Here is a 72089-nt window from a genome sequence, read left to right as displayed (position 1 = left end):
GGATGGAAGCTAGGATTACTGGAAACGACTCTGGTCCCAGAAGACAGGTGGCTGTAGTGAGGAACTTCATGTAGTGGGGGAGGTAGTGTCCTTCAAATCCATGCCTACTTAGAACCGAATATTTCCTTATTTGAAATTGGTTCTATTTTTAATTAAGACTATCAACATGAGATTATCTTGGGCTTGGTGTGTTATCTACATCCAGTGGCTGATGACTTTAAAGAAGAGAGTACACGGAGAGATTTGCAGAAGGAAGGACATGTGAAGATGAACACCAAGATTGGAATTCTGCCACAAACTTAGGGAACCAGGAGCCAGTAGGAGGAACTATCTAATTAGTAGGTTCAATGTAGTTAAAATGCCTTAAATTCAATCTTGTTTTGCCACTTAGCAGTCATATGGCCATGAACATACATTTTTTTTTTAGCATCTCTTTTTCTCAGTTTGCTCATGTGTCAAATGGGGGTAATATTGGAATTGAAATCAGTTGCAGTAAGTTGTAAGTTAATACACTCACAGCCTTTGTCGTTGTCCAAACAGTAGATGTTAATGTGGTTTTTGTTAGGGCAGGCTAATTCCCCATGCCCAATAGTACCTCATGTAGAAGAGTCTATAGAATAAAATGAGCTTATCTTGCTTTTTTTTCTCTGTAACAATTATTTTACTTGGATATATTTATGAAATACGATGTGATTAGTCAACAAGTATGAGCAGTGTGTAAAGCTCAAATTAGATTATTTGCTATTTCCATCTCTTAAAGGATATTCAGAAAGATGATGCTTAGAATAAATTGCAAATTTCTGGGATATATATATTTCAATAAATGTATATGATGTATGCTAATTAAATTAAAGCAATTAATGCTTCCCCATTGTTGCTCGGAAGCCTTATATTGTCTGTTACTTGTTCAGGGAACATATACTAATGTATTTGAACTCTAGTCACCCCACTCTGCTGTATAACACTAGGAACTCGCTTGGTTTACAAAATTGTGTTTTGGTAACCGTTATCCCATCTCCATCTTCCATCCCTCTGCTTCCAGATCTCTAGTGTAACACTCCTCCATATCCAGACAGACATTTTCACTTGCAGTTATGAAAGAAAATAGGTGGTATTTGTCTTTCTCTGAATTTTTGACAATAAGGAGATTCATAAAACTAGCAGATTTTATAAGCACTTGTAGCAGACTGTCCTCCTATTAGTGCTATGAATGAGGAAGGCAAAGAACAAGGTCATCCTAAAGCTGAAAAGAAATGAGAAGAAACGGCTCGCAGTTGCTAAGAAGCAAGAGACCAGTACCTTTCTAGCTGTTAATGCAAATTGTCCACACAATGTAATGGCTGCCTTCCATCTCAATATGATATTCATTATAATGTTTTAATAGGCTGTGGAAAATTTTCAAAGCTTTAGATAGAAAGTTAAAATTAGAGTGAATTTTTAGTGTTTTTTTTTTTCTGTTAAAGACATTCTTGGCATTCCAGTGTCATTTTGTTCATTAGCGCAGTCCTTTACCTAGCAATGGATCCCATGCTTTGGCACCTGTTTTTCTCTGCTGCTCCTCTTCCTGCCCCAAACCTCCTCCCTCCGTTTACAAATCTACCACACACCTTGCAAAGGTGTGCCCCATGTGACATGCGTGTTCTCAGCGTAAGGAAAACATCGAAAGCCCGTGAAAAGGACACAAACGAAGAAAGTAGAGATACTATCTTTTGCTTCAGATTGTTTTTCTGTTTTTCTACACAAGTTAAAATGCCTGTGCCTGATGCTAAATCCCATACAGGTGAATGCTTTGTTGGTCTGAGTATTGCTACTCTCTGAGGAATGAACTTCAGTCGAAATAGGAATGAGCTTAAAAGCAAAACCTTGAAAACTTGAGAGAATTTGGGGAGTTATAAAAAATTCCATTTGAAAGTTTTTCTCTGTAACGCCTATTTCTACCGATCGTTCACCCCTTCCATTCCTTACAGAGCAGTTCTAAAATAGCACGAAATACATGTACACACACACACACGGGCATGTGCTCACATATAACTGCACAAACACCACACCAAACTGATTTACCGTTAACGGACTCTATGACGTCAGCAAGTAATTCTTCCTTCCTGGGACTTCAGCTACAAAAAAAAAAAACATGTCAGCAGAGACAGAAGTGCCTACACGGCCATTCCATTCTCTCCCTCTGATACTTTCAGATTCTTACAACCTTGGTTGTGTTTTTGCAAAGAATGGGACACCACCTCTTTGCCATACTCTTTGCCCCTTTGAATCTATTCAGTACACACCGTGCAAGTCCCTGGATGAAGCACCCACAGACAATTGATCAATGAAGCCAGTTCCAGGAGTATAATCAAAATGCACACCTAGACAGGGAAGTTTAAAAAGGCAGAACAGCTGGAGGAGCCAAGGAGAGCCACGAATTATGGCAGAATTTGGTCTGATGGAGGAGCCAGAGCCCAGGGTGTCTTTCTGAACAGAACCCTGCTGTTGCCACGGACCATAGCAGTAAACACTGCTGCCTGTTAATTCAGCTATGAGGGCATTTGAGAAGTTCACAGAAAATGGAACAGAAAGGGGTACTTATTTTGGCACACAAATGTGGAAATCCTTACATATAAGGTATTCTCCAAGCCTTAATGGAAAAATGTACATTATATATATATACACAAACTGCACAGATTTTGAAGTACTTTACATCAAAGAATGTATCTTTTCATTGCATTTTCCAAAAATATTCTGAAATGTCTCGGACTGTGTCTGTCACTGCACTGCAATGCAGGATTTTCGTCGGGGGGTACCCACATTTCCCTGATGATTTTACCTTTTAATGTCTGGGTTGCACGAAGATCACCTTCCCATGCCACCACTTCCTTGACTGCCAACCTTCCCACATTGTTTATAAAACGATAATCTTTTATGTAGCTCAGATTCCCCAGGTATCTGATTGCCTGAGAGTTATACTGTCTTCATTTTTTTTCTCCTCATTTCCAGTTTTGTTTCCTGCAGAATATCAATCATTTCACACTTCTGCTAAAAATAAACAACAAAAGCCAAAAACAAGAAAAATCACAAAGAATTCCTGAGATGTTGCCGTTTCAAGTGATGTGAAAGGCTTTCCGAAGTGCCCGGCAACGCTTCAGACCACAGTAAAGAATCAACAAGTTACCTTACCTCTTCAAAACGCTCAAGCTTCATTAAAAAACAATCAGCCAATGCTGTGGCACAACAGGCTAATTCTAGGCCAACAGTGCTGGTATCATGCAGGCACTGGCTTGTGTCCCAGTTGCCCCACTATCCATCCAGCTTCCTGCTTATGAACTGGGAAAGCAGTGGAGGCTAGCCTAAATTTTGGGGGCCTCTGCACCCACTTGGAAGACCTTGAAGAAGTTCCTGGTACTCAGCTTAGGACAAGTCCAGCTCCAGCCATTGCAGCCACTTGGGGAATGAATCAGCAGATGGAAGATTTTTCTCTCCTCATCTCCTTTTCTCTGTAAACCTACCTTTCCAATAAAAATAAATCTTAAACACACACACACACACACACACACACACACACACACACACAATACTTTTTCTTATAAAAAAAAAAGGGGGGTCTTAAAAAGTCACTCTAACTTTGTGTTCTTATGCACCCTGGGTTCTGGGATAGGATTTTGTTTGTTTTGAGTTGAATTTTTTTAGCCTACAAGCTTTGGATTGGAAGGTATGAGCCCGTATTCAGGAGAGACATGTCAGCTGAACACGGAGAGATTTAGGAAAGGGAAACCACACGGATATCACATCACTGAAGCAAAAGGCAGCGCAGCCCAATGAGGAAATCAAGAAGAGGTCCCGTTCTTCACATAAGAGAGGGGCTTTTCTGCTTTTTGCCTCCATATATTTTATTTTATTTATATCAGGTAAACAAATTCCATCCATTTCATATATCCATATTTTGAAGCTTAGTGATCCCCCCTCCAGCACCTGCACCCCCCCCTTGCATTCTGTCTTACCTGCTCAGTTTTTACAGCGGCATGCTTCCAGTTTATAATCACAGGCTTAACTTCCTGTTTTCCCTTTTCTACTTTTCTATAGGATTTCTGATCATTTGGTTAGGAAACATGCCCCTGGACTGAACAAACCAAAATGAAATTTCTATGCGTTTATATATAGATGGTGATTTGAGCCCTGCCTTGTTGTTCTTAATTATCTGTAATGATGATGCTTTTGTGCTCGAAAAACTCCACCCACATGTTAAATGCTGCAACCTCTTTCTCTTGGGTCCACAACACCCACCATGGTGACATTTGAAAATTGCTAATGATAGGTTAGCAACTCACATTTGCTTAAAGCTGATGATACGAGAAAGAGTAAACGAGAACATTTGAAGCAATGATGGATTATTAGCCAACCCAAGACACTGCCCGATGCTTCCTGAAAGGCTGATGACATCACAAAAATATTCCTGCACTACCAAGATCTAGCTCTAATACTAGAGACTGCCTGTTGTTTTCGCATATTTCCTTTTTTATTTTTTCCCCCTCTTTGGGTTTTATAGCTAGAGGCAGGTGGCTCATTAAACTTGAAAAGAGCTTCCTTGAATCCAATTTCTGGGTTCTCTGCAGGAATAGATTTTTTCGAGTCTTAAAAGCATAGTCACATTTTTTTGTTGTTGTTTGCTTATTTGCTTCTCTGCATTGTCAACAGGGAACTTGCTGCCACTCCTTCGCAGTCGGAGGTGGGGTGATTGCAAATTGTTTTCTAAGCAACACTTCCAAATTCAAACCAATGGATAGCTATCTATCACCTGTGAGTCCCAACTTGGAAACTGGATTCTTTGGAGTGTAGCCTAGAAATAGAGTGAGCTGTCTCATCTTTACCGGGTCTTTGAAGGAGAATTTCTTACAGTGATAGCAACAATTACTTTTTTCATATGTAACAATCAAATGTGAGGCAGCTTCAAAAAACAAAAAAAAAAACATTGCAAGATGGAATTACGAGATGAGTTAATTTTAGTGCAAAAAATGTAGTACCACTCACAAGCTTTCTGAAATATTCATGCATTCCCTACACAAAAATGATAAGAAAAATATTTAACTATCAAAAAGCTATGAAGATATTGTAAATGAAATAAAGAACACATCTCCCATCATATAGAAAACATCCTTTTCTGCAGTGAGATACAAGAGTGAACTCTTTTGTTCAGAATCCTAAACAAGCGAATGACTTTTCTGGAAAAAAAAAATAGAATACTCCTGGGGTTACTCTGTGCCCCTTACTCTGGAAGCTACGTTTTTACTTCTATACTTGGTCTCAAGAACCTTCCCGATTAGGCACGACTTTTGTTCATGACAAAAGTAGCTTTAATCCCCAGTCCAACACTTCCGATCCTTATTTTAATTGCCAAATGCCTGCCCAGGCAACTCATTCAAGCGTTCACAGGTGCAGCCACTTGATCTTACTAGCGTATTCTGATATTTTATATTTGCCAGTTGACCTCAAAATACCAAGCATTTCAAACTTTGGTTTAATTTCTTGAAATAAAAATGAGCAACAACAAATTGTGTAGCTTTAGATTTAAAAATTAAATAATTCAACAGCATCTGCAGAGAAAATACATGACCTGGAGCCTGACTTAGTCACTTTTGCTACCTCACAGTTCTAAATAAGGAGCTCAGGGTGTCGTTTCCTTCTCATCTCCCTGTGCTAGGCACCTTACCACAGATCAGCGGATGGGAATGAATCTCAAAAGCGATCTCATCCTCTCAAATATCTCTTTGCTTCTTTTTATCTATCATCTAGCTTTTCTTCTTCACATGTCAGCATTTCTTTTGTTCTCCTTTCAAACTACTTTGATAACTTCAGATAACTGGCTTAAGCCAACCTTAAAAACATTTTTTACATGTGTCTATTATTTTAAAAAACATCAGGTAACTGGCTTAAGCCAACCTTAAAACCATTTTTTTAATGTGTCTATTATTTTAAAAAACATATATAAAAACAAACTTTTAATGTCTTTCAAAATACAAATACGATAGAGGTTTAGAAGCTTAGAGGATCTTCTCTGCTGTTCTTCCTCCCCTATTTGCATCTCATTATTTTTCCCAAGTCACTTCACAGTGCTTAAAATTCCAAAATATAAAGCTTAACATTTGCATATATAAATGTATCATGGCTTTTTAAAAATATATATTGCTTTTTAAAGATTTATTTAACTTTTTTATTGGGAAGACAAATTTACAGAAAAAGAGATAAGAGAGAAGGGGCTTCCGTCCACTGCTTCACTACCCCAGTGGCCACAACAGCTGACACTGAGCTGATCTGAAGCCAGGAGCCAGGAGCTTCTCCCTGGTTTCTCATGTGAGTGTGGGCTCCCAAGGCTTTCCCAGGCCACAAGCAGGGAGCTGGATGGGAAGTGGGGCAGCCAGGGAATGAACCAGCACCTATATGGGATCCCGGTGCATGCATGGTGAGGATTTAACCACTTGGCTACTGTGCTGGGCCCATTTTACATTACCATGATGGTATGTATTTAGTTGCATATATTTTCCACATTCCTATACTGAAGTCATAGCTTCAGACTTTACTTGATGAATTTATAGAAGTATTAAATATGTTAGGGTGGGCCCAAATTGTACACTGATACACAGGGGAGACTGGACACAGTGCCACGCACAAAGAGAAGTGCTGTAAACAACCACGAAGGGGCAGCTCACGGACAGATAAAGCGCTGTTTGTGCTGCTGCCTCACAGTGGCTCTGGGAATCGGAAGTGACGGGTTAGGGTCCAACGCTGCCTCCCTGCGCACTGCTCGTGGGGTCCACAGTCACCCGGCCATCCTTACACTGAGCTGGAGCAGGCAGCCTCTGAAAGTGCAGCGTGCCACTTCCAGCTGGTGACACGTTGCCTTTACTTTTTAAATGAGTCTACGGCAACTTTCTTCAAAGCAGCAGATTTCACTTAAATATGTTTTAAAGGTTCCGTGTAAATTTGAGACCCCAAAAAAAGATGCTCATTAATTTCGGAAGCATCTGCTGCTATGATTTTCCAAGTTCCTCTCTGTCCCCACACCTGGCCCCTTCTTTCCTCCACATCACAATTGTAGACTAACAGCATTTATGTAAGATGGTCTATTTCAGTTAGACGAAGAGCCAGTGAGAAGTTTGACACCATTACAAAATCCTCCAGAGACAGTTCCTTGAGGAAGAGAGAACTGCTTAGGGTTTAAACTAATTCTGAAAGCCAGAAGCTTGGAGGACTCGATCAGTAGAGGGCCAAGAGTTACGAAAGGTTACAACAGTTTTGTCTGTCCTTAATTGCACGGCATTCAGAAAACTACGGAATTACATCAGTGTTTCTCGTTGGTTACTCATTAGATAAGCATAATAGTGAGTTTTCTTTCTCAATGTTTTCTAGGAATAAATACGTGAATTGTTTCCTGCCAAATCTAAACTCCTACAGCACCAAATGTATTTCCTGTCCCAGAAAAATCAGAATTTTGGCAGAATAGTGAAGGTTTTAGAAAATCACTATGAAATTATTTTAAACAGAAAGACAATTTCATGTGAATCATGTGAACAATATAAACATTAAGAACTAACAGCAAGTTAACTTTTTTGACAAGACATTACACTAGAATACTTTTATTTGACTTTGAGTTACCTGAAAGCCATACTTAAGAAATCTATTTGTAACGAATAATTTTTTGTCATTTTGATTTAATTCAGAATCTCTCATACATAGTCAGTAAATATTGGCATCTTCCCTTTACTCCTATCCCTTGAACAATGTCCACTCTTGCCCAGGAATAGGCAGATAGCCCGCCAGGCAGAAGAAAGCTTACCCTTGCCGTATAGGCAGGAAAAGAATTGTTTCAACACCAGGAAGCCTGGATGTGTCAGCCTCTGTTGAGGACAGCCAGGTCTCTTGGCTCTCCTTCAGGATCTTAGGACTTCATTTCGATTTTCGCTTTCCATTTCAGCCGAACTGTTTAATCTCTTTTGTTTCCCTACTCTTTATTTTAAAAGACTTCTTTTTATTGGAAAAATAGATCTACAGAAAGAGATACAGAGAGAAAGATCTTCCATCTGTTGGTTCATTCCCCATAAGGCCACAAGCAGGCAGAGCTGAACCAATCTGAAGCCAGGAGCCAGGAGCTTTTTCCAGGTCTCCCACGTGGGTGTAGGTTCCCAAGGCTTTAGGCTATCCACTACTGCATTCCCAGGCCACAAGCAGGGAGCTGGATGGGAAGTGAAGCTGCCAGGACACAAACTGGTACCTATATGGGATCCTGGCACATTCAAGGCAAGGATTTAGCCACTGAGCCATCCTGCCAAGTCCTTCCCTACTTCAATCTGGAAGATTTTGCTTGTTTACACCTCAAATCTTTACCCTGTCAGTATGAGAAGATTTTTAAAGCCAAAGCTGAGCGTTTTAGTCGCTAAATGGCTGATGCAAAAGCGGACTCCTTCAGAAGCTGTTACAGCCCCTTGTACACACCTCTTGTACTGCCACCTCACACCAGGTCTGTGACCTCAGAGGGTTTGATTGTTTAGGACCAGAAAAGACTGAAATTTTAATGCCTTTAGAGTGATTTCTAATACAGGCTGGCAAATATTTATTGAACTGATTTATTATCATTATTTTTAAGACAGAGAAAGAGAGAGATCTGCTAATTCACTCCCAGGTGCCTGCCACACTCCACCAGCCCAAAGCCAAGAGCTTAGAGTTCAGTGCAGATCTCGCAAGGCGGGGGCAGAGGCCCACGGGCTTTAGCAATCAGCACTGTCTGTCAGCGTTCTCCTTAGCAGGTGCCTGGGATGCAATAGGCCAAATCCCTGCCCTGAGTTAGATAAATTGGGTGTGTTGCAAGGAAATTTAATCTTTCTCTTTGTTCTGAAAACTAGACAGCTAGTCTGTTAGTATGAGTTAATTTAATTAAAGTCTTACTCCAAGTAGTTGTCTATGGTAGTAATCTGTTTAAAATACTTTTAATTAGATGTGACTATTCGTCAGTGTTTTTTACATGTGTTTTGTTCATCTGTTCATCATATTGATCCCAAGATCCCCCACAGGATAACTGATATAGGCACAAAGTCATACATATGGAAAAACATGAAGCTCTGGAACAATCTGGAATTTGAATCATTTTTTCCAGTACAAATTCAACTTATACTTCATTTACAAACAAATTTTCTGCTTTCTTCATTTACAAAATCATTTGTGGGAAGACCACTCCAAGAAATGAGGATAACTAATACAGTTTCTTTATTGATTTGTGAGGCAGAGTTACAGAGTCAGAAAGTGAGCAGAGACAGAAATTCTCCATCCTTTGGTTCACTCCCCATAAGGCTGCAACATCAGCCCAGGTCCAAGCCTTGAATGCAAGGGTCTAAGGATTTCAGCCATCTTCTGGTACATTCCCCATGTTCTAGCAGGGAGCTGGGTCGGAAGCTGAGTAGTAAGGACATGAACCAGGGCCCAGATAGGATGCTGGTACCTCAGCAGGTGTCTTCACCATCTAGACCATAATAACACTGACCACATAATTGGAGTCTTTTTTTTTTTTATTCAACCTCCTACTAAATCTCCATAATAAAAAATTATAAACATATTACAAATGAAAAACATTCCTGAGACCAGGCATCTTTATTTTCTCTGTCCAACATTTCAATGTTTTACTCACTGGTTTCAATTTACAAACCCATGTGCTATGCCCTGCTCTTCCTGTCATCCTGCCAGCAGCACCAATTCCTCAGCCACGACCTCGGCCACTTGGCTTCTCCCACGACTCCACAGGGAGAAGATAGAGGTTGATTGCACTGAAGCCCAAGTTCAGTTTTTGATATCTGAAGAGTTATCATAAAGCTAAAGACTCTACAACCCTTTCTTGAATTCATTATCTTCCTTGCCACCCGCCACTGGATGGTGAGTTTCAGAAATAGTGCTTCACACTAAGTTTGGAAAGTGAATAGAGGTCACTAACGCAGCGGGGCCTTGGGCCGCAATTTGTCCACCTGCCTTACTCATTTTGTGTTCTAATTCCAGTGAGAGGGTGCCGTGGTAATTGCACCTTCAGTACTAAAACCTTCTACATGCCTGGAAAAGGCACACTCGCCATCAGCTCGCAATCATGTCCTACAGGGCTCTGCAATAGCCTCTGTGAGCTTGCTGGCTTCGACCCTCCAAATGAATCCTTGGTTTCTTCTATGGAAATAGTTCTGTGGCTCCCCGAGGCCTGCGGTTACGGTCAGCAGGGGACCAGACTCAAGGAGGACCAAGACATGAGATCAGTGTCCAGTGTTGCTCTGCAGGCTCCTGGGGAGAGACTTCACGGGCTGCCTAGGACCTTGGGAACTCTGCTAGTCAGAGTTCAATCTGAGTCCTGAATGGATTAGTGATGGAGATTTTTTTTTTCTCTGACATTCTAAACTGAAATCCACCCAATCTACTACACATTTTACGTTGGTAAAAGATACTGATTCTTTTTTATGAGAGGGAAGAGTCACAGGCAGTGCCTTCTTTTTCTCCCATACGTACATGGCCAAAACAAGTCAAACCAACCGGACCAAAACCAAACACTTTTTTCTTGTAAAATAGGCAAGTTTACAGAGTGATTCAGTAACACCTGCAAATGCTCAAGGTATGCGTGCCTTTTTAAAAACGCATGCTAACTTTATACTTGAATTTAAACAAATCCCAAACCTGGTCAATGTTTGCTTTCTTTTCCTTATTAATTCAATACATTTACACATTTTACATATTCCTTTACTTACTAAAGTAGAAGTAAGGGATATGGTACCTCCAGGACCCACTGCAGTTTCTGGCATAATAATGCCCGACAGTTGTTTAGAGAGTAAAGTAATGAAGGAAAGACAAGGAGATGTATAACCACAGTAGGACAGACATTTAAATTAGAAAGTTTAGATTGGGCTCAGCAATTGGCTAAGAAAAAATAATTGAATGGAATTAAACACAAATGGAGTGAGAATAGAGATAAGCAATGAATAGCTTATAATGTTGAAAAGAATTTTGATCTGCAAAGAAATTAGTAGGAAGTCATGAATTTATCATTTATATTAGAAAAGAAAAAGGTTACATTTGCGCTGGGCCACAATGAAGCAAATGTTGGGGTGAAAGAAACGAAACCAACTAGTGCTGATAGAAAATGAAAGAGAAATTTGGGGATAGGTGAGCAAATGAAAGATGTGCCATTTGGGACCTTAATCTCCTCTCTCCTCTTTTAGGATTGTGATTTACAACCCAGATAACCAACTGACCTGTCATCAGTTCTTTGACAAAATTGAAAATCCTGAAATAAAAGATGATGGGGAAAAGAGGGCTGCAATTGGCAAGTCCGCAAGTTGCCATCGCTCAGACTGTTGATGACGAGAGAGCGGGATTGGGGCCCTGAGAACCTGTCGGGTGAGGAAAATGTGCTGCGGGCATTGCAGAAGGATCCTTGGGGGAAGAGGCACCATGGCCATGTTCATTATCCTCTCGACCTGATGCATGAGGCGCTGCACGTGCAGCCCCCTGGCAGAACTCAACCTCGTGGCATTACATGCAGTTGAAATGTTATCCTTCCCGCGAGCACTTGCGAAGGTGCATCTTCATCATGCAGCTCCCATTCCACTCGGGAGGATGGATGTACTCCGTTGCGGAGAGCTTCCCCAGCAGGTCTTCAATCAATCATTATGTTAATACTAACACTGAATGTTTCATCTTCTAAATCAGGAACACTCTGGACTTATCTCTCTCTACCTGGTAGACTCAGTGACCACTAGAGGCAGGCAGAGGCATGCGCAGCAGGCAAGCTACTGACAAGAGCAGAGTCTGTGCGTCATGTGACAGAACACGCTTTTCTCTCTGTCTGAGACCCCACTGATGTCGTTTCTGAAGGCGCTGTCTGGCATGTAAACACTCTCAGTAAAATTGTTTTTGAATGAAAGGAGCTGACAGCGTGCTATGAGTGTGTACCAATGCATTGCCACATCCTTGAAACCAGAAAAATGTTTCCAGCGTTTAACGACAACATTGTGCATGCACTCAGGTTGCTGCTTTAACCTCTGTGAACCATGGCTGAATGGGAACTCACCAAAGATGAGAAGGAAATGATAAATATCTTGAGGCAAAGACAACAGCTAATGTAGCCTGAATTTAGAGACAGGAAGCGCAGTCAGCTTCACTCGGCAGGGCTGCCTCCACCAGGGCGTGGCGCAAGAGGTAAGTCACTTAGAACTGTAGCAATTATAGCTACTCGATCAGTTTATTTATTGAATTCATTTATTGTTTAATCAGTATTGACTGAGCACCTACTATTTTCAATTTTGATCTTCAATGCCCTTTGAAATTTGCTTTCAATGAGTTTATATTGAAACATATTCCAGTTCTAAATCCACTATAAAGATTCTGTGCAGACGTATGGGAAGGCTTTAATCTTCTCCTTGCAGTTTATGCTACAGGAAATGTTATAATTATCTTAATATGATTTTTTTCTACAAAATGTTTAGACCTAAGTATTTCATGTTTATATCCTTATACTGCCTATTGTCTGCGTCCTCCTCTGTGTCCCCACTCTGCTTTGAAATGTAACTTGGAACTTTTACACTTGTAACAAGTGTAAAAGCACTTGTTCTCATTCATTCATTCATTCACTCACCACGCATCGCCAGCTTTCTATGCGGCAGGACCTCTCTGGTTTGTAACTGAAAGAAGCAGTCATCACCCTTAACTTCGCAGAGCCTGTTGCTGAAGGAGAGAAAGTGTGTGCATATTGTATAAGTAGATTTATGTGCCACCAGAAAAAGAACAGCACATCATGATAAAATTAAAGCCAATATTTATTTTAGATAAAATGGTAAGTAAAAGGGTCTTCAGAGGGAAGAATGAAAAGTCATGAGACAGGGATATTGGGGGAATCAGCATTCCACACTGGAGGAAGAGCAGAGACAGTGTCAGACTGGGGGCTGTGGGAATAAACAACAATTGGCGTAATCAAGGAGCACAGAAAAATTCAACGTGGGAGGAAAATACGCCACAAGCACAAAAACTTGAAACAGCAAGAGAGTGTTTGATACATTCTAGGAATGGTTCTAACCAGTTGTTATGCTCCATGTTATTTAACCCTCACAGTAAAACCATAAGAAATGTATTGTCCTTCCATCTTACAAATGAAGGAAGCTGAGGCAGAGAAAAACAAAGCAACTCTCCGAGGCTACAACGGAAAACATACTTGAGCTGGACATGTTGAAAGTTAAACCATTGTAATGTGTTTTCTAGGTACTGCAGAGGACGTTCAACGGCTAACGCACACGGTGGTAAAAACTCAAGTTTTACTCTGAGTTCAATGTAAAATATGAGTAGCTTTTGGTTTAAACAACTAGCTAATTCCACTAAAAGTAGATGAGAAATTTGGTTTGATGGATACATTTTACCCTTGGGTTTGTTTTTATGAAAATCCTTGGTACCCTTGGCAGGAACGATCGTACTGGAGTGAAGGTCGCAGATGCTGCATTGGAATATAACAAAAATTTTTTTGAGAAATAGCAGTCTTAGCCTCTTTTATTTTGAGGTTTGGCCGAGGGAAGAGTAGTGAAACTGAAAAAAAGTTACTTTGTTTCTGAAGCCCTTGCTGAGGTGTCCCAACCTGGGACCTTTCCCCTAGAAAGGTCTCCACCTTTCTACTTTCAGATTATAGATTCTTGGTTCCTATTCTTGGTTCCTCACCTTCCTGATTCCTGCTGGGTGGCAATCTCTATTAGCTGGGGCAATGCTAGCCACTGCAACATTGTAAGTTTATTTTGTGCTGATGAAAAGCCCAAAATGCACTCCTGATCTGATCAACTCCCTTGTCTCTGCAAAAATCAGAACCTAGGTTTCTATTCGATTTGTGACTCTTTTCTGTCCAACATGTCCATCAAGGGTTGCTCGGGATACATGCAGCAAGGCAGTGTGAAGAAGCATGGTGAAGGATGGTGAAGGATTGTGCCTGGGAAGCTTTCATAATTGGACATATCATTTTGAAGTACACGTCTCTATATTTGTCTACTGGCCAGAACTGAGTTCCAGTGGTAAATTCCACAACAAAAAAGAGAAGAAGATTCAGTCCGGCTGTGTTTTGAAAGGAAGAGGCAGGTGAGAAGACAGAGAGCTGTGGTCTACCTGCATCTGACCATGCCCATCCCTTCCTTACTGATTTCTCTGTGCTTCATCCTGCTATGTCTTACTGAGAAGAGTTCTTCCTCGATTGCAAAATTTCTGCTTCTCTTCCTATTATTTTCTGTAATATTGCTAAAGTCACAGGATGACGCTCATGCATTGTTACCCTGTCTTTCCAAGAAAATAAACAATATAACTAGTTAAAGACAGTTGCATTCATCAGGTTAACTCTTAAAAGGGAAAGAATGCTTGTTCTGCCCCCAAGCCACAATCCACTCTATATTGTATGTATAGTCAGTTCCCTTCCAAAAAACCATTCATAAAAAAAAAAAAACATCATTATGGAAGTGCATCACTTCAAACCGCCTCATTATCTGATTCACTTGAAAGTTATAGAAAGAAGATTTTGTTAACATTTTTGTTTTATGGATGAAGAAATTAGCAACTGGGAGGTTGAAGTTTCACTGAATTGATGTGTGTTACATTTCTTTTAAAGCACTGTCCTGCTGTTTCTTGTTTGTTTGTTTGTTTGTTTGTTTCAGGTGTCAGAGGGGAGAGCTCGATCTTCCACCTACTGGCTTAACACCCAATGCACACACAGCAGCGTAGGTCAAAGCTGGCAGCTGGGAGTTCGGTCCAGTTTCCTGTGTGAGTGGCAGAGCCCCAGCTACTTGAGCCATCACCTGCTAACTCTCACAGTGCATTTTGGCAAGAAGCCAGAGTGGAGGGCAAAGCCAAAACTTGAAGACAAGGACGAACTTGAGATGCAGGTGTTCCGAGCTGGGTCTTAGCTACTAGATCAAAAATATCATCCTCCCTAGATATTGGGTCATAAAATACTTGTGTGTCATTTCAAAGCATCAAACACTGCTTGTTGTATGCTATTTTATGGTTGAATATTTGAAAGAACTTTGTTGTCACTATGCTTCAGTTGCTTTACATTTCTTCTGTATGCTTAAATATTTGCGTAGGTGTCACATAATTCCCAACTGTCATATTTCTTGAGGAGAGGAAAATAAATTAAAATTAGCCTCTACTATCACCACCATTTCCTCTAATTGTTAAAATTCCCAATTGTGGTTTTTGTCTCATCCGGAATATTCTTATTGTTAGTTATTTAAAAGAATGTAAGAGTTCTAGTTTTAGGTTATAGGATATTAAGAGACTTTACGCGCAGCTAATTCTCGCAACCTGGTTCTTTACCGTGAGCTGAAAACACCAGACGCAATGACATATCTTACGAAGTTTATTCCAGCGGGGCAGGAAAAGGGGAACGAGGGGGAAGGAGGTAAGAAGGAGGAGAGGGAGCAGGGAGAGGAACCAAGGAGAGAGCAAGAGCAAGAGAGAGAGCAAGAGAGAGCAAGAGAGAGAGAACCGAGTGGGGCAGGAACAGGGGAAGGGGAGGGAAGGGAGGAAGAGCAGGGGAGAGGAACCAAGGAGAGGAAGAGAGAGAGCAAAAAAGGGCGAACCGCACCTGGGGGCCTTTTTTGTCTGCCAGGTGTGGGGGGGCGGGGATTGGGAGGGATTGAGGTCAAGGCCCCAGGGGATTGGTGCCTGCAGGTGAATGCCTGGGGATGATTGGCGAGTGGGCGGGTTTGGGGAAGGGGCTGGGAGATTGGGGGTGGGATTCTCAGGTGGAATGCCAGGTTACATCTGATTGGTGGATGGCTGCACTGGCGCGAATCCCGTGAGCTGCTGAGGAAGAAATGGCGCAGGGTCCAGGGTGGGATATTGGAATAAATCCTTATATTCCTCCCTTTTGTTATATATAAAGGAAGAGGGGCATTGTTCTCTATGGCTTCTAGGAGCTGTTTTCTCTTGGCAGTGGTTGCAGCCTGGTGGAATAGGAGATGGAGGGATGCTTCTAGTCCTGCAAAAGAAACTTGTTAATGGTTTGATTAGAAAAAAATTTTTACATTTCAGTGGATGGGAATGGAGGGAAGGGTTATTAAGAGTCCCTTGGAAAAGCTGGCTTGAGTTCATTTTCTGTTAGCCAGGCCTTGTTATACTGGATTCTTCATTACTCCTGAACGGTCAATGCAGACAAAGTAGCTTCACCAGGAACCAGAGACCCTGACTGCCTATCATACTATCTAACTCCTCACATTTCCAAACAGGAGTGAACAGGGATAACGGGACGACGACCGCTCTAGCTTCTTCGAGCTGAAAGGGGGCGTTGAGGAAATGTAGCAGTAGGGGTGTTCTAGAGGTTCCTGGTAGAAGGTAGAAGTCATCAGATGTCTGAAGTACTGCTGCCTGGCACTTGAAGGCTTCTCTTTCTTGGTCTAGATAACAAAACATATTAGAATTATAATCTTTCCCAACTTAGCAGGTCATGAGTTCAGTTAGAAACCCAGATGGAATACTTGGGCTTTCAAGCTTAGATATAAAAGAATTGTCAGGTTTCAACCTTTGTTAGAGGAAACATTACATTAGATTAAAACAATGGACTAGATTTATATTAGGTTTAACTAAACTATTTCACATCCCAAATTTTGAAACATACCCAATGAATGCAATGGGACACATGAAACCTTTTCGGTTGTATAAAATTGTTATCTGAAACAATGAAAGGATTAGTATGTGGCATCAGAACATACAGGTAAATGCAAGCCAACTTCCATTTGGAAATGCTATAGTAGTTTTGCATCTAGCTAGGGAATGGGCAAGTGTTTGATTTTTCTAAACAATTATACTTTACCAATCGTTGTAAGCCCTAAGAGTTTCAAGAAGACATCTAGCCTAGAACATAAAGCACAGCACTTAAAACATTCTGGTACAAGATCTACTGGTCACATTGTAGATGGCACAAGATTTAAACTATTTCGTTTACAATAACCCAGCAGTTTATAGTATTCCAACACGATTTTACAGAACTTTATACACTTTAAGGCAGAGGCAAGCAATCTACTAACTTACAGGTTAACAAGCATGTACTGGCAATTGAAGAACACAAGAATCTTAAGTAGATGAGCTGAGAAATCCAAAATAACTCGGCAAATAAGGAGGACATGAAGTCTACCTTATGACAGTTCAGGGATCCTACCTCATTGAAGTCTAGTAAAACTGAAGAGCGAGATGGCAAACATGTCTATCAGGAGCCTGGTCATTGACGCAGGCTGAACAGTTACAGGTTAACTAAGTTTTCCCTCAAAATGGCTTCTTTTCTGAGCTTCTATATTACTCTGTCACCTAAGCTAATTCGGGGCTCCTGAGAGACCCTGATGGTCACTGTAAGAGAGGGAAGAAGCCAAAGCTAGCTAGGATAGAGAAGGCAGTGTCCAGATGGAAACTTACAGTTTTCCCTTCCACTGTGAGAACCACCCGGGGCTCTTGGGTGCTGTTCCGTGGTGTCACCAAAGTCCGTGGATGGCCTTGAGCCTGTGCAGGTTCTTGGGCTGCTTCCTGTCCCATGTGGGAGATCCAATGGGAAATGACTGACCTGAAGTACTTGGCCTTCAGGGGCAGTCACATCTCCAGTGACCTCCTTGGTAGCTGGGACACGGCCCTGGGTGTCCTTTCTGATGATTCTTCGCGAAGTGTCCATTGCTTCTGCAACGAAGAGCACTTGGGAGGCCTCCGGGGGTCTCACTGGAACCAGGAGCACACACCTCTCTCATCCTGCTCTGCCATGGGATCCCCTCCTGGTCTTTAAGGTAAAGACCATAGTGACCCCTTTAAGAGGATATCAGGGTACATTCAGGTCCCATTTGTAAGTTTCTAAAGTTCTGTCCTAACGTCCAGGGTAGTTAAGAATCTAGCATCTATACAGCACCTATTCTCTTCTGTATAGGATCTAATGGAATATACTCAGTCATTCCTCAAGCATTCTAAGAAGTTGGAGGATTTCTCTGTGGCCCTAATCTCAAGGAATTATTTACAAAATGAAGAGATTTAACTTAGCAATTTTCATCTATGAACACTTTCATCTATGTTAATTAAATAGACTACATAGCTTGCCACATAAACATGTACATGCATATCAGTTAACACAGATTATAAAACAAAACAGCTTTCGTAACAGCCTTTGAAAAACAAGTTTAAAGTTTCAAAATGCTTTAAAGTTACCAGCTTAAAGTTACCAGTTATTTAGAATTATATCTTGCTTTTAGTAACCCAAATTAAAGATGCTTTCAGTTGGAACCTGTAGCTTACTGTTTAACTTTAGCTCTATCTGCAATGGATGCAATAGTATCTATTGGAACCTAGAAACAAACGTAAGCATCTATTTACTTCACATTACATTAAGTTACAGAACAAGTTGCATTTTTTCTTTTCCTTTTTTTTTTTTTAAAGAAAGGCTAAATCACTTATCTCTTACTCCACCCCTCTCAGCTAAGGGGTGGGAGGGAAAGCTACAGAAATGTAGGCCCTTAGGGTGTTTGGATGTGACAAAAGAAACTGGGAGAGCAAGTTAGGCTAAGGGCTAAAACAGAAAAGTTCTAAACAGGAAATCTTTGCTTCCCAGTGGGGAGCAAATGGAGACCTTCAAACAGAGGGGGATGGCAGGGAGAGAAAAGGCAAGATGGCGGACAGAGAGGGTGGGGGTCGACTGCACATGGAGGATAAGATGGCGGTTGCACGTGGCACCAGAGCCCTGGAAGAGGGCACTGGGGTTTCCTACTTCATAGCTAGAAAACTATGGAAAAGACAGACAGAAAGCCGAGAGTGAAGAGGGAATGAGACTTCCCCTGATTTTTCCGAATGCATGCAGCAATGAGCTAGGTTCCGAAAGATGTCCGGATTCAAAATGCCATTAACTGGCCACTTGAAGGAGTTAGCTAGGGAATACTGGGGTCAATCCACATCACAGAGGCGTATTAAAGTATTAGGTAACAAGCCAATTCAAGGGTGTCTAAATTTGCTAGAAGGCAGCCCAAAGGGGAGTTGGGAGGAACTGGCAATGAAAAAATAGCTCCCATTATTACAACTCAGGACTGATTACCACGGTGGACCCAGTGGTCCATAAAAGCGACCCAGTGGTCAGGAAAAGACGGCTCTCGTAGAAGGTCGTCACCCCCTACGTAAGGGACGAGCCAGGTCCCCAAAACACCGCCTGTATCCGAAGTCGTAAACAGCCCAGTGGCCCGACTCGGAGGGACAGGGGGGCCCCCAGAGTGACCCAGTGGTCGGGGGACTTACGCCCAGTGGCTAAGAGACACGGCACCCGGCTGGGGTTTACCAAGGTGGACCCAGTGGTCCGTAAAAACGACCCAGTGGTCAGACCCAGTGGTCAGGAAAAGACGGCTCTCGTAGAAGGTCGTCACCCCCTACGTAAGGGACGAGCCAGGTCCCCAAACACCGCCTGTATCCGAAGTCGTTAACAGCCCAGTGGCCCGACTCGGAGGGACAGGGGGGCCCCCAGAGTGACCCAGTGGTCGGGGGACTTCCGCCCAGTGGCTAAGAGACACAGCACTCAGCCGGGGTTTACAGAACCGGTCTCCCAAAAACTCCCAGAAGTGGAAAATCAGGCCTATTCAGAGGAGCGCAAATATGCCAAGCCAAACCCAAAACTCCAAGGGCTGAGGAAGGGAACCCTATCTACAACAGTGTATGCATGCAACAACTTAGCATTCGGAAAGATGAGGAATACCTCGTGTGCTCCATGTGGAGATGGAGTACCGGGGAGCACGCGTCTGGGCAATGGTGCTGCTGGATGGATGCAGATGCCAGCACGGTCAGTTAGATGAACTCAGGAACGGCCACATGGAGGTAGAGAATTCTGGAACCGGCAGGCGAAATCAGGAACAGGCCGTTGGAGATGAATTCACGAACCAGCGGGCAGATGGAGACGGATTCTGATGGCTGCTGAGGAGTCTCGGCGCAGATGAAGACAGTTAACACAGATCACAGTTCTCACGGTTCGGGTCCCGGTAGTGGCCAAAGGCCCGAAGGCCACGTGGCCAAGTGCCAGGGGAAACCGACCGGTCACGGCACCAAATGTTAGTTATTTAAAAGAATGTAAGAGTTCTAGTGCTAGGTTATACGATATTAAGAGACTTTACGCCGCAGCTAATTCTCGCAACCTGGTTCTTTACCGTGAGCTGAAAACACCAGACGCAACGACATATCCTAGGAAGTTTATTCCAGCGAGGCAGGAATAGGGGAAGGGGAAGGAGGTAAGAAGGAGGAGAGGGAGAGCAGGGGAGAGGAACCAAGGAGAGAGCAAGAGCAAGAGAGAGAGCAAGAGAGAGCAAGAGAGAGAGAACCGAGTGGGGCAGGAACAGGGGAAGGGGAGGGAAGGGAGGAAGAGCAGGGGAGAGGAACCAAGGAGAGGAAGAGAGAGAGCAAAAAAGGGCGAACCGCACCTGGGGGCCTTTTTTGTCTGCCAGGTGTGGGGGGGCGGGGATTGGGAGGGATTGAGGTCAAGGCCCCAGGGGATTGGTGCCTGCAGGTGAATGCCTGGGGATGATTGGCGAGTGGGCGGGTTTGGGGAAGGGGCTGGGAGATTGGGGGTGGGATTCTCAGGTGGAATGCCAGGTTACATCTGATTGGTGGATGGCTGCACTGGCGCGAATCCCGTGAGCTGCTAGGAAGAAATGGCGCAGGGTCCAGGGTAGGATATTGGAATAAATCCTTATACTTATGCTTCTTGTTCCCAAAATGGAACGGTAATTAGTATATGTTGCAAATGTTTATACAATGATGTTTATTTTCTTTACAAAGGAAAGAGAATTTAGCTAGTTGACAGACTCTTAACATAGCCTTTTGCTTTAGAAACACTATGGATGACATTAGAAATAATATCATGAGTGCAAGAAAAATGCAAAGTCAATTTTTAATTTTTTCAAAATTTTCTTTAAATTTGGCTTAAAAGTTTTTGTTTTTCCGGGGGAGCCTAAGTATAGGACTCTTCATTCATTTCATGTGTGCCATGTTGTAACTTCTTGGTTGTTTTGTACAGGTTTTGTTGCCTGTTGTTTTAGATTTTACTTAGGTACATTTTTTTTTTCTTTTAGGCAGAAAATTATTCTTCTTCCATGATTTTTCTTTCCTGGTCTTGACAGATGAGAAAAAAATGCCTACAATTTATTTCCTTTAAGTAACTGTTGTTTCCTAGTGAGAATGAGGTAACGCCCCAACTGTAAGCAACTGTTAAGTTGCATTGTACTTAAGCAAGGGTTACACCCCTGAGAGAAAAGCAGCTAATGGCGTGTGAGTATCCTGGGCCTGGTTAATGCCAGATTTGTGTTAACTATACTGGTGTGCCAACATGGTGGCCTATTTTTTTTTTTAAGATATGTGGAGGTGGGGGCAGATGCCAGCACACTGGCATGTGAATGTGTGTGGGTCCTGGGTAGGCCAGCTAACATAACCAAGGTGTGGGCAAAAACAGTGGAGATTTCTTTAGCTTATCTTCTAACCTGCCCATATTCATTTTCAGCGCAGTGGGAAGGAACATCTGCTCTGCAGACCCAAGGTTCACCAGCTACATTCAACCTCAACAACAGCAAGCCAGCCAGATACAAATATTTCATTAGCAAACTTGGCCGTAGTCTCCTGCTTGTAATCTCCACATTGTCTTTTGCCCTCTTGGCTCCTGACAGGCCTTTAGAAAAGAGCCAGCAAACCTTGTCGAAACCTTCAAAATGCATCACATACAAAAAGGAGTAAAAAGAAATTTGTTTCTGACAAAGAGCCACAGGCATTAATTCTACCACTACCATCTATTGAAAGAGAACAAGAGAAAAGCCCCAAGTGAGGATAGGAGGAGACAAACACTAAACAGGAAGCTGAATTATTTTCCATTCTTTGTGGCTCTTCATGGATACACAAGTCAATTAATATTGCAGCTATGGCTTTGACAGTTTTACATTTTTACATAAGCACATTTAAAATTTTGAAAAACAGCCAAAGCTTTTCAATTCAGTGGTACACATTGCACATGAGATTTGTTTAACCCACTTGGTATTCTGTCTCATTCTGTCCTGATTTTTATTTAATTTTCACTCGCTCAGTCTTACAAGGGCTCCAAGTTTTATATAATATGATAAAATAAACTTGTTGCCAAGATCATCACCCTTTTGTTGATCTTGATATGGTATTTACAGGACAGATGGATAAATATCAAAACTCTTCAAGAACAATTAGATTTATCCTAGAGGATGGGTTTACCCTGTGACTGCTGGAAACAACCGGAAGCCTAAATGTTTATACCATCTCTCCAGGAAATCATCAGAATGTATACCAGGCTGGCTGTGGCGGCCACTGCAATGTAAGGAGACTCTGAGAATCTCTTACTCTAAAGCCACTAATGAAATGAAATATTACACACACACACGAGAGCGAGAGAGAGAAATCATTTCCATATTCTTGTTCTGGGAGTTCCTACATGCTGTTTTCACTGTGCTGGTACACAGTGGAGAGCGCAGTGAAGGGATGAGCCGCAGTGTAGGAATAGCATTGTAAGGTGAAGGAGGAAGCCAGCTCCTGAAACACACAGAGACTACACGTCTAGGTCAGATCACAGGAAGGCTGCTGAAGTATGAGTTAGCTGAACACTTCATTCTGCTGGCATGTGACCTCTGCAGAGTGGGGGGCTACTCTTGGGTGGCTTGACATTAAGATCGGAAGGTTATCTGATTCCATTTCATTGTTTATCAAAATCAGGGCACATACTTGTTTTCTCTCCGAGGTGTAGTTATAGGAATGGGTTAAAATGCCTGTGTCCCACAGCAGAGCGTTCGCATTGCTGCCTGGCTTTGACTCTGGACTCTGGCTTCTTGTTCAAGCACACTTAAGGAGTTAGTGGGGATGGCTCAAATAGTGGGATTCCTCACACCCACACGGCAGATCTGGGTGTGTTCTGGAGCTCTGCTTCAGTCTGGCCCTGCCTCAGCTGTGGTAGAAACCTGGAGAGTGAAGCATTAGATGGGAGTTCTCTGTGTCTCTCAAATAAAATAAAATAAGTCTATAGAAGCACTAAGCATATAGCTTACTGCATTCTGATGTCACAGCAGTATCAGTGCCTTCATGATTGTGGTCACTGTCTTAGAACAATGGCAGTTATTACTGTAGCTGTGATGATTTTGAACTTTATTTTGATTTTATTATTGCATTATGTTTATTTAGTGTATATACATAATAATGGACTTTAGATGTAGGAAAAGGGGTCTGGTGCAGTGGCATAGCAAAATGTTCCTCTTCGGTCTATTTTTATTCTTTAAAATACTCATTTATTTGTATTTGAAAGGAAGATTTATGGAGAGAAAAGGTGAGACAGAGAGTGGCGTTCCACGTGCTGGTTCACTCCCCAGATGGCCTCGGTAGCCGAAGCTGAGTTGATGTAAGGTTGGGAGCCAGGAGCTTCTTCCAGGTCTCCCATTATAACGCAGGGTGTCAAGCCTTGGGTCATCCTCTGTTGCTTTCCCAGGTCATGAACAGGGAGCTGAATCAGAACTGGGGCAGCTGGGACACGAATTGGTGCCCATTTGAGATATCGGCATCATAGAGTAGAGGATTAGTTTGTTGCAACAGCACGCTGGCCCCCAAATAAATACATCTTCTCTTTAAAAAGTAGAAAAATGGAGATTTATTCTAAATATGACTTCAAATTTTGTCTGGCAGCATCATCACGAGACCCACGAGCGACAGTGATCATGCTACAATCACGCCGTGATGGGGCCTCCCCTGTGTCAGTGGTTGGTGACAAGAATGAGCCAGATTACTTACCAATCTGAGCTTTTCAGCTGTTGGAACAAGAAACACTGCTATATGCTTGAACATAACAGCCGGGGCATCTTGGGTCACATCGTTCAGAAGAGTGAGAAGTCACAAGAGGAAATCAATGCAAAAGCAAACACATCGGTAACTTTTTATACAAAAATTTCAAACCTGTGATTTTTACAGTAACTGCTTTAAGTAAAAAAATATATATATATCTTAATAATATGAAATTTCTAAATCCAGGACAAAAATATCATCCGTAACCGTGGGACATCTTTGTGAAGAAAAGCGTATTATGTTCATTTGAGTTTCACTGGGCTGTGAGGCAAACTGACCGACATCTTCCGTTTCTTACAGAAAAAATCCTGCCCTTCTAGAGACCCCGTTCTTTTTTTTTTTTAGTAGATAATTCTTGCTAATTCCTCTGTTAGTCTACTGCATCTCAGGCCACCATTAGGAAAAATACCAGAGACTGCATGATCCCAGTAAGAGCAATGATATTTTGCCACATTTTGTTTGTTTGTTTTTTTGAAACTAAAAGTCTGAGCTCAAGGTGCCAGCAGGCCCAGTGTCAAGTGAGGGCTGTCTGCTCAGGCTGCGGAAGTGTTTAAGAGAAAGATGATGTCGCATGGGGCCACATCTTATGATTTAATTTTACCCTCGTTAGGTCCTTGTAGATCCTGCCCATCATTTTGATTGTGACAGCTTTAACATGTGAACATGTGTGTGTGTGTGTGTGTGTGTGTGTGTGTGTGTGTAAGGGGCTGAAGAAGACGTGTCTAGACCTGCAACAGTCTCCTCACCCAGTGTTACACATTCTAGACCATCCGTTCTCCATGTTCACGTGCATTTTCTTGTTCTTTTGGGACTTCTGTTTTTCAGAGACTCTAAGAAAAACCTCAAGCCTAGAAAAATGTCTCAGTGTGTGGTATTTTTCCATTTTTCTATTGAGAAGCTAAGTCTAGTGTAAAAGAAAAAACCCTGTCAATGCTACTATAAGGTCATATTCTACCACCTCAGAAGCATTCTCCTAGTCACCCAGAAATCCACTCAGCCTCTCTGAGTAGCCACTTGCATTCCTCTGCCCTCAAGAGAATACCAACTAGCCATTCATTTTCAAAATATAACTAGTTGGTTTGCTCTTTGATGGGTCAATCGGTTATTTGTACAAATGGCTTGCTGGTTGGTTGATATGGGAGACTATTGGCACAGAGCACTGTACTCCCTCCCATTGAATTTAGGAGTTGTCTACCTCCCTTCCGATTTTAGTTAATACTGTTTTGTACACCACAAAATATACCAGACTGAGAGTAGATTGCATAAGTGTTCTGACAACCGTTCTCCATCCTGACAAAAAAAAAAAAACAAAGGGGACTTTGGGAGTTGGGGCCAGCATCGTGGGAATGTAATATAGCAGACAAAGCCACCTTCTGTGACTTGGGTGGTTTTATATATGGGTGCCAGTTCTTGGAACTGCTTCTGCACTTCCAATTCAGCTCAGTCTTAGAAAGGCAGTGGAGGACGGCCGGAGCATGCTACCCATGTGGGAGACCCAGAGGAAACTCCTGGTTTCTGGCTCTGGCCTGGTCGGAACTGGCCATTGCGACTCTGGAAAGAACCACAGAATGGAAACTCTTTCCATCTTTCCTCCCCCTCTGTAACTCTGACTTTCCAATAAAAACAAATACAGCTTTTTTGAAAGTCAGAGATACAGAGAGGAAGAGAGAGAGAAAGATCTCCCATCCACTGCTTCACTGCCTTAGTGGCCACAACAGCCAGAGCTGAGCTGATCAGAAGTCAGGAGCCAGAAGCCAGGAGCTCTTCTGGGTCTCCCACATGGGTGCAGGGTCCCAAGGCTTTGGGCCATCCTCAACTGCTTTCCCAGGCCATAAGCAGGGAGCTGGATGGGAAGTGGGGCAACCTGGATTCGAACCAGTGCCCATATGGGATCCTGGCACGTGCAAGGTGAAGACTTTAGCCCCTAGGCCACTACTCCAGGCCCAAGAAACACATCTTGAAAAAAAAAAAAAGGGGGAAAGAACACTTTGAGAGCTGATGAATAATATAAAAAGCTATTATTCATGGACACTGATGGTCACTGCAGCATTACTAATAGGGTAAAACATCATAAACAACCAAATTCTCCATTATATCAGGAGCGCATAACATACAATGACTATATTATAATAATAACACAGAAAATAACTGAACAACCTTGATCTACGTGTTTCTGTATTGGTATATTTGACATATGCTGGACTACATCATCCCTCTGCTCACACACCCACGTGGTTTCTGTGTGGCTGGGTCTCCGCTGCCTTGGCCCCGGCCTTCCCTGGGGGAGGCTGCAGTGATGGTGGCCTCACACTGCTCCCAGGACACCCCAGCGGGCTGCACTCTTGTACTGCCACGCGTTGCCAAACCACCGGCTCCTTCATGACCTTCCCAGCGTTTCTTAGAGACATCTTCCAGGGCAAGGAAGCTTTCACGGAAAGTTCCATCTCAGCTCTCATCCAGCCCCCATCGCTTCTCCTATCAGCAGTTAGCACTTACACGGAGATGGTATCAGTCAGTTTGGGCTGCAGAGCGAACTACCACAGACAGGGCGACTTATACAACAGAAACCCTTCCCTTGTTAGGGACTGGACGTCCCGGATTCGGGTGCCATCACCCCTGGGTCATGCTGAGGGTTTTCTTCCCAGTGCCCAGACTGACACCTGCAAGATCTTCAGATGGTTTGTCAATCACAGAGACACTTCTGGCGTCTCTTCCACTCTGATGGGACCAAGGCCCCATCCTTGTGCCTCCATGTCCCCCTGCTAAAGGTGCTACCTCTAACTCTGTCACATTGTGTCAGAACATTAACGTATGAGTTCAGGGGGACAAGATCCAGTCCCTATCAGCAGCTAAAACAGAGGATTCTGTGTTTTGATGTTTAAGAGAACATTAGAGTCAGGAGGGTACACATTTCAAGTTGTCCTGTTTCATATTTAGCGTAAGGAAGAGTGCTCAGGACACTCTTGAATAATTTTTATAAACTATCATTTTATAATTTATAAAATAATTGTATAGTACTTGAATAGTTCTGTAAACTATTCATTAAATGTGAATGAGTTATATCTAAAGTTGATATGAACTGTAAGAACCAACTATTGTGCCCGGTAACCTAATGACTGAAGTCCTTGCCTTGCATGTGCCAGGATCTCATATGGGTGCCAGTTCTAATCCCAGTGGCCCTGCTTCCCATCCAGCTCCCTGCTTGTGGCCTGGGAAAGTGGTCAAGGACGGCCCAAAGCCTTGGGACCCTGCACCCATGTGGGAGACCTGGAGGAAGCTCCGAGTTCCTGGCTTCAGTTCAGTTTAGCTCAGCTCTGGCCGTGGTACCTGCTTGGGGAGTGAACGAACAGACGGAAGATCTTCTCTGTATCTCCTCATTTCTGTATATTTGACTTTCCAATAATAATAAATAAATCTTTAAGAAAAAACCCAACTATCATTTTATTCCTAAAATTCATACTAACATTCTTTTTTTATGAATTAGTATGTGTGTTTCTTCCTTTTCTTCTCTTTTTTAGGAACTGGAGGAACTGAGACCCGTGGATCACCAGCCCCAAAAGAGAAGGAGGTATGGAAGTTAAGACAGATCCCTTCGTGCCTGTAGGATTATTTCTGTGAATAAAAATTTTGACAGACTATGCCAAACACTAACGTTTGTTAGATATGAAGAGGATACAGGAATATGTATTATTATTTATTTATTTTTAAGGAAGATTTCTCTATTTTATTTGAAAGGTAGAGTGATAGAAAAAAATCCAGCCACCGTTTCACCTCCCAAATGATGGCAATAGCATATCCTAAATGGAAAAGCCTCCTGGAAGTCCGCGGTCTGAACACCTGGGCCATCGTCTGCTGTGTCTGCAGGTGCGTTAGCAGGAGCTGGATCAGAAGCAGAGCAGCGGGGACTCAAACCTCTGCTCTGATGTGTGATGCCGGAGTTACAAGCAGCGGCCACAGGGCTGACCCCGTGTTGTACGTTTTAAGCATTCATAGAGAAGAAGATAAGTGGTGTTTCTAAAAGGGTAAGGACTGGGCTGGTTTTGTGGCATATTAGGTAAAGCTGCCTCCTACAAACACCCTATCCCATGTGGGTGCTGGTTCAAGTCCTGGCTGCCTCACTTCCTATCCAACTCTTTGCTAGTGGTCCTGGGAAAGCTGCAGGGGGTGGCCCAGGTGTTTAGGCCCCTGCACCCATGTGAGAGACCTGGGAGAAGCTCCTGGCTTCAGGCTGGCATCGTATGAAGAGTCAATCAGTGGATGCATGTTCTCTCTCTAACACTGACTTTGGAATAAATACAATGACAATCACCATAATTCCCACAGGACAATGCAATTTTCTTGTTTGAATACTTTTGAGGGCTAGCAGTAGATTCCATCAACTGAGGACAATGTGTGGTGTGGCAGCTCCAGGTGATAAAGGAACCATCTGGGTATGCAGTGGAATCCTTCCTGTAGGGTAAGGGCACGTCTGGACCGGGCAGAAGGTTCATGGTTAGGCTTTTTGGCCCTGTGTACCTTAAACATACCAGCATAGCCCTTGAAATTTTAGGCCTTAGGGTCTGTTTTACGTAAAAAAAAAAAAAAACAAGGAAGAAGACACTTAGTTTAATTCTTTCATATCTGTAATGCTCACACTTTATATCCAGGTGATGGTCATTTCTAGTAGTAGCTACTGTTTTCTAGAATGAGTGTCCTCAGGGTTTTCACCAGGAAAGGCAGCATGAAGCTTAGAGTGGATGTGGGAAAGACTCCCATTTCAGGGTGAAATTCAGTGGAAATCAGTAATGTTTAAATGTGCATGGCTTATTAGTATGATGTGATGAAGAAAGGTACTAAGCATTGGTATTTTAATATGCAATTAAACATACTGATATTCTGTATCTGAGTGAGCAAACCATCTAATATGTTTCTGACTAGGCATATAAAACAAATCATGAGCCATATAATTTCTTTGAAATTTAATCATTTTAGTTAAATTTCACTGTCAAGTCTTGTGTGTCCCCTCAATTTTACTCTAATTAAAAGACTACCTGAGACAATTTTAAGCACTTCTGTGACATTAGGAGATTGCATTCTTATCCTGTTTTATGCAGTCTTCTCTTCAGATACCATTTGGAATTCTTCAATGTGGTCTGCCATTTTTCAATTAAAAATTAATTCCTGAGACTAAAGAGACATCCATTCGTGTTTCTCAAGATGAAATGGATGGACCACTTTATAAATCAGAGTTCCTAGGAACAGGGCATTTTTAATGAGTTCTTCAGGTAATTCTAACACATACCAAAGTCTGACAAAACCAGTGATCTAGAAATGCTTTTGTTTCAAAACTTCAGGTAGTTAAAGAGTAACTTCACTTGTAGGCTAACCAGGAGTCATAGAAAGGAAAGTATGTACATCTTTCCAATTACTTGCTAGTGTGACTTGGACAAGTTACCTGTCACCTTTGCACCTGACCTAATTTGTCTGTAAGATGGAGTTAGCATCTTATATTAAAAGGTTGTTCTAACAATAGCATAAATAAAGAAACTGAGATCTGAGCGCAGTACAGTGTGAGTTGACGAAACGATGCAGGCATTTGTAGGTTTGTGTACCATGACCACGAAGACTGAGGAAGATAGACCAAAAAGGCCAAGTAAAAAAGCCAACCACTATGTAAAGCTCCTGCTTCCTTCCTGAGTAGGACAACCCTTGAAGGAATGCTGGCTGGGGCTCAATGGCATCTGGAGTGTGCCGAAGTGTACACAACATTTTGCAAACATTTCTGTTAGTCACCAATGTCCTTTTCAGTGCTAGGGAGCAGGTGTCTGGAGCTGGACAAATCCAGCTGCAACGGAATCTTACTTGGTTCTCAGTTTCTCTGTCTTATTCAGAGCAGTGGAGGAGTTTTGCTCCTGCCCAGCAGCCCTAGTGGCCAGGCTTGTTACTGACCTCCAGATCTTTCTCTCTGTATCTTCTCTCTGTAAATCTTTCCAATTAAAGTAAATAAAAATGTTAAAAAAAAACATATACAACATGATAATTCTGTATAACTGCACATTGTAAGATAGCCATTTTAATCAGCTTTATTAGCATAACATGCTGTGCTTTTTTGTAACAGCATTTTAAAAATTATTATTATAATTTTATGATACACTTTCATAAAGTGTGGGGTTTCTCATACCCCTTCATTTAGTCCCCTCCTCTGTCACTGAGTTCCCCTATGATTACTACATGCACAGTCATGTGTCCATTGTTGTGGCCATGGACAATGCCAGAGAATCTAGCATCCTATTGTCAAGATACAGTAAACAGTTACGTTGGGAGTCCATCTTTGATCTGGAAGTAGAAATGCAAACTGCATTGTGTCCTCACATCTGGATATGATAGTCTCCATTACACAGTCATTGAACATCCCCTTAAATGAAAAGCCACAATACAGAATCAACCACAGGAAGAAAAATAGAAATTTACAACAACATGAAGTTAACTAACATGCTACCGAATGACTAATGTGTCACTGAAGAAATGAGAAAGAAACCCAAGAGCCTTATTGAAGAAAATGATGCTACTGTATGATCTATGAGTCAGTGAAGAATTTAATGAGAAGGGAAGTATTTTGAAGAGATGAAACTAAGTAACAATAATACAACCTCCAAGTCCATGAGATAGTTTCCACTGATCTTTGGCAGTGAGAAATGTCTCCTGTAGGCAACAAATTGATGGGTTTTGCGTTTTTAATCCAGCCTAGTTATCTATGATGTTTCATTAATTAGGTGAAGCCATTTACATGCAGGGATAATATGAATGGATCTTAATTTGGTCCTGTCATTTTAAGAATGGGTTGTTCATTGATTTAGTCTTCTGTTATTGTTTTACTGGGATGTGTTTTGCATTTGCATCTAGTTTTGTTGAGTGCTATTCCTTTTCTCTGTCATCTTTAAGCATCATTTGTAGGGCAGGTTTGGAAGAGGCATATTCTTTTAACGTTTCTTCACTAGGGAAGAATTTTATTTCATTTTCAAAGACAGGAAAGCTTTGCTGGGTATGTTATCCTGGACCGACATTTATTTTTCTTTTAGAATCTGGAATATGTTGCTCCATTCTCTTCTGGCCTGTAGGGTTTCCTGTGAGAGGTCAGCTGTGAGTTTAACTGGCATTCCTTTCTATGTCAATTGATTTTTTTTCACGTGCATGCACATTTTAGGATCATGTGTCGTGGTGAAGATCACCTTTGGTCGACTCTGTTGGGAATTTTGTGTCCCTCCTGGATCTTGTTTCCCAATTCTTTCTCTAGATTAGGGAAATCTTCCTTTAATATTTTATTAAATACATTCCTAAACCCACCTTTTCTTTCTGCACCTTCTTCAACTCCCATAATTCTTATATTTGGCCTTTAATAGTGTCTTTCAATTCTCGAATACTTTTTTTTAGCTTGACCCAGCTCTGTTTCCAGGTTTTTGTTTGTTTCCCCCTGGTGACAGGAAATATCTTCCAATTCTGAGATTCTTTCTTCTGCCTCCTTCATTCTATTTTGAGACTCTCTACTCTACTTTTAATTTGCTCCATTGTTTTCTTCATTTCTAATGTATCAGTTTCAATTTGATTCATTTCCAGTGTGACATTTCTTGAATTCCTGCAATGCCTGCTTTACATGCTTCTCATTGTTGATAAGAAGCTTTATAACAAATGTTTTGAATTCTGTATCTCCCATTTTCTTGATATCTTCCTCAGTTAACTCTGAGGTTGGCAAAGGATTTTGCTCCTTTGCAGGGGAATCTTCAATAACATTCATTGTGCCTCTGTCTCTTCTTTTGCTCTTGGTCATTGTACTTCTTGTTATCAGAGTCTTCTCCTTGGGGTAGGTTTCTAAGCTGTATCACCCACAGGTCTGTAATTCAATTTTTTGTCTTATCGTTGGCACATGGCTGTTTGTCTGCAGTCACTTGTGCCACTCCCTCCAGTGAGTTCAGGGTCTGGGTTCTTATGTTAGGCTTCCACCATGGTCTCCATAGCCCCAGTTCCTGGCTCACCACTCTCCACCTCCTGTGATACCGTGCGGAGGCTTCACTGTTGTCTGTGTGATCTTTCTCCCACTTCTGGTTTGAGCACTTCCCAGGATTAGGGAAACACCAGGTGTCCTATATAGCTAGGTTGTTCGTGGTGGTGACCTTTCTGGAACTGGTTGGCCATTAGATCTGGGGCGGAGGGGGCACACAAACCTGTTTTGACCCATAGCATGCAAAAGTCGGTATTATTTTCCTTGTGGGACTAATACAATGCACTGAGCTCAGTGAGTTTGCGCCTACAGAAGCCAGTGCCTGAATTCCAGCACAGCATGTTCAGCTGGAGAAGGTCCTCTGCTCTTCAGATGATGGGTGGGGTTTTGCAATGCATTTGTTTCTCTTATCTCTTTTTTGGCCTTAGTCCTAAGGCTAACTTTCAGTTGCCCTTTTCCTTCACGATCATGCAATTGTTTTTCCTCTGAATTTTATTTAGATCAGAAGAAGAGAAAGAAATGGCAACCACCAAGAGCTACATGTTTCAAGAAATGAGGAAAATACATAGACTGCCTTTGTGTCAGCTGAAAGTAATCTAGCATTTCCACTCATTTCGATTTTCCACTGATTCTATTAGGCATGTGAGTTAGAGGCATTTCCAGTAAATGCACAGACTAGGAGAATCAAGATGGCAAAATAGGGTAAGGATACTTCTGGACAGACAGAGAAATAGAAGGCAAAACAAAAAAATTTTTTCAGTTTAAGCCATGATAACATCTTCAGGCTGTTGGCCTAAAACAATACAAGAACAACCAAACTTTGCTGCCCAACAAAGCAAGTTTGCAGAGTCTTTATTAGCATGATGCTGTGACACCGAGGTTAAGCTGACTCTTGAAATACCCACAGCACTGCTGGGATGGTGGGATTGAATCCTCCCTTTATGTCCAACCCTCTTCCGGCTGAGGCAACTAGGAGCATGTCGGATGATGGCCCGAGCCACGTGAGTTTGCTCCCACATGGCAGGCCTGGGTTCCTGACTCATGCCCTCAGCCTAGTGTAGCTCTTGCTATTGAGGGTGTAAGGGCAGTGAACCATAAGATGAAGGAGAATCTCCCTCTCACTCCTTCTCACTATCTTTATTTGACTCTTTATTCCTTTCTGTCACTCTGCTGAATAAATCAATACACAAAACAACAAAACTCTTTACCAATGGCCTCAGCACCCAGGGATTGCGCTCTGTGACCTTCTGCTTCGATGACACTTGCTCTCAATTTTTCTCTGCTGACTCTGCTTGGTCACTTTTCAGTTCCCAGAAATCTTCCTGGATCCTCCAATCCTATGCTGTCCACCAACAAGCAGAAAATTCATTCCCTAAGTCCACTGTGATAGAGGTAAGGATAACTTCGAAGCTATGAAGTGGTCCTATTTATTTCTTCAGTTGCTTCTTTATAGTTTGCCTTATCTCACTGGGGGAAGATTCCCATGAGGACAGCAAGCCTGCCCTCCCCATTGTATTCTCACAATTTGGATCAATGTCGTGCGTCTACCCCAAGTTGCACAAAAGTTTCAGGAGGAGTCAGACTTATGGATTGAAGACCTGCAGTGGGTCTGCATGTAAGCTGGGCTGGAGACAATGCACTCTGACTTGCTCGTGATACTTGAAGTAGATGACTGCTACCTGTTCAGTACTGAGCACTCAGTCAAGCATCAATGAATCTGTAAGTGAATGCAGGGTAAGTCACAATCTACTTAATTTAAATTCAGGCTCCTAAAATGGGCATTCTTGCATTTAACATCCATAGTACTTGAAAGTAACAGCACATTATGTGTCACATTATTTCTGAAATTGCATTTTTGATTTGACTAGAGTTGCTAATAAAAATGACCTTTTACAGAATGATTTGCATAACATACACATGGGACTCACTGACTTTGTTACACAATTAATCCAGCATACTACCAAAAATTATACATTTTATATATATTAAAGAAGTAATTTAGATGTTTCAGATATATGGTAAAACGATTGCAGATTGCAGAAAATAGGGCTTTTCATCCATAGATAGTCAAATGGTTTCATAATAACACAATTATCTTTGGTTGATTGATTCTGGAAATATTGCAAGCTTTTTTCTCAACTGTACTGTGATATTTTGCATCAATATTACTTTAATTTTTAAGGAACAAAGTGCTTCTTGCTTTTTCTATGTGACATTTTGTCTTTTGGCATTGCCAGCTATGAACTGCACATGGCTAAGCTTGAATTGCTAGACTTGATAGAAAATTAGCTAGGCCTAATAAGCTCCTTGCATGGCCTTGTACTGCACCTGCTTATTTAAAGAAAAACAAATGCAGTAATAAGATTTCCTGGGTTCGGTGCGGTGGTCTAGTAGCTAAAATCCTCGCCTTGAACACGCCAGAATCCCATATAGGTGCCGGTTCTAATCCCAGAAGCCCCGCTTCCCATCCAGCTCCATGTTTTGGTCTGGGAAGGTATTTGAGGATGACCCAAAGCCTTGGGAGCCTGCACCAGTGTGGGAGACCTGGAGGAAGTTCCTGGCTCCTGGCTTTGCATTGGCTCAGCTCTGGCTATTGCAGCTGCTTGGGGAGTGAATCAATGGAAGGACGATCTTCCTCTCTGTTTCTCCTCCTCTCTGTATATCTGCCTTTCCAATATAAATAAATAAATATTTTTTAAAAAAGATTTCCTAACAACAATTTCCTTAAAGAATCCTTAGATGAAATGAAGAGTTTATGAATATAGCTGTGGATAATATCAGTATTTGGCATAAATCCCGTCTTTAAAAAGTTTCACTGTTTTTGGAAAAGAAAGAGCTTAATAAGTTTGTCATCCCTCTTGTGTCTCCTCTTCCTCGTGTTTCTGAGATGAGGGAGCCACTACAACCAGATTCACAATCCTGTGAAGATGTGGCCTTAGATTCTTTCATGAGATTTTGGAAGCATCAAAATAATTCTATTACATCGGTACAAAACCCGTATGTATTACTCTAAATCATTTACTTAGATAAGTATATCTGATGAAATCAGAAGAGTTCTAAACAAAAATCTGAAAATTCGAATAGAATGTCTGGGGAGGAAAAAATAACTTTCTATAATTTGATAAGTGGAATTCAAAGGAACTTGGTTGTGTGGCATTTTTGGTCATGTTATCATGTTATCATGCATCTACAATGTTTTTATTCAGTTACACAAAATCCTGTAAAGGCTGGAGATTGTAGATAATAAGATAATCTTTGCCTAACACCTCCTTATCTCCTCTAAAAGATAAACTTTTTCAAGTTTTTTTTTAAAAGTTGGATAGGCAGGTTTACAGAGAAGAGAGACAGAAAGATCTTTAGAAGAACCTCAGTATCAAAATCCCAACCATTTGTTCTTTGCTACTAAGAAACTGTGTGAGCTTGCCCGCCCAACAGCCTATGTGACCTTTAGTGGCCCATGTGACCTTTAGCACTGATGGGCCCAATTCTTGTGAATCAAGGCCCACCTAAGTCTGGTTATCTCACAGGTGACTCCTAGTAATTAAGTGGTGCTTACCATAGTTGCTGGAGTCATGGGCTGTCCAACCGAGATAGGTAGGGAATGTGTGTTATTTCCCTCACCTTGCAGGCTATTGTGAATTGCCCCTTTTCAAGCTATTGTAGACTGTTCCCTATTAAACCCCATGAATGTGCTGTTTGGGGCCACACTCCGGTAAGGGGTGTTGGTCCCAGCTGGCCAGCTGGCCGGTCGGTCAGCCAGCTGCCTGCTCTCAACCAAGAACCCAGGCTCGGATGTACTGAGCTTGAATAAGCCATCCTTGTGCGCTTTGATCGACTTCAGACTCCTGCAGATTTCTGGGGATCTCAAAATCTGAAGCCAGGATTCAAGAGCTTCTTCCAGGTTTCCCATGCATGTACAGGGTCCCAAGGTTTGGGGCCATCCTCCACTGCTTTCCTAGGCCATAAGCAAAGAGCTGATGAGAACAGAGGTGGAGCAGCCAGGACATGAACTATTGCCAACTGAGCCATAGAGGGGGTCCAAAAGAGGAATTTTTAAAGTACACTCTTATTGGGGGAGGAAGTTCTCTAAGGAGGGGAGCCCGTCACTCAGTGCATTACATCCTGGCTTTCTTTCACTCAGTGGCTTAGGGCAGAGTTCAGTTGTACAGCTGCAGTACTTCTGGAATGCTCATGTAACCAAATAAAAAGTTTGTCAAACTGTGCAGCTCTTATTTGCTCTGTGTCCTGGTATGCACACCCATGTCAACGTGGTCCTCACTGTCTTCATCCCTGGTTCCTTAACAATGTGCCACGATGAGGGAAACAAGGCTATAACATCCACTTGCTACATGATTCCTTTCGGCAGTGCGAAAGAAAAACTGCACCAGAGGAAGCTAAGCGGGCAGGCAAGCTCTATCCAAGTCTACTGCATGAAAGTCAAGACTTCGAACTGAACTCCACGAGAGTGAAAGAGGCAGAGTTTGTAAATGCTGGGTGAGCCGGTTGAAGAGTTCTGGAAGACATAAGTGGCAAGGTTGGCCAGTGTGATTAGGCCATCTGTGTTTGCTAATTGCCACTTATGTAGGTTAGGTTCTCACCCTCCCACAGAGACCTGGAAATAGAAGCCCCATCTTTCTTGCTGATTACATTCCAAAGGGATGGCTCCCAGGTCATTGAAACCGACATTTCTGGGTTGTGGAAGATTTACATCTCAAAGGGAAACAGAAAGTCCACAATTACGACTTTATTCCAAAGTAAATGCTGAAAAGAGAAAGGAAGGCAGGGCCTGTACTCAGGAAGAAGCTGTGTGCAAATTCTACTGAAGCTGTGGGGAAATTTAGGACTTGCTCCCAGTTAATACAGTGTCTAGCTCCTTCTGTGCCTAAGAAGATACTTACTATTTGTTATTTTGTACCTGAAGAGGCAGTCACTATAGGGGTCATAGAAATAGAGTTTGCACAAATGAAGAAAAAAGTATTTCATGATCCTAATGAAAGTCTGATCTTTGGGCTCTCAGAGGATGATAAGATTTGCTCTCGGTGTACGTCTATATTTATTTCAATTGACATTGTAAGAAGGTAGGTGAGCTAGTAGCTAGTTAGGGTCATGTTCCTGTTGGGATGAGAAATGAGGGGTCCCTTTGAGTACACAAGATGCCCCTTCCTGTGAGCAGTAAAGTGCCAGCCCACCCTTCTGGGTTTCTAGTTTCATCATGAAAACAGCAAGAAGCTACCAAATCACACCCTTCTGATGACCTTTTGTTTAATTCCAAGCTAGACAGGATTACAAGCCTGGCCTTCGGGTGGGTTCTGCCCCCACCTTCTTGTTCATCGTTAGCCGTTATTTTGCTCACCGAAATTGTGCTTAACAGACACCATTTGGGGGATATTTTTTTCCCTCCCAAAGAGCCAAGTCCTGGCTGTGGCAGCAGGAGGTTTCTGACCCGATAATTCTCACCTTGCTCACTGAAATTGTCCACAAAAAAATCCTCTTTCATGTGAGACAAGAATCCAGGTTGCCTTTGTGTTTTGTGTGTGTGTGTGTCGATGTCCCTGAAACAGCATGGCACAGAAATATCATTTTGTAATGAAATATTTTATCTTTAGGGCCAGTGGCTTCCTAGAATGCTGACATTTGGGGAAGGGGTTGTTGAAAGTAAGGTGATATTATTAGTGTAATTATGATGCATCATTTGACTTGCAGATCTCTCCAGAAAGCAATAAAGGAGTTGGTGGTAACCTATGCCCAGGAAAGAGTACGCAAGGGATCAGTGGAGGAAAGGAGACTGGGTGGAGCCTGAGAGAGCCAAGGAGTGGGCCAAGTGCTGGAGGGATGGGAAACAGCTTGCCCACAGTTAATACCGGCAGGACTGCCACCCTGTGTTATCTTGCACCGGATGATGTAGACCTTTGTCTCATACTTATTTTTCAAGTTTAAAAATATGCCTATACACACCCATTGTCAAGTGCACCTGCTTCCCTACAGCACTCCACACCTTGAATGTTTAACACACTTCGATTATTACTACATAAGAAAATCCAGAAACTTGAAACAATTGGGTATAGTCAGCCAGACAGCATGCCCAAAATATAGGACCAATATATGAGGAAATAACACATTTTCCTGCATAACCTCACCAATGGAAAATCCAACCATAAAATAAAGCAGCTTAGTTTTAAACCAATGATGTAATTGGTGATCCTGGAATTCTCTCTGCATGTCTTTCAGAGGTTAACAGGTAGAGGTCATTAGGAAATAAAGGAAAAAAAGTAGAGTTCTAGGAAACTTAAATATCCAAGATGTTAAATACCTAGGAACATTGACTTAGGGCAAGCAGAAGCAGGAAAGTCTTAATCTCAGTTACAAGAAGCAGAGTGAAAAGCCAACGAGGTCATGCTGCCTAGTCCTTGAGCATATATTCTCAACATTAACTATGAGAAAAGATAAATAAAATCAGGTCCCTGCAATTAGTGTGCTGTCTCATCCATGCCAGGGCCAGAGCTTGGCTCCTAAGATCTTCCTTAGAGTGGCCAGTGGCACCCTGAGAGTCTCCCGATGGCTCAGACATTCTGGGAATAATGAAATGAACAGACACTGGCAAGGTCTCCCCTCAGAGGGAAGAACAAAGAAACAGCCGCCCCAGCGTTCGCTCCTGCAGAGATGGCATTTTTGTGGTAGATTCTGAAAGATGGTGATTATGTAGAGGGACTCAACAGGTCATGATTTTCATCTCCACGCTCATTGTTTAAAACTGCCGTTCTGCTTTATAGCACTCAGAACATTCTGATATAGAAATTTGGTAACATAAACAAATGCCTATAAACTTAAGTACTTTCTAATTATGTGTTCCTTTTTGTGGTTGATTTCATACTCTTAATCCCCTAGAATCTGAAGAAAAATGCATGATGCTCTGTTTTTGGAAGAAAGGCCTGGGAAGCCCTGTGAGAGCAGCACTAGGGACTGTCTTTATAATCTCATTGAAGACGGCAACATAACATCACAGGTTTAAGCTCAAGGACTCAGATCCATCTCAAAGATTTATTGTCTTGAGGGAAAATTCTGCTTGTTGCTGCATTTTAATAAAATTAATCTTCATAATTTGTATTTGGGCTCATGTATACGATCTCATATTTTGGATGCTGACAGAAGATGAAAATTTTAGTGGGTAATAAATTACCTTTACTTGGATTTTATCTTCATAGAGGGAGGCTGTTACCTAGGAGAAATAACGAGGGTGGAAGAGTTGCTCTGCTAAGGAATTTTAAAAGCTCAGACAAATAAATAGTTTACCTACATTAAGAGCATGTTTAACTCTTTTCCATTTAGCAATGCCATACTTTTTAAAGGATCAAAAATGTTTTGGTGCTGCTTTCTAAATTGAAATTTTCTTGTCCTTCATAAAATCAGAGCTGTGGAAAGACAGTGTGACGTATGTTTCTCATCAAAAAGAATTTGAGAAATGTCATTTTCTGCACCAATTTGTAGCTTTTTGTGTCACAAGTAAAATTCAATTATGTACAAAAGTAGAGAGATATTATGTGGTGCCCCAAATAGGAATGTGTTGTTACTAAAAAATCACGTAGAAACCTTGGTTCTTTCTTCATAAAAATGTCAACACATTTAATTTTAAAACTATATGATAGAGAATTGGAATATTCTTGAATACTGCTATCTTCACATTATGAACTGGATTGCCCTTTCTTAAAAAAGCATATTTCTGTTCTGAGTGATAATTTCTGTCTCCACATCTTTGCGACAAGACTGCCTGAATTACAACTAACTTCATTTTAGACAGAAATTCCAGGGCATCGGTTTTCTTTAAACTCTGTACTGCATAAGTAAGGCTTAAAGACATGAAAGTTATACTAGGAGGGGAGTATAAATCAAACATGCCTCACTTATTCTTAGGCTAAGTGTTTTCCTAGCATGTCTATCTTCTCTCAAATTACAGTGGGCTGGGGAGGAAGAATGCCAAGGAATCTTAAATATATAGATTTCCGTAATTATACTAACTGGATACTATCAGTCTCTTATTATTTATATCTTCTGATTCCATCCCTGGACTCCTGCCTCTCTAAAATCACAGTCATAACTTCAAGCATTCGAAACAAAGGAAAGAAAAAATAATGTTTCATCCAAAGGTTGCCACATAAAACCTCAAAAAAAAAAAAAAAAACCCACAACCAGCCAGCATCAGCCAATGTGACTACACCGGAGTTGTAACCACACAGCTACTGCCCACTGCCTGGTAGCACCCATTCAGATTCCAGCACTAAATGCCTCCTTCAGGGCTCCTCAGCACACAGACTCTGCCCTGGACAGACTGCTGGGGTGAGGCTAAGCCAGGGTGGTGCAAGGATCAAAGCAGAAGCTTTTTTTTTTTTTTTTTGCCTTTCTCACTCCATATTGCATCCCTGGGACTGGTTTGCTACGGTGACCAAATTACAACATACACGTAGTGGTTTCTCTGGGGTCTCCTGCTCAACAGGCCCCAAGACCGCAGAGGGGTAAAATGACAGTGCACCTCTGCAGCAAAAACACTGGAGACAAACTGGTGGTGAAGGAAGCTCATTTATTTGAGAGAAGTCTCAGGCTTACATAGAAGAAGGGGGCAGGCAGGAGGGCGGTACTGACAGCACAACAGCATTATGACTGGCTAACAGATCTGCCCAATGGAGTTAAAAGTCAGGAAGCACAGGAAATTGTACCTCAGGGCAGACCCGCTATCTGCTGAAAAGCGGGATGAATGTAACATTTGACTTCCTGGAGTTGTTTACAAAGGAAGCCCTAGCAGAGTAGGGAAGAGGGACTGGGGTACAGTTGCATGGTTCTTGTTGCATTCCCAGTGAACAGGTTAGGTTGTGGTTGTTAGCCAAGGTCGCAGTGTGCCATGTGCCTATGGCCTCCCATATGGGCTAGGCAGGTGGAGAACCAGGGGCGATCTCCCACAGTGGTTTCTGTAACAGCATGCATTTTCTCACAGTTCTGGAGAAGACAGAAGATTCAGTTTTTTCTGAGGACTGTCTACTTGGCTGCCCTGCCACTATATCCTCATGTGACTGGCCTTTAGCCCCTGCATTTCTGTGATCTAATCTCCTCTTGTAAAAACATTGGTCAGGTTAGATCAGGTTAGATGAGGACTCTTCCACGCAATCTCCTTTTAGCTTCTATCTATTTCAAAGTCTGGTGTTCAGATGTAGGTAACATCCCAAGTCCTGGGAGTGGGGAACGAAGAGTGAGTTATGAAAGGACATAATTCAATCCACAACACATTGCATGAGTTCCTCAATACTTTGATAAGAAGAAGCTGGCTCTGAATTATGTATCAAATAATATGAAAACATCCTCTCACAGTTCTGAAGGCTCCAACTATGAAAGCAAGGTATTGGCAGGACGAGGCTCCCTGTAAAGGCTCCAGGGCAGGATCTTCTCAGATCTATTTTCCAGCACCAGTCTGTGCTTCTGGGCCTGCAGCGGCTCACACTCAGTGCAACTCTGTCTTCACACCGCCTTCACATCTGGTCCTCTTACCATGGCACTTGCCACTGGACTGAGGGCTCATTTCTATACCTAACAATACCCACAAAGATCTTTATTCAAATCAGGTCCCTTGCTGAGGTCCCAGGCACATATGATTGTTTTTGGGGGGACGCTGATCAACTGAATGGGTCCTCATGCAACTTCAACTTTTATCTTCCCCTAATTAGGTGAGCTTTTAACAACTGGAGTTTATATGTCTTCTTTTTCTCATTCCAGAAATAGAGTGCACAGGAAGGGCAGCTATGTGAACAATTAAAAAGACAGAGATCTAAGAATTATTTCTCTTACTGTTAATTCTTGGCTCTAAGTATCATATTTTTGTTCAGAGAGAGCAAAAATGTAGGTGATATGTGAAATTGCTTTTTCATTCTTCCTTTATTGCTCCACATTTATGGCACACCAGTGCTAATTTCTTAGGCAGCCCTGTCTGCCTCCATGCTTTCACAATGTTTTGCTTTGCTTCCATGAAGTCTATAGGAGAAAATTTAGCTGCCCTAATCATGTTTTTGAACTGCAGCTTTCTTCAAACCTTAAATTAGCATAACAGTATTTAATTCTAAACACTGGCGGGGGCTGAGGATTACTTGGTATAACATAACCACGTAAGTCATAAGGCACTGTTGGTGTCCCTGTGTTTCATTGCCGCTGACTCCCTCTGGCCTCCTAGGCTCATGTTGTGCAACTCCCCCATCCCCTGGGACAATCTCCATACAGTGACTTATGGGGATCGGTGTGTATGCAAATAGCTCAGCTCATTCATCCCTCAGATACACTCACACTGTCTGCTCACAGAATCCCTTGCGGGATTAGGATTTCCATGCTCCATCCAGTAACTAACTTAATCAGGCATCCTTATTAGCTTGATTCCATTTCTGTCTCATTCACTATCCTTGTGATGCTTCTAGACATGACAATATCTGCTTGTCATCTTCCTTCTCATTCAAGGTTCTTTAAATTACAGAATTTCACCTCTGCTTGCAACGTGTAATCTTGGAGGAGATTGTCCAAATGAGTTAAATGCTTATGAAAGACCCACCAAGTACCATGCCATACCTGAAGTCACTTATATATGGCTCTTATCCTGACTGTGATTCCTACAACAGCTTGCACATGTTATCCTATTTTAGGGCTCAGTGGCTTTTCACTTATTCAATAATTTGATAAATATGGTTCAAGTGCCTACCACGCTCCAGGTATATACAGGGTATAGATGCGGCCAGGACAAAATCTCTATCCACACTTGGAAGTTTGAAGTTTCCTAGCTTTACTCTTACTGTGAAACTTCTTACATAGAAGCAACAGAAACAAATAGATTGTTTTTAGACAGCAGCAATTTATTCAAGGGCATCTGGGAGCTCATGTAACTTTAGAGATCAAAGAACCAGGCTGGAAAGTTACTCAGCCAGGAATAATATCCAAAAAGCACATCACAGAAATGATTTCCCAGGGCAAAAATGTCATTTTCACTGCTCCTGCTCTTGCAGACTCTGGATCCTGGTTACAGCTGCTGTCTTTGCTGTTGATTTTGCTAGAATGAATTTCATACTCTGTGAGAGGCAGTCTGAGAAAGAGCTGAGAGTCACCTACCCTTATCCTAATAGATTATCTTCCTCAGCATACATCAAACCCAGTGATACAGTTAAGATGATTAGAACAGTAAAAAACAAACAAACAAACGCAATAGGATGGTGCTTGTGATAAATGTCTTGAAGATGTGACTTCTTGGCTTGTTCTGTCTCTTGGGCTCCTGTTTGCTTTCTGATAAACCAATGGCCATGGTGTGAGCTGCCCCAGGACACAAGTCATGTGGATAGGAACTGAGAGAAGATTCCATCAGGTAGGATGGAAGGAGGTGGTGCTAAATGCTTGAATCCTCCCAACTGCTGTGTGACTTGGTTTGAGAGGACCCTCCTGTTAACTTTGGGGTGACTGTAACCCCAGGTATTACTCTCAGTGCAGCTCTGGGTTGAGTCTGAAAACCATGCTATGCTTCCAAGTCTAACCTACAGAATCTCAGCTAATAAAAGTTGTTTTCAGCCATGACATCATAGCGTGACCTGATAGGCAGCAATAGATACCTAAGACTGTATTCATACTTCAATATCTTTCCAGCCAAAGATTCAAAATGTGGTAGGACAGCATCTCACTGCCTGGATCTAGATCCACTTGCACTCAGCTACAAGAGAGATGACAACCAGCCAGCATTTTTTGTGTCTCACCATGGAAGGGAGCTTCATTCTTACACATAAGGAAAATTTCTCTAAAAAGAGAAAACATGTTCCTAATCCTGTCAGTTAAAAATAACTATTCAAGACCATATAACCAGAAAATCAGCCCAAATCAAGATTCAATAAGAAGCTATCTTTTCTTAAAAATTCATTTATTATTCTTATTGGAAAGGCAGATTTGTTAGAAAGATAGAGAGGAAGATCTTTCATTCGCTGGTTCACTTCCCAAATGGCCACACAATGGTCAGAGCTGAGCCGATTCAAAGCCAGAAGCCAGGAGCTTCCAGGTCTCCCATGTCGTTGCAGGATCCCAAGGCTTTGGACTATCCTATACTTTGGCTTTCCCAAGCCACAAGCTGGGAGCTGAATGTGAAGTGAAGCAGCTAGGACATGAACCTGTGCCCACATGGAGATGGTAGTGCTTGAAGGTGGAGGATTAGCCAATTGAGCCATTGTGCTGGCCCCACAGAAGCCATTATCTTGTCTCCCTATAAACATAGGGAGACTTACTCAGCTGTGTTTTTCCTTTTATAAGCAACTCTGGAACTCAGTGTTCCCTGGCCTCCTGGAAGAGATGAGGCCTGAGAAGAATATGGAAAAGCAGCTTATTCGGACTTTTTATTGATTTCCAGGGCATGATTTTATTTTGAACCACACGGATTGCTGACGGGAATTTAATTTTGACATACACGTCCTATTGCCCTACAGTTATGAGCTAGGTGAGCAAAAGCAGGGAATGTCAGTAATGCTACTAGGCTTTGCTCTTTGCCACGCAACATGTTAAAATGGGCCTTTGTTACTCACAGGGAGTTTAGAAATCCAACAGAAAACTCAAAGAGCCAAAGGCACAACAATCCCGTTCAATAGCCAAAGGACAGAATGGCTCAGCAAACTTTGGAGCTGTGGTTGCTGCTACCAGATTCTATAGGAAACTCCTTGAGTTTCATGACTCCCCAGAACTTGGCAAGAAAGTACATCAGTTCACATGAACTATCATAGAACTCAAAGACAAATGCAAAGCACAGGGTCATTGTAGAGCCCAAGAACAGTTAGAATACGCACTACTGGCTCCATGGCTACTCTGTGCCTGGCACGGGAGACAAACCAAGAAGCTTATGGTGGTCTCTGAAGATGACTCCACAAGATGACTTCCCGATTTAGGTGCCTGGATGAAAGTGTTAAGGAAATTCCCACATAATTGGAATTTTCTGTTGTATTTTATTTCCATTTGCTGATCTTGGTGTGTGTGTGTATAGAAATAGTGCCTATTCTTTTGACTGATCAGATGTATTCTCTACGCCCTTGAATAACCTCAATAACTTAATTCATAATGACTTTCTGAATGTATTTTTTCCATTAGCAGACATTAAATATGTGAAATGCTATTCATTCTCACTTACCAAAGTCTATACAACTCTTGTCAGCAAATTGTAATTTACCAGTAATAGCAAAAATGATCTGGAGGAATGAACGAGCTACAAATTACATAATGCACTGGGGAAAAACTATGATTGATAGGAAGGAAATTTATTGTTCACCAATATGTAATTTGAAAGTAGTACATGTATAATTTCCTCCATTATCTTGGCAGGTAAGATTGTAATAAGCCTGTAATTAGTGATATTAGCAGGGTACATTTTTTTTTTCAAAAAACATGGGTGCATTAGACTTTTGCAGAAATGAAATTAGGTGATTTGAGTGGAGAAGTTGAGCAGTTACAGAATTCAGTATGTTAAGATTTCGCACAAATAAGTAATCCTTAAGAGAAACGTTTTCTAAGTGGTAGGCTGTCATCTTTTTCTCCAGGACTGTAATAATAGCAAAAAAGTTATTTTGAAAACAACTTTTTCAATTCCATAAGGATTTTTGCTCTTGGTTATATATTTAATTGCACGTATTTGGGAGTATAATTGGCTAATTCAGTACACATGCATAATATGTAATAGTCAAATGAGGGTACTTAGTATTTCCAGCTCCTTAATTTCCCGTACTTTTTTTGGTCAGTACGCTATAATGGTATTTACCAAGGTACCTCAAAACTTTGTGGAATACAAAATTAGCAAATTTGCTTAGACACTTCTGAAATCTATGCATAGTTTTATTTTATTATGCATGTTCCTTGATTGTTATCTTTTATATGGATAAATTTCACATTTTATTGCTTTCAAATAAGTGCACCTGTCGATTTCCACGAACTCTTCTGGTGTTTATGAAGCACAGCGTGGCATTTCAGTCCTACAGGTGCAATGTGTAGCTCAGTGACACTACTTTCACCTGAAATCACTGTGTGTGACCTGTTTCCCGGACAAAGCAGCCAGGCTCTTATTTCACTGGGACAGATAATACACATCTCAAACTTATTTTATGTGTATGACCTTATAGATCAATTATGCACCTACAATATGCATGATTCTGTGTCTTTTACTCCATAATTTTCTTTTTTTTTTTCTTACTCTTCATCACCTGGAGATGGGGGCCAGCCATTTGATGATGTCTTAGATACTCTGATGTTGGGAAGAATGTTCCAAAGGTATTACTTGAGTGATTTTGATAGTTCTGAGATGTTGTCAGCTCCATTGCCCAGGGCTGAGAAAATATTTCCAAGGCCAATTGACTGACCAGGTTCACCTTAGTACATGCACACACCCAGACACTTACTGCAAAGCGTAGCCAGGAGAATTGTCTAACCTGCTCTGCTTTCCGTTGTCTAATGAGGCAGGCATCATCCTTGGCTGGCCTAATTGAGCTGGCTGCCGTATCCCTCATGTGCATGTGGGCTTGCTGTTCACTTTACAAGCATCAGCATATAAGGAGGCCCAGTCTATAGAGATGCCCTCTAATATCAGACCACATATGTTGTGATTTTTGTAGCCTGGTCTGCCTCCAGACCAAGCCAACATGCCAGCCAATGGGTATTTCAGCCCTCCCCTGCCCAGCACACTCTCATTCCAGTTCTCATGCTCACCCACCAGTGGAAGCAGCTGCCCAGCAGGGGAGTGCCCAAAGTTCCCCTAACAGGCCTATTTCTAAGCCAGTGGGTGATGCTGCTTAACTCAGGCCAGGTCTCCTCATCCCATTGAATTCCAAGGGAGCTGTCAGCCTTCAAACTTCATTTTTTTTTTTAAAGAATGAAAGTAGATATAGCAGGTTTAAACAAATATCTCTGCCATATCCTTTACACAATATCTATTCTTTTCAGTTTCTAATATGCTACTTCACATTAGAATAGTTCATAATATAAAAGGTCTTTTTTCTGCAATAGTACATAAGGCATTTTGTTGTTGTTGTTGTTTTCATAAATAGTTCTGGTGTTTTTTAACCATATAAACATGAAAAGTTAAGTTCCAAGAAAATGGTGCTGGACAGATTAAGTGTCCACCCAGGGCCCTAGTGGGCAATGAGAAATAGAAATCAAAATCTCCAAAATCTCCATGTGTCAATTTTATACCATGTGATTTCTAATACTACCTTGCTTTCACAATTTTTATTTTAATAGCTCTGCCTTTGAAGCAATCTATGGTTATTTAGTCAGTATCTTTTACATATAAGGAAGAAGGTCTGTAAAGGGTCAAAATAATTTGAGCAGAGATTCTTGCCAAAAGTCGTCTAATAAAAGAATAACTAAAAATATGTCTAAATGTAATTATTCTAAAAATATTTTTGTTCAAGAAATATCCGCAGTGGGAGATCAAATGATCTTCCATGTGGGCTAGAGGGAGAAGAGAAAGTTGCTTGGAGAAGTGGAATTTGAACTCAGAAACATCAACTTGAGATGCAGAAGTTTGACTTGTGATAGAAAAAGGGCTTGGGAGCATTCCAGCTGAGGGAAACAGCTGTCAAATGACAGATGTAGGAGATTTAAATATACGCATCAGGGACACTGAGAGGTTAATGAAGAGAAGTAGAAAGAAAATAGGGCTTGGAAATTGGTTTGGAATATATTTTAAGGAACCTAAATGACCTAAGAAGTTTGCATTTCTCAGTGAACCACCTTTTTTTCAATGTGACCAAGTGGACACGTAATGGTTAACTCTAAAATCTACACCAAAATCTTAAAGACCTGGAATACGCAAAGTTATGCTGAAGAAGAAAAAACTTCAAGATATAAAGATATGAGTAAGTTTTGTAGTGCAGCGCGTTAGTCTACCCTCCAGTGATGCTGACATCCTGTGTTTGAACATTGGGTGTGAATCCCAGTTGTTCCATTTCCAGTACAACTCCCTACTAAAATGGTTAGGAAAACAGTGGAAGTTGGTACAAGTTGGGTCTCTGGCATCCACATGGGAGACCTAAATGGGGTTCTGGTTCTTGGCAGGTTCTAGCCCAGCCCTGGCTTTGCCGCCATGTTGGCAGTGAAGCAATGGACAGATCTCACTTTTTATCTCAATGATGTCTACCTATCTCTGTCATTCTGCCTTTCAAAACAAAATGTTAAAAGATATGGGAATAAAGAAAATGAAATACTGCATAAGAATGAAGAAATGGCTAGGTAGATTAGCATAAAGAGACTGAAAACAGATCTACACATTTGATATAAACAAGGTACCAATGCAATTCAGTAGTTGACAGACATGCTAAAGACATTTGAATCATTACACTCCTAAGTTTCTGACATGAAATTTGCTCCCCTTATATAAATTAAAAATTTTAAAACAAATAAACTTTTTTCGAAAATCTAAAAATGTTAATCCTACTTCTAACCTTTCTGTCACACACAAAACTGCAGCTGGTAATAGATCATTAACTGGGAACCTAAGTAAATTCAAAAATAAATCTACAGTCCAATTTTTTAAACTTACCATAAATGCCTCAAGTCACCTCAGAAATGATATTGAAATGGTCAAGACACACAAAATGGTGTTCAACTTTATGAAGCCATCATGAAAATTAAAATTAAAATCATAGTAACATAGCAATGTTAAATTCCTTTGAGGTTGGCTAAAATTAAACAATAAGCAATAACAAGTGCTGACAATGGTGAGACACAATTGGAGTCCTGATTCTACTCAGTAGGAATGTAAATGGTTTGAACTTCTTACAGAATTGCTCAACAATATTGAAATAAATCCAAACAAATATATAATCTATAGTATTGCAATTCCACCTCTAAGTATATAATAAAAAAGTACTTGTTTCTGTTAAAAGGAGCATGCACAATTTTGTAGTAGTTTTTAAAAACTTTATTCATAGAAGTTCACAAATTAACACAATCTGAAATTCCATAAATATAAGGATAAAAGAATTTGGGATATTCATAGAATGTTTTACAAGGATGGAAAACGACAAATAACAACATGGACGCCATGTGGGGTAAAAGAAACCACACATAAAAGAATGTACAGTATTGTATCATCATTTATATAGAGTACAAAATAAGTGTCAAAACTGTCATTGTCTTTGGAGAGTTGATGTTCACTGAGCTGCAGCACCAGAGCGCTGTGTCTGGTGTTCTAACCTGAGTGGCCGCTGTGAAGGATTCATTGAGCCTCAATAGTGAGGACTGAGGCACTTTAAGCAGCTCATTTTTCAATTTCAAGGCAGAAAACTAAACAGTCAGATTTAGAAAATCCCTTTCTTTTTTATTATTCATCCACATTGCCTTTCACTGCGTGTTCACTCCTCTGTGTGCCTCTTGTTGGGGGTTGTTTGTTTGGCTTCTTATGACTCATTTTCCTCTTACTGCTCATCTTGTCTGGGATCTTTTGTCTTCAATCTTCACACACTGTACTGAGTGCCACTTTGTGTATGAGACAATAATAACCAGTCATGTAATGATGAGATACTAGACTAAGAGTTTCACAGGTATTACCCCATCTAATTCACAAAATAGCTTAGTAAGTGACTACTCTTATAACTGCGTTTGCTGACTCAATTTTGAGAGATGAAGGGTCTTGCAGAACTGGCATGGGAACTGAGATCCAGGCATTCCAGAGCACGTTCTTAAACACAAAGCTGTAGGACAGACTGAGAATGAGAGACTGATTTTCTAGACCATCTCGTTTCCGCAGTGTGCATTGCGAGACGCCATCTTACAGCAGTGAGTCTGGGCTCCCGGGACCAGTGAATGAGCAGAACACATCAGGTGACCAAGGACCTAACCCGGGTCAACACAGGGATTCAGGTTGCGAGTCAGATGCTCCATGTGAAACGTCATTCAACAGTGACATCACTGAAGGATCTGTTTCATTTAAACCTTGCTCATAGTGTAGAATATAAAATGTCTAAAATTCAAACAGTGGACTCTTCTAGAAAATAAGTTATTTTCACCATAAAAACGCTTACCAAAAGTTCTAGGTCTTTTTGGTTTTTATTCAATGATTTTTAAAAAATTTTAAATTTGATGAAATAGAGTTCAGCATTTAAAAAGTAAAATGTATATTGTAGAAAACTGTCACAAAACTTATGTTACCAAGTATTTTTCTTACATACATTTACATAGATCTGTCTTATTTTTTTTTTTCCTAGGATTTATGCACCTTCACTGGAAAGTCAGATACACAAAGAGGAGGAGAGTCAGAGAGGAAGATCTTCCATTCGTTGATTCACTTCCCAAGTAGCTGCAACAGCCAGAGCTAAGCCAATCCAAACCCAGGAGTCACAAGCTTTTTCTGGGTCTCCCACATGGGTACAGGGTCCCAAGGATTTGGGGCCTTTCCTAGGCCACAGACTGGAATGGGAAGTGGGACCACCAGGGCACAAATCAGCACCCATATGGGATCTTGGTGCTGCAAGGCGAGAACTTTAGCCACTAGGCTACCATGCCGGCCCCAGATCAGACTCTTAAGAAACTATGTAATAAGGGCCCAGCAGCGTGACCTAGTGGCTAAAGTCCTCACCTTGAACACGCCAGGATCCTATATGGGCGCCAGTTCTAATCCCAGCAGCTCCACTTGCCATCCAGCTCCCTGCTTGTGGCCTGGAAAAGCAGTTGAGGATGGCCCAAAGCCTTGGGACCCTGCACCTGTGTGGAATACCCGGAAGAAGTTCCTGGATCCTGGCTTCGGATTGGCATAGCATCGGCTGTTGTGCTCACGTGGGGAGTGAATCATCGGACGGAAGATCTTCCTCTCTGTCTCTCCTCCTCTCTGTATATCTGACTTTCCAATAAATAAATAAATCTTTTTAAAAAAAAGAAACTATGTAATAAGATTCTTATTCTCTGAATGGTGAGTCTTGAAGAGATACTATTTTTACAGAAACATTTACACTTTAAGAATACTCATTGGTTTTGATTCTTAATTCTTCACAGAGGAATGCTTTTACAGAGGTCCGCAGAGAGCAGGTTAAAAGGTAGACCCACAGGACTTCTGATGAGCCTAGGCCGTGCACATTTTCCACCATTACCTTTAACACTGTTTGCTCTGACATGAAAGCTGGACAGAGGGGACAAGAAAATTAGAAACTGTAACTTCCTTTGTTTGCTTTGTTTTAAGTGATTTATTAAACTTATTAGTAAATTTGTAATACTAATTTTTGCCTCTAAATTAATCTAACCTGTTTTCCTATGAAGAAATTCAGCTGTTGTTCTATTTTAAACTAGAGTTATACTTAGATGAATATCAAAGTTACATCAGGTAACACTTAAGCTATTAACTGGAACGCACTTATATTTATCGCAGTTATTTTTAGAAGTGTAGAGAACCGTGGTTTCTAACGGAGGAGGGGCCTGTAAGAGACAGTGACGTGCTTCTGCTGGTAGAATGTTTCCACCATGCCCTCTCCGTCTCCACTCACTAAGAAGTGTGTCGAGTTTAGATATTCCTCTTTAGCCCTACGTGGATTGCGGGTTGCTGGCTATGCGCCATTCATCTTTTCCCATCTCACCCTCTTGCTGACACATTGAAACCCCTCTAGTAAACCCCACTTGGAAACAGGCCGCTCATTTCTTCAATCTCCTTGACGAAGGTTTTGCTGCCATCGATCCCCACTTCTTTTCTAGGGATGTGATTGCACCTGTGGGCCTCTCCAAAGACAGCAATTTCCTCTCACATACATCTCAGGGCTGATTGGGGCCTTGTCATTGTCACTTCTAAATCACTATATAAACAGCAGGTTCCCATGAAGCCTATGGAATGTAACTATATGTATTTCTAGTTTTTTTTTCTGTGACAATACTCCTTTTTCTTTAAAGACTTCAAAGAAAACTCCACATCACACTGGCCATTGATTACACTAGTGGTTTTTAATTGTTTGATCTGCTTATGCCCCCACCCCTACTGCATTGTCTTCCTGTGCCAAGGCTGCGATCCATACACCTACCCAGCTGGAAAGAGGCATTTAGTGGGAACCCACTAATACTCATCCACCAAAAACAGTTCAGTCAGTTTTCACTTTGCAATTAAATAAAACTAAACTTCAGTGTGACGGGTTGAGAGGGTACCACTAGGTGTTTCTGTGCTGAGTTTCTAAATTCCAAGTACTTTTAATGATTAAAATCATTTTACATAATAAAAGGCTTTGTGGTGAAAGTGATTGACTAGTTGCTATCTGCAAACAGCAATTTATAACCGAAAGAGGCTCTAAGAACCTTAAGATAATTGGTGGCTCATTATTTGGACTAAATTGCTGAGTTTCGCTTTTCATTTAAGAAACATGGACAAAGAAAGCTGAACAGAGAAGCCAATTTTATTGAAGCACCACTAAGTTCCTACACAAGACGGGACACTCAAGGGTTGAAGTTAAGGGGAAGTTGTCTACATGTTTCTATCTTTGGGGCTATGAAGAAGCTTGTACAGGGTTTTGCAAACATGCCATTTAGTCACTAACAGCCCCCATCCCAGCCTACGCTCTCCTGCGGGAGTAGCTGTCCAGCAAAGGAACCACCGCTTATTCCCGTACCGGCACTGCCCCCTTGTTCTCACACTTGCTGGTTGGGCACTGTGGTCACATCTGGAACCAGAAGATTTTTAAAAATTTTTGTTGGGGTTATGAAATCTATTTATAGATGGCTGAGTCAGAGGGGGCTATCTAAATAATTTAAATACTTTTTCTTAAATAAAGCATCCTTTCCAGTATTTAGAAAGTCTATTGTCATGCCTGGGTTTTGGCTTGCTAGCACCTCATGATATGCAAATCTTCCCTAAGGGATAAAAGTGGCCAATTGCACGCAGGAAACCATGAAAAAAGAACACCCACATTATCACAGTAAAGAATGTGAATAAAGAATCTGTAATATCCAAGTGAAAATGGACCAAAAGATACTGGTACAGCATTGAGCCAGGGCATAAAGGTAGCAGGCTAATCTCCTGGGATGGGATTTAAGTGATAAGGGGGGAACTAACCCAAAGAAAAGCAGCATGATGAACTGAAGGAATTTGTGACAACATGTTGTGGAAAAATCCAGTGAAAGATGGTGAGCCAAGAGGACTTCATAGATCTAAAGCAGGGAGATGATGGAGAGGAGTACAAATGCAGTCACATAACAGTCCACGTCTAGTTTCAATCAGGGAACAAGTCTTCCAGACCTCATTGTATCTCATGCATTGGATCAGTCTCCATGAAAGAAAAAAAAACATACCAAGCATTAAAAGGTGAGAGTGCAGGGGAGGGAGATATTAGCCAACCCCAGCATAGTAGCCTCATCTTGGAGTATTAAGAGCACCAGGCTTGGGCCTGGCGTGATACCCTAGTGGCTAAAGCCCTCACTTGGCAATCGCTAGGATCCCATATGGGCGTCAGTTTGCATCCCAGCTGTTGTGCTTCCCATCCAGCTTGTGGCCTGGGAAAGCAGTTGAGCAAGACTGAAGCCTTGGGACCCTGCACCCATGCGGGAGACCTGGAAGAAGCTCCTGACTCTTGGCTTCAGGTTTTCTCAGCTCCAGTTATTGGCAGCCACTTGGGGAGTGAATCAGTGGATGGAAGATCTTTTTTTGTCTCTACTTCTCTCTGTAGATCCGCCTTTACAATAAAAATAGATTCATCTTAAAAAACAAAGCTGGCAGTCTTACTAGTTCTTTCTAACTGGCTGATCGAGATCCGGTATTTTCAATAGATAATAGGAAAAGGCGGGGGGGGGGGTGTTGAGGAGAAAGAGGACAAAAAGGCAAAAAGCAAGAGAACAGTCTCTCTCACTTATCTCAGGAGATGTTGCAGGGGTCCTCAGTTCCAATTGCTTGGATTCAGGCCTAGTATCCACAAAGAATGAGGAGTGTGGACAAGGAAGCGTGAGCAGAGAAGTAACATTTATTGAAACAGGATAAGAGACCACATAAGAGAGGAGGAGGGCTGCCATTTAGAAAAAGTTACCTAAGGGTTTATTTCTTTGGGACTGTAAGGAAGTCTGTTAAGGGTTTTGCAAACATGTCACTTATTCAAATACCTTCTCATGGCTGAAGTCAGTACCTGCAGCTGAACAGATCCAGCTATACCTGAATCCTATGTCATCTCCAGTTCCTCTCTCTTGTTTTAGAATAGGCTGATTCTTTGTTCCAGGGGTGTCCCTCTTTACTCAGACTTGAGGGAATGGGTCTTTTGTGTCAGGTCTAAACTGTTTCCTGTCTCTCTCACCAGGAACCCTTCCTTTTCCTCTTAAAATATTTAGTGCTTCAGTCAAACACCCATGTCTCCATGCCTCAAAGACAACAACATGCTAGCAGATGGTTTGATGGTTCTGGGTCACTCCAATAGCTCCTCGTTAAGCACCAGGCTTGCCACCTGAGTGAGCAGATTGGCTTGGTGGACTCTGAAGGGATGCCCCGTGGAGCAGGAGTGCAACCTGGGAGGGATGCAGGCGCAATCTCCTTGCTGCTGCTACGCAATGTGTTATCTGAAGACAAATTTATGTTTCTCCCAGGAAGACTCTTAGAGTAATAATCTCTGACAAATGGCAATCCTATTGCACCTAGGCTCCCCAAATAGCTCCACCTGAATTTATTTTGCATGCAAATTATAGTGTTTGTGCTAAAGAATATCCAATAGATGTAGATTCATTTCCACTTGTTAAAGATGAAAAGAAAAATGCCATGGTTACTCAAGACTGTCAATAGGCTCTGCTTGCCTCCAAGTTTTCAATATTTTTACAAATAGAATTTAAGAACTTGGGCTCCCATATTAAAGGGGGGGGAAAAGTGTAGCTGTAAAACTTCGTGTGACAAAGGACCTGAAAATAACCAGAAACAAATGTGAGTGAGCAAGCATATCATAGCAAAATGATGTATTTTCTCATTCCTTCACTTTTTAGAAACACAAGTCACAATTTTGTTTTATTTTGACTTTGTGAAAAATAAATTCGGTCACTGTAATTTTGTGCATAATTATTAAGAGCATGCAATTTTTATCTTCTCCATGGTTCTCAGTCATTGTCTGTGTTCTCTCGGTAAACACAGTCTTGCCTTGGTGACGTTCAATTTTCAATGCTGAAATCAAGGATGACAATCTTCCCTCCATCAGTTAACTGAAATTGTCTCTGTGAAATGATCGTTCTGATCCATCTTTTTTTCTTGATTAAAGACAAACCACAAAATGAAATTAAGAGAAAATGAATTAAAATGAAGCTGTCCTCACATTGCTTCTAACTTATTCTCTGAGCAGTTTTTAGAGCAGGTCCAGCTATTAAAAATGTTATCAGTTGAGCAAAACAGACTGGTCCTTCCCTGTCTCCAGGAGTTACAGACCGCATACTCCGTCTTACAGTGTGAGTAATACTAGCCTATTATAAATAGCAATGAATTGGTCTTTTATTTAAAAATCTAAGTCAGAAAATGTACACATACACAAAACAGAAGAAATATTTAAATTTTCCTTGCTGTATATCCAGAATCTGAGTGCTGTCCAAATTGTTCTACTACTTTTTATTCTTGGTACACTTCGTTGTCTTAGTAACAAGTACTTTACATGGGCTAGCTTGAATAACTTTGTTTGGTAGGGAATTTACAGTAGCCATTTTAGTTTACTTATAAAAGCATTTTAATTGGGATAGAGGAAAAAAAACATTTTAATTGACAGCCAGTCACATTGCCTTCACTTTTTTCAGAAATGCAAACAAAATAGTTAACATTGTTTTGATAAAATAATATATTTCTTTCTTATAACTCTTTCTTGTTAGTATAGATCTACTAACCCCTACCATAAAATACTAATATTAAACTCAAGAGGAGAGAGAGATTGACTGATAAATAAATGGCTAGTTTTCTAAAGTAGTGAAAGAATGAATGCTGCCCTCTGGAGTTCACAATGGGAAAATACGAACTTTGACATCAATTCATGTTCAATGCTACAGACTTGAAAGTAATCACTTTTACCTTGGCAATCAATAGCATATAAGGGAAAGAAAAGTTATTTTGAAGTTTCAGTTTCATCTTGTGAAACATGTCAAAATGATATGGTGAATTTTTTTTCTTATAACTATCTTCCCATATCTTTCCCAGTTATCAAAGAGTACAGAGTGGATGAAGAGAAAAATGGAAAGAATGGTTGACAAAAAACAAATTAATATTTTGTCGGCTCAACCTTATATTTAAAATGTGTAACACTTTATACTCTAGGATATTAGGAGAAGATATGTATCAGACTGAAAGTGTTGGTTTAAATATACTAAACATCGAAAAAAGCTATAGAATAGAAATATACTTTTTTTACATAAAGGAAGCTATTATTTATGAAAGTTAGAATAGGAAGAGAAGGTTTTAATGTTACTGATGAGTGCATGTGGGGATGGATAGATAGACAGATAAGAATATACATGGAGAGGTAATAGGCATATGATGGACACATTGTATGGAACATATGATAGACACATACAGAGGGCTAGACACAGTGATGGATGGATGGACAGCTGAGTAGGTTGTATCTCAAGTGTGTGGCATGCGATAGAGTTTACAGTAGTCACGCAAAAGTAAAGGTTGCAATTTTGGATATTCTTAAGACTAGAAATATCAATGAGGATCTTTAATATTGGAGATCGCTTTGTGGAATTCTATTATTTCTTACAAGCACTCAAAGGCCATTTAAATTTTAAGGTCAGTAAAAATATTTTGTATCTCAACTCACTTGGGAAACTTACTACTGATTTTATATTTTGACATCCACACCTACTTCTGTAGTGTTTAAAGTATCTACTTCCGTCACAAAGATTTTTTACATGTGCACAAATTCTCAGAGTAAATTTCTTTTTTTGTTTATTTTTAAGATTTAGTTATCTACTTGGAAAGGCAGATTTACACAGAGAAGGAGAAACAGAGAAAAAGCTCTTTCATCTGTTGGTTCATTCCCCAGCTCACATTAAATTTCTAAAATGGTATTCTATTTTAAGTATAAAACAGTGAAAATAACTCCCATTATTTGGATTAAAATAGAAAATGCATGACTTCCAAATTACTTCTTTATCTACCATGAAAATTTAAGGAAAATATGTTTATGAATTCAAAACATGCAACTTGTAAAAGAGATGAAAACTTAAGAACAAAGAGGTTGCCAATTCATATTGACAATATGGTAATAAGTAGTTGAAAATTGGAGAAAAAGTAAAGAAGAAATAAAGGAAGGAGAGGAAAAAAGAGGAAAATAAGGGAAGCAGGAAAGGATGCAAAACAGGTATCATGCATTTCTCTTAATACCACATACTGCATTTAGTGCTTTTGGGCCAAGGAAGGAATATAAGAATATTCCAAACACGAGGACTGCAGAGGAATTTCTGGAATCATAGCCTTAGGTACGGAGAAAGAGTCCAACAGTACAAGAACCTAGATTGATAGCCACTAGGACATGGTTAAAATTGGTAAGAAGCAATAGTCCACCCTACAAAATCATTCAGTGGGGAAAAAATGGATCAGTTTATCTAGAAGACACATTTTTAAACCATTTTCTATCTGTGTCTCTGGAAATCTGAGCTCAATCAATGAGTAATTAATCCAAGGCAAATAAAGGAAAATGTAGAATGTATTCATTTGGCCAATACATGCAGGGTGGGTCAAATGGTAACAGCTTCACTCACTCTAGTATTAAGGTTTCATTGAACAAAAAGCAATTCTGAAATTTCTAAGGAAAGTGTTTCTTTTATGAAATCTGAAATAGTAGACAGGAGCTTTTGAAAACATAAAATTAAATTGAAGGCAAAATGGGTTAATGAGGCCAAACCATGACATAAACAAGTATTCTGATCTTGATGACAACTTACAGACTTGCTCTGAGTTTGGCAGGTGGCTCGAGGTGACTGACTAGAATAGTCACAGTCGGTAATGTTCATCTCTCCCCATTGTGGTGTATGATTCAAATCTTTCCTGTGGTTAATCCGAACTAATTCTCATGGAAGATATATTTGCATTTACCAGACTTCAAAGGCTTGAACTGGCAAAAGCCAACCCCCTCCCTATCAATATTTTCTATCTGCTGGCCAATGCAAATTACAATGCCAACACAAATTCAAGGGATGGGAAAATAGCTTTTAACTCTTGACAAGGAGGTCATAGAGTCGCACTAGAAAGAGCATGGTGGCAGTGAGTTCACTAACAAGGGCAACCATTGCAGCAACCGTTCACTAGGGCTTTGTGCTAATTAACCTAAGCACCGACTCCATGCACTTGCATGCTAGTTCCTCACAGGTATGTGAAGAAATGTTAATTCCAAAGTTTATACCAGATTCATTTAAACCAGCTCAAAATAAAAGTTGCTGATGGAAAAAAGAGAAACTTACAGACACAACAATCATTTGAACAATGAGCACCACAGCTCAAACAATAAAGAAATTGTAAAATAAAGATGCTAATGAAACAAGAGAAGTAGGGAAGGAGGGGGAGAAACAGATAATGACTCAACAGAGCCTCACAGCGAAACTGCTGCAATCAAAGCAAATCGCAAGAAAACAAAACGCACTGATGAAACTCAACCTCTCTGCAAATAATACGTATGTGGCATAATTTTTGACAAGCAATATGGTAAAGACTCAAGTTGGAGCACAGCAAGCATTACCAATTCTGTTGTCATTACTACTGGAGGGAAGATGCATTTCCTAGATCAAGTAGGAAAAATTATCCCTGTTAACATACTGTGTACACAGCTATAGTGAGCCACTTGAAGTTGTTTTGTCTTTATTCTGTCCTTGAAACGTTGGAGAAGAACCACACATTATCATTCCAATAAGTTTGCTTCTATAAGTCAAGGTTCCTTGGTTTTACATTTAAAGACAGTTGTCACGGTGTTATGGGTGTTGTGACAAAGCTGAGGGTAATAGTAGCTGATCATCAGAAACATAAAATTATCAGTTAAACAAAGTGGTGGTCATGCAAACCTTTTCACTTCCTTCAGCTACACCTCAGACAGACTATGCCCTAATTGTGGATTAGCTGAGCTCTCTCACCCGGGCCCTTACAGATTCCAGATGGTCCAACCACACAGGTCTCTGCTCCCGTCTCTTACAGCCTTTGCCTTAGAAAATTTATCATTAAACAAAATCTTCCTCCACCACTTTGTAAATCCTCTAAAACACCTCTTGCTAGTTTTGTGACCTGGGTTTGTCTTTCTGGAAGACCTGGAACCAATTCTTGGAAATATGATCACTAACGAAGACAGCACCCGTCTCCCCTAGTTCCTACGAGAGCTTAAGCTTTCTCCTGTAAAGACTGAAAGTTTATTATTGCTTTGAGTAAAGCTAATGAACAAACAGATGGCCTATGATTCCCCAATTCAACTCATAAAAGCTCAGAATAAATTTTGTTCTCTCTTTCATATTACAATAGCTTTGAGCAAAGTCTTCTTGGCTACTTAAGCGGTGCACAGTTTTGCTTCGACAATTGCACCTACATACTGGCCAAAATTAAAATGTTTGAAAAGTGCTCATGGAGCTGAAAACTCTTCACAAAATTTCTAAGAAGCCTGAATGTCTCTGCATAGCGTGTTGTCTTTTCTTTTTTCTTTCCTTTCTTTCCTTTCCTCTTTTTTTTAATCAATGCATAGTACTTGTGTTTTTTAATGGGGATGCAGATCATGCATGTAGCATAAGCTGATCAAATCAGGTCATTACCAAAGTTAGCATGTCCAGTTCCTTATTTTTTATGCACCTGTCTTGCTAGGAAAAATCCTGATGTTTCAATCTCCCTCTCTCCTGACGTTGGCCTGGCCCAGCCCCGCCCCTCTCAGCATTTGGAATTGAACCTGAAGATGGGAGATAACTCTCATTGTGTCTGTCTTCTTTCGGGCTCTCACAATTTTTTTTCATTTATATAGATAAACACATAAAAATTCTAACCATTAAAAAGTAAAAAGACATAAATCATTGCATACCTCTGATATGATTATAAACAAGATCATTCATTTCAGGAAAAAATAATTCGATGTGTTATAATAATGCTTAAAATGGACAAAATTTTCTTTCAAAATGCAATTCTTCTATATGTTCCACAGAAGAAATGGTGTATGTATGAAATCTTTCATAGAGGCAAGAAGACTGGAAACCAACACAATGGCAGAGGAAAGACAAATGAGTTGTTGTTTTGCGTTCAAGTGGTGGAATACTATGAAACAGTAAAATCAAATCCAATACGGCTACATGTACAAAAGTAAGTTTTACAAGATTTTTTAATTGTGCTGAGTAAAGATTTGTAGGATAATATGCATATAAGGTATAAAACCACTTAAGAGTGGATAACATATTTTTAGGAATAGACAAATACATCTATTCAGGAGACATACTAATCTGTAATTCAGGAGGGAGTAAGGCAATGCAACCACAAAGACTCACAGGACATCCATACATTATTGTTAATGATGTATTTGTTGAATTGCACAGTGCATACATTCTGTTGTTAGTCTTCATAATTTAGATTAGTTTCATTTCTCAAATATAAAAAAGTATTACGGCCAGGCTATATGCAGCTTGTGTGTTAGACCAGCTGTTAGTCCTTTGCCTTTCAAAATGCATCCTTGTTTAGTTTACGTAAAAAGCATTTGAAAAGGTATTCCTCCTGATGGAAGCAGAAAATAATTTACCCTCCGTTTGCATTAGCCTTGTTGACTGTGCTAATTTCAGCATTTTTGCAAAACTATCACTGGGCTGGCATTGCAGTGCCCCTTGTTAAGCCACTGTCTGTGATGAAAACATCCCGTTTCAGAGTGTTGGTTCACGTCCTGACGGCTGCACCTTTGACGCTAATTCACCCGGGAAAGCAGCAGAGGGTGGAAAAGATTCAGTTACCTGAAACTCATGTAACAACCCCGTATGCCATTGCTGGCTCATGACTTTGGCCTAGCCCAGACTTCATTACTGTGGTCCTTTGGGAAATGAATCAGCAGAGGGAAGTTCTCTCTCTGTCACTCTATCAAGTGCATAAATTTGTATAAAACTCTATTGCATGAATCTCCTCTTTGCTGAAATAAAGCAATTATTTTCTTCCTCGTTTCTAGAAATGCTCATATATCTTAGCATGTCACGAGAGCAGCATGCACTGCTCATGCCATTTATAATTTACCGGGAAAATTTTACTTCTTTGGATGACTTTCTCCCCTGTGAGGTGCTCTAAGCTGGAAACGCTTGAAAATGACATTGTTAGGGAACAGATCCAGTACCAAGCCTTTCTAAATGCTTAAAATTTCACATTGGCTTTCTTTTCTGGAGTTGAGTTCCTTAATATATTATCAATGTCATTTTTTTCAAATGATAGAAAGATGAATAGTGAACCTCACAGACACTTTTGGCTAGGCCATTGGTCACAGAGGACACATTGTGACGTGGCTTGTATGATAATCAGGACAAAACACAACACCAACAAGAATTTATCTGGAGATACGCTCCTAGGACAAATGGCTCGACCCAGACGCCAGGGCTGTGCGTGTCTCTCACCCAAACCTCTCGGTAGTTGAGATTTATGACAAGCTCAAAGCACATCTCGTCAACATCACCCAACAACTTCCAAGGAGAAAACTATATATTTCCCAATATTTATTTGAATTGACAATTAATGAATGAGAAACCTTCTCTGAAGGCTACTGAACATTTCAAGTAAGATTCTTTATTTGTGTCACTGAAAGAACTCTGTTGAAATATTGCCAGTTTAAACTACGCACGACGCATGCATTTCATATTTTGTCAACATATGTGAGCTGATACTGTTGGACATATCCTTCTAGCTGTCAATGAGGTAAAAATATTGTTATTCAATTGGTTATTAAAAAACACAAAAGATTGAAATGGAATCCAGATCAACTAAGGCATTTATCTAATGTTAAGCACAAATACACTAATACTTCTTTGATTTTGTGTTTAAAGTGACAATATCTGTGTAGTGCTATGTAAGAGAAAAACCTTTGAAAAACATTCATTGTAAGTTCTTTAGTCTGTCACTCAATGATTAATCAGCAATGTGGTCCCATTAATATATATATATGTATATATATATGTAATATATGTATTAGTTGCATATAAATACAATCGAAAGTACATTTGCATTTTTGTTTATAAAGAGAAAGCCTAAGCAATTTACAAGCACAAACTACACTGGGAATGACAAGTGAGTTTAGCAAGGTTGTAACCTGATACACAAAACAAGTTTTAATTCTCTATTAAACAACTTGAAAATATAACTGAATATCATTTATAAATAGAAGCAAAATTAAATACTTATGAACGAAATTAGTGAAATATGTACTATAGATTAGACTTAAAGCCATAAAATAATTGCTGAAATAAATAAAAGAAAGCTTGAATAAGTTGATATTTATGAGGTCTGCGGGAAAAAAGTTCAGTTTTTATATTAAAAGATAATTCTAGCTAAATTGATTTATTGATACTCAATGTAATCCTACTTACTATATTCTGATAACATTCTGGTAAAAATTAATAAGCTTATTCTGTTGCCACTACAGACACAAAAATAAGAGCCACTGTATTTGGCCATCTTCTGTCACCAACTTGGGAACATCAGGAGAGCTAAAGAAAAGGCAGTGTGGCTCCTGGTTTCCTCAGCTGAAGGCTGATTCCGTGGCTCAGTCAGCACATTCCCCTTTCCATCCCTGTTATCTTGCACTTATTGAATGTGATTGTACAGTCCAAGAGGGCTGCTGTGCCCTCTGAGACAATTCTGAGGCTGAAAAATCAGACAGCAGGAAGCTATTTGAGGGAAAGAAGTTGGCACAATTCTCCAATCCTGTGCTTCCAATACAACTGAGCAGAGAGCGTGAGCTATGGGCTGGAGAAGCAAACATTCCGGGGAGTCGACCAGTGTCTCTAGTCTAGTCCATACTGGAAGAAGCATCTTCCAGGATTGGGCCAATGTACCGTGCAGAGAGAAGATGCAGCATAACAGGAAACAGCACTGAACGTAAACCTCAAAGATGGCTCCAGTGACAGTACGGGTTCCCGTCTGTAGATCTGAACTTGAGCACTCTTACCATTGTAATCACCAATGTAATGATTGCAGTGCTGACTGCTAGTATATATTTACACTACTTGAAGCAGTTTACGTTCCTTGTTCTCAAACAATGAATGCTTTCTATTAATGTAAGAAGTCATGCTGGGAAAAACGTATTTTCCTCTGATCATTACAGTAATCCTAAAAGTTAGATGTTGTTACAACTTCTACACAGGTATAGTCTGTGGATATATGGAGAAAAAAAAATTGCTTGCTAAAAGGCAATTAATAGTAAGCGCCTGTTAATTTCTGAATCATAGGCTCATGATCTTTCCAGCTCCTTGTGACCTTAGGGGGAAACGTGTTTGCTAATTCCAGTGTATCAAAGACTGAATGGCAAAAAGTAAATGTCATAGAAGAGAATTCCAAAGAGATTTTATCACATGCTTCTCAACCTTTGCTTTGTGTTTAATTTCTTCCTTCCCCAAACGGTAATATATACTACTGTGAACATAATCAGACATGAGCTTAATTCTTTTTAGAGGGATGAAATGCCCTCTACAAATGGAGCACCTATGATAAGCACCTGCTTTCTGCAGAGGACCTGGAAAGCAGGTCACTGCGATGTGTACGCTAATGAGCTTCTGGAAAGGCCAACCTTGGTTTCGGGAGAAACAGGAGAGCATTTAATGGCTCCCTTTCTTCTCCTTCTCAGTTTGTGATTATTGCTGAACCTTTACTGCCTGGTACGCTTTCCTCCAATAGGCTAAAAATATGCAAATAATCATTTTAATTGTTCATGAGAACTCATTACATTTGCCTCTTATGATGAGATTTCATTCTTCTAATCAGCAGTTGTTTGGAACCTAGTCGATAAAAAGTGTCAGTATTAGCACACTGCATATGCTAATTTTATTTTTTAGCATGTTTAACATAAGGGAAATTTTAAACTGAAATGATTGTAGGATTTAATTTTAAAATCCATATTCTTTGTTCGTCTAAGTAGAATTTTCAAATTTTTGGTGTGAAAGCTAAACTATCTGACCTGTTCTTTGTGATATTTATGACAACTTGTGATTCTTAGAGTAACAGAAGTGAATTATGCAGTGTACCACTGCGCTTTCGCAACGTCTTCTTTGCTTTCTCCTGCGTGACGTGGGAGTCCTTGCTTTAACAGGAGAGCAGGAATGAGCGATATCCACAGCATCTGCTGCACTTGGAATTCAAACCGAGTGCTTCGTCTGGTGGACTACACAGGCTTGACTCTTACTCCCCATCCGACTGAATCAACTCAAAACCCACAGGCAGTGTGGTGTGTTGAAACCTTAGGAGTAGCATGACCTGGCAGCTTCATGCTGATGTCTACCACCATTTGGACGGCTGGAGAGTCTATTAAACCTACACTCAACACAGATCTCTATGTGTCTGGAGTTAACAATGCAATTGCATTTGATGGAAACTACACATGAACTATAAAGAAGAACATTTCTGCACTCACTCAATTGATGAAACCCACGGACTTGTCAAGACTGAAGCCCGGAACTGAAGGTCGCGATGCCACAAGGACACTGGTCACACCCTTAGCATCACTAGTCTTTGAAGCACATTTATGATCTTCCATTTCTTCACATTGTCACACACACTCTTTGTAGAGTGCTGCTCTCCCGGTCCCACATGTCATTTTAACTTCATAAGTCTAATTTGTCCACACGGTCCAGATCTCTGTGCTGAAGGCATTTGTATGTTGACATTGGACCTTTCAATGTTAATGACTGCTGAGTAGCAGCAGTGCAGTTTAGTGACCTTTTCTTTCTTTCTTAATATATTAGTTCTTTAGTATAGTAGTGTTATTTAGCTCTAAGCCACAGTGTATTAAGCTTAAATAAAAAATTAATGATTTATTTTGTGTGTAATTCCTAACTAGGCTCAAAGCAGAGAAACAGAACTGCACCAACTTGCACTACATTGAAACTAGCCCCAATGATGTGGAGAACAAAGTTTAAAAGGATGCTCTGATACCTTGGTCCTGTGTCCCAGAGTGTCTCATATATTAAAAAGACTGTGATCCAATTTAATTTGTGATTCAAAATTATTGTATTTACCATTGGAATGCCAAAGATCGTATTATTTGCTAGTTTATTAACTTTAATGAGTGACAGTGTCTTTAATGAAACACCAAAGTTGTGTTAGTACCCAGAACTTTCTGAATCTACCAAGGATTGATTATATGCCACCAAACTTCAGATAATGTGGTTAATAGAAAATGGAAGAATGAGAAAGCTGCATGTCTGAATTTCCTGCTGTTTAAGGACGAAACTCTGATGACCTTTTTTAACTTATAAATTTCCTCTGTTACTTTAACCAATACCAAACTACACAAGTTATTGTGTCGAAATTACCATGTTATTGCATATCTAATATTTAGTAGAAGAAACTTCACAAATATATTTAATACAAATTTCTTTATTACTTTGGATCTGCATTCCAACTTTGTCCTCCATCACATGTTCATATATATGAAGTACAGGTTAGAAGCCTTTGTTTTAGTTTATGTACACAAACTGTTGAGTAGCAGTATCCATTAGATGCCCTATGTTCTTAAGTTACACTGAGAGGAAATGCAGCTATTAGCAGGAATTTTATCATCATTCAAATAACCTAGAAAACTAAAGTGGTAGTTTACTGATTTAACTATTATTATTTTTAATTCCTTTTTTATTTTTGAAAGAGTTACAGAGAGAGAGAAGTACAAAATATTTCTTTTAATTATATATTTATTTTTTAACACCCCATTGGTTATTTACAACATGGCAAGTAGAAAATAATAATAGGCCCTGGCATGGTAGCCTAGTGGCTAAATCCTTACCTTGCATGTGCTGGGAAACTGTGTGGGTGCTGGTTCATGCCCAGGCTGCTCCACTTCTCATTCAACTCCTTGCCTGTGGCCTGGGAAAGCTGTGGGGGAAAGCCTAGGGCCTTGGAACCCTGAACCTGTGTGGGTGACCCAGAGGAGGCTCCTAGCTTTGGATTGGCTTAGCTCTGGCCATTGCAATCACTTGGGGAATGAGCCAGTGGACAGAAGATCTTTCTCTCTGTCTCTCTTTCTCTCTGTTATATCTGCCATTTCAATAAAATAAATAATGAAGAACAGAAGAATAATAAAGAATTAAAAACCCTGTTGCTTCTCAACTATATGAAAAGAAGTTGTACCCAATAGTCAAATCCTAGAGTGTCACTTTTGTCTCTATACATTACATTTTGTTTCTATATTCTGTGAAGTTAACACCGATTAGGGAAAACACATACTTATCTTTTGGGGACTGCTTTATTTCATTAAGCATAATAAATTCCAATTGCATCCATTAGTTGGAAAAGAACGGAATTTGTTCTTTTTACAGCTGAGCAATATTCCATAGTGATACATGTATCACCTTTTCTTTACCAAGCAGTCTGTGATGGGCATCTGGGTTAATTTCAATCCTTAGCTTTTGTAAATTGGGTTGCTGGGGTGCAAATAACTCTCCCATAAGCTTTTTTTATTTTTGTTAGGATAGACTCCCAGGAGTGGAATGACTGGGTCATATGGTAAATCTATTTTTGGATGTAGGAGGAATCTCCATGATGTCTTCCATAATGATTGCTCTAGTTTACATCTCCACCAGCAATGGATTAGAGTACATTTATTCTCATATCTTAATCAGCATTTACTGGTTTTTGATTTTTCACATAATAGCAGTTCTAGCAGGGGTGAAGAGAAACCTTCAAGTGCTGGTTCACTTCCCAAATGGCCACAATGTCCAGGAATGGGCCAGGCTGAAGCCAGGACCCTGGAGTTTCCTCCAGGTCTTTCACATAAGTGTTGGGGCCCCAGCAATTGGACGTCTTCTGTTGCTTTCTCAGGCTTGTTATCAGAGAGGAGGGTTGGAAGCAGAGCAGTCAGGACTCGAACTGGTGCTTATATGGGATGCTGGTGTTGTAACTATGATGCTGGCGCCTTAATTGCTGTTGTTATGAAATAATTAAAACTGGAGCATACTGTTAACATTTTTGTTAAATATATGATCTATACAATAAACTGTATGTAAAACCGTATCACTCTTCTGAATTAAGCAATCAGTTCTCTTATTTTTGAGATCCTAGAATGAAAAACAGAAAATTATAAGTCCATGTGATTTGCTCTCTTTTGGGGGGGGGAATATTTATTTCTTTTTATTGAAAAGGCAGTTTTACAGATAGACGTAGAGACAGAAAAAGGTCTTCCGTATGCTGTTTCACTCCCCAAAATGGCCGCAAGTGTCAGAAGCTTCGTTGATCTGAAGCCAGGGGCCAGGAGCTTCTTCCAGGTTTCAGGGTCCCAAAGACTTGGGACTAAAGCCATCCTCTGCTGCTTTCTCAGGCCACAAGCAGGGAGCTGGATGAAAAGTGGGGCAGCTGAGACATGAACCAGTGCGCATACGGGATGCTGACACTTGCAGGTGGAACATTAGCCAATTGAGCCCTTGTGCCATTCATGTTGCTTTTTCCTTTAAGGATAGGAATGCCCTCATTTTCAGTGTCGTTTTAATCCATTTTTCTCTCAACCCTCAACCCCAAGCCCAACACACACACACACACACACACAAGATGTTGACACACACACCTTCCATCAGCTTGTGACTTTTGCCAACTATCTACAAGGTTCCCATTCCATATGCAGTCCATGATTATATCTCCTGGTGCAAAAAGCATATTGAAGTGTAGATCAATCTCTAATGAGACTTGGCAGCAGCTCATTTAGCAATAAACCCAATCAAATCTGACAAAAGGCTACCAACAGCAGCAATAACAAACCTGAACGCTATGGTTAATAGGAAACAGAGCTCACAATTTTCTCAACCAAGCAAAACCAGTATGGGTTGGATTTGATAGCACCCTGAATAAATTTTTAAAAGAAATATTACAATAAATGCTATCCTTGAAAATCAAGAAAATGTAATGACTGTAATTCTTGACCTTAAAAATTACATCTGAAACAAGGTTTTGAAAAGCTTCAAGTATATCTGGATTCAGTTAAGTGCTTGTTGTACACTTAACAGCATGTACTTCCTCTGCGGGGAGCTTCAAAAATGGAAAGACCTGGTCCTTGTTCTCAGGAAGTTCATGGTATAGGACGTGGGTATTTGAGCAAGGCAGGCAATCAGCTGGATCAAGAGATGTGAGCAGGATGATGTAAAAGCAAGTTCAACACGGGTTGAGGCTGTTGAGGCACTCACTGGCTTCATGCATAAAGTGGAAGCAGGTGTCAAAAAAAAAGCCCTCTGCAATCAAGCTAAATGATGCAATACTGAAAGTTGCAATGAGGAAAATGTTTGTTAAATAAGGATAGGACTAGTGTCATGGATTTAACTTCTCTCTCACGCTCCACTACAGCTTTGTAAGCTACTGATGAGAAGTGCAAGGATAGGAAGAACGATGGTGTTAAGGCAAAGAGGGGTTGTGCAGCATTGCTTTTGGTGAGCACAAGGCCAACCCACAAAGTGATCCTGGAAATACAAACGTGTCCCCTTAGTAAAGAGCCCGTGGTAAACTCTTCAGTCCTTGTACTCATACATGTAGAATCAATTGTCTTCAGGCCTACAGGACCTGCCAGCCATTGACACTGACGAGGATGTTGGAAATAGAATGATTCAGCAGGACTCATAGATTTTTGCCATTTTTTTGAGCATATAAAACAATATAATTTGTAGCCCAATCTTCTGAATCTCAGGCATGCAATTACTGTAAATAGAGCTTTTAAAGTATTTATGTGTTTTACCAATAAAATAACTTTTTTTAATTATTTTTCAGCCCATAAGAATCTTGAAAAACTTCTACATTCATTTACAGTAAGATAACATTTATTTTTTCCTTTTGATTTTTTACTATCCAATTAATAGCCAAAGTGCGATGTCATTAGAGGTTCTTACTCTGCTATTTTGTTTTGTTTTTCTGTTTGAAACGTGGGTCATAGGAGATTTTACTAAGAGACAGTGAAAGATCAGTTGAATTGCCTACAGAACCTGGAATACATTTGTATTTCATTTAAAGGAGTCAGAATTTTACTGAAAGGCTTAAGGACAGCCCATTTGCCAGTGAATTTAAATGGGACATGGACAGTTTGTGATATGATTGCTGTTTATAGCTCTCGTTGTACTCCTGGGAACTGTGGCCTTCCTACTTTTACTTGTTGGATATTATTGTTAGTGGCAAATTAGCTTGTGATTAGAGAGTGATTTAAAATCATGTCTTTCAAAAATCGAAGAAAAAAAAAAAGAAGGAAGAAGGGGATTGAGAAGGGAGAGTGTGATTATCAGAGAACTATACCTTTATGTTAATAAAAAAAGAGAGAAACTCCAATAAGTTTACATAAAAACCAAAAGAGGTCATATATACTCTGTTGAAGGGACAAGACTATTCACCAAAAAAAAAAAAAAAAACTGGCTCATTTCCACTTCCACACATTTACCCTAATATATGACTGTGTGTCTTACCTAGAGTAACCTATAATTTGATTTTCATATCTTCCAACATCATCTAGAGTACACAAGCTCTCTTTTAGGAAAATTACAAGTTCCACAATTCAAAGATATAAACCGCAATGTTCTTATATGCTTTCATGGATTTCATAAAACATTGTAATACATTTGTCACCACTTGAGCAGATTTATGGATTATATTGTCTTGCTCTAAGACTAATCCTGAGAAACTGAAGTGACTCAGATAAATCCCTAACAAGAAAATAAGAATTGAAAATCATATTAATATTGTTCTCCAAAAGTGCCAATTTTATTTCTGATATAAATTTTTCCTGGCTAATAATACACTAATGAGATTAAAAACTCCTTAACATGTCCAAATAAAAGAAGTGCTACTTACACGCATGGTTAATAAAGGTGCACTTAACACTTATTTGTTTATTTGAAAGAATGACAGAGACAGTGAATCTACCACCTTCCGGTTCACCTTCCAAATGAGCACAACGCTGGGACTGCCAGGAGCCAGAGTCTCCGTTAATGTCTTGCACAGAGTGCCAAGAACTCAAGCACGTGAGAGATCCAGAACAGAACAGAAGGACTAGAACTCACTGGCACCTGTAGAAAGCAGCTGACCCAAGCAGGGCTAACCAGCCATCACAGCATCCTCATCTTTATTTTCTATTTCATGATTTCTACAGTATGATATAACCTTTCAACCTTATGGTCATTATGAATCACATATTACAAGCAATTAAACTTCAAACAGAAGTTTGAATTGTTGTGTCTGTTTATATTTTAAGCAAAATTTCCAGCAAAACTATTCATCCTTTTACTTGTTAAAATGATATGAATAACTATTTGGGGAAGATCAAATATTTTATACTGTTAAAATTTAAATGTATTATGCTACATCCAATTATCCTAAATGTCTATTTTGTCTGTCTTAAAGAGTCATGTTACGTTATCAAACTATCATTTGTCTATATTTTGTAACTAACGAATCATGTCAGAGTGACAAATAAAAACGTGACAAAAAATTCAGAGCAAAAACAAAAACATCCAATGAATCAAGTGCACTTCTGAGACATATAAATATATCCAAATCAGATTTTATGTGAAAAAAAAATGCAAAACTTGGATGTCACTTAGTATAGAGTTATTGTTGTGACATATTGACTTTGGGAAAAATTAAAAGAATTTAGAGCAATATGGTGGTATAATTATATAGGAAGCATCTTTGAAGAAAGTCTGTCCCATCACACCCCAATACAAACATTAAAACATGAAAACGATAGCCCTTGAGAAAATACAACAAAAAAGTTGGAACAGAGGTATGAAAAGCAAGATGTTTTGTATTTTAGTGGACAAAGAAAAATTAGACATACTCGTGGATTCCCACGTGATGTGATTAACACCTATTGGAGGCACATATGACTTCTCAAACATTTTTGATTTCTTTGTGATGAAAGATTGAAAACCTTTTCTTTTGGCTTAAAAAAAAAAGCAGCCTATTTTTGTTCTCTATTGCCACTTTCTGCAGTTGAGTGCCAGAATGAACTGTAACTAACCCACTGATCAAGCTTTCCTTTTCTTTTTCTTAAAGATTTATTTATTTTTATTTGAAAGGCAAATCTACAAAGAAAGGGAGAGACAGAGAGAAATGGCTTCCATCTGCTAGTTCACTCCCCAGATTGTCCTAACAGCCGGAGCTGAGCTGATGGGAACCTGGGATCCAGAAACTTCTTTTGGGTCTCCCATGTGGATGTCGGCGTTGGAGGAATTGAGTGAAACCTTCCTCTGTTGCTTTGCCAGTCCGTATGTAGGGAGCTGGATCGGCAGTGGAGCCACAGGACAGGACAGCGCCCATGCGGAGTGCAAGAGCTCTTGGGTGGAAGGATTAGACTGATGAACCACTGCACCAGAACCAAGCTTCATTTGCCCACTTCTCCCCTCCTCTCTTGAACCTCTGGTAATGCCTCTTCTGCCCTCAACTTGTGTGAGACCAACGTTTCTGTTTGTTTTGTTTGTTTTTAAAGAGCTATTTCTTTTTATTGGAATGGCAAAGTTAGAGAGAGAGAGGAGAGACAGGGAGAAATCTTGCATTCTCTAACTCACCCGCCAAATGGATGCAAAGGCTAGAGCTGGGTCTGCCCAAGGCTAGAAGTCAGGAGCTCATTCTGAGTTTCCCAAATGGGTTCAGGACACCAAGAACTTGGGTCAGCCTCCATTGCTTTCCCAGTCTATAAACAGGGATCTGGATTGGCAGTAGAGTGGCTGGGACTAGAATCAGTACCTATACGAGATCCTCACACTGCAGAAAAAGGCTTAGCCAGTACACCATCTGCCGGGTTCGAGGCCAGCATTTTGAAGTTCGATTTATGCGTGAGGTTTTGTGATATTGTGCCTGGTTTATTTCACTTAATATGATGTTTTCCTGTTTTACCTTTGTTATTCCAAATTGCAAGATTTCACGGTGTGTTTTATAATGGAATGTTAAAATATATTGATGAAAAATTTTGATAGAAGTTAATCAGCTGATATAATCATAAAGTGGAAACGTTCTGAAGTTTTGCATTTTAAAGCAGTGTTTTGTTTATTTTCAGTAATTGGTAGTGTAATCACTTCTTTAAATTTTGGTATATCACAGATTCTGTGAAAGAGGAGAATCTGTGAAGCTGGTGCTGTAGCATAGAGAGGAAAGCAGCCAACTGCAGTA

Source organism: Ochotona curzoniae, unplaced genomic scaffold (genome assembly GCF_017591425.1).
Source record: "Ochotona curzoniae isolate NIBS_2020 unplaced genomic scaffold, NIBS_Ocur_1.0 contig_43, whole genome shotgun sequence".
In the NCBI taxonomy this organism is placed as follows: domain Eukaryota; kingdom Metazoa; phylum Chordata; class Mammalia; order Lagomorpha; family Ochotonidae; genus Ochotona; species Ochotona curzoniae.
This window is presented reverse-complemented; position numbering follows the sequence as displayed.